This window comes from Monodelphis domestica, chromosome 2 (genome assembly GCF_027887165.1).
Source record: "Monodelphis domestica isolate mMonDom1 chromosome 2, mMonDom1.pri, whole genome shotgun sequence".
NCBI lineage: Eukaryota > Metazoa > Chordata > Mammalia > Didelphimorphia > Didelphidae > Monodelphis > Monodelphis domestica.
This window is the reverse complement of record NC_077228.1, coordinates 406,409,059-406,481,147: the sequence shown is the minus strand read 5'-3', so window position 1 is coordinate 406,481,147 and position 72,089 is coordinate 406,409,059. Positions and strand designations below refer to the sequence as shown.

Genomic DNA, 72,089 nt, shown 5'->3' with positions numbered 1-72,089 from the left:
AATTTTATTTAGGCGAGGTTTTTGTTCATTTTCTTCTGAGTTCTGCTTCAGTTCTGATATCCCTTTCTATTATAAATCTCTAGAATTAAGAGGAATTAAAAATTAAGTCCATTGTCAATATTTTATAAAGTGGGAAGAAAAGGAATGGAACAGATGGTCATCTTAGGCAAGATATCTATCCCACCCAAAGGGAAACATTCCCATTAATGGCACATTTGAAAATGATTGACTTATTCAATAGAATTTAGTTCAATAATTTTAGGTTAGCAAATCTTTGGAGGTTACTTGTCACTTCCATAGGAAAGGTTCCCAACATGGAGTATATATACTCCTGGGGATATGAGAGGTTTATCAAAGATGTACAGAAAACATTAATAAATGATTATGTAGTGTAAAAAAGAAGGGAGGTTTTTTTCCTTCTTTTTATAATGAAAAGGGTTAGATGGTTTGTCCCACTGGTTAGGAGTGATGCCAGTGGAGAAAGTTGGGTGGATGAAGTGGTGAGGGAATATGGGGATTGAGGTAGACCTTGTTGAGGCAAGGGAGATAAGAGGATCTCTCCCTCTGTAAGGTGAATTGAAGCAGGGGTTTGAGATAACCTCCAGAGGGAGAGAAAGGTGACTTTCTCCTTTTCTCAAGGGATATTTAACAGATTGAATCCCTAGAGCACCAAATGAGAGCACAAGCTAAGGGGAAGAGATGTCTGCTTCCCTGTCAGCTACTTCTGAGGAAGATTTGTAGTGTATCTTCCTCAATGGAGAATGTATGACAGTCCTAATTTGGACTTGTCACAGGAAAGAAAAGGACTCAAGCTTTGAGTCCTGTCTTAAATTGCCCAGCACCCCTCTTGCTGAAGAGATAGACCAAACCCAAATCTAGCTTATCTCTAAGGATTTGAAAGGAAAGGGTAGAAACAAGGTTGAAGAAAAATGGAAGGGAGGTGCTTTATTTGTTAAACTAAACCCACAGCAGCTAAGTGAAGAGGTTGGTGCCCAAGTCCACAAAATGTCTCAGCCCCTCTCCCAGGTAACTGCTTTCTTATAAATTCTAAGCTAATGTATTTTATACATTATAGTAATATACATAGTAATAAGTCTATAAATTCATGGTACTTTTATTTTTAAATCTCTGCAACACTGCTGTCCACAAGATGGTTAAAGAACATCTTGATATTTGGTGAAGGAGTTGTATTTGATGTATAGTAGGACAGGTCCTAAAGTGGTGGAGGAACCTTTTGCTTTGGGGCATCCTTCATGCATAAAAGAAAGGCCAAAATTTCAAAAACATCATATTCTAATGTGAACATCCCAACTCAGAGATAAGGGAATGTTGCATGCTCACTTTAGGAAGAAAAATTGAGATAGAAACATAAAGATGAGTTCCAAAAGTATTTTACATTTAAATCCAGTTTATTGTTTAAAATATATTTCCATCAACTTAAATGACTGAATAACAACCAGCTTTCAGCATAGAAATAGAAGACAAAAACATTGGCAGGGAGTATTTGGAAGAAAGAAAGAAATATTTGGAAGATTTTTTCCAAACCCACCTCTTATTAGTGATAGGTATACTTTGTTATTGTTGTTAAGTTGTTTAAATTTGGTCTGAGTCAACATGATCTCAGCTAGGGTTTTCTTAGCAAAGATATTGAGTGGTTTATTATTTCCTACCCCAGCTCTTTATACATATGAGGAAACTGAGACAAATAGAGTTAAAAGACTTGTCCAGGATCTCATAGCTAGTAAGCACGTGGAGCCAGATAAGAACTCAGAAGGATGTCTTTCTGATTCTTGACCTGGCACTCTATCCATTGCTCCACCTGATTTATGTGAAATTGGACTATTTTATTGTTTACATTTTCCCTCCATTCAAATCTCTTAAGGAGGCAGTCAGAGACCTTATTTAACCCCTTAAAGCAAAAATAAAATACACACAAATCACTATAACATCAAGAAAATTTAGAATGTTTTATTTTAAATTCACAGAAAACATTGAATACTATATGGCTGGTCTTATTATTTTATTATTTGGAATATCTTTTATTTTTAGGATAGTTTTCAGTAATTATTTGCTATTTTGAGGTAAATAGATGGCAAAAGAGAGAGAACATCGATCCTGGAGTAATAAGAACTACATTCAAACTCAATGTCAGATACTCACTAACTGTTTGATAACTGGACAAGTCAGTTAAACCTGTTCTGCCTCAGTTTCCTCAGCTGAAAAAGGCTATAATAACAATACCAACCTCTCAGAGGGATTAAAAGATTAAAAAATGATGATATGTATAAATCACTCTGCAAACCTTAAGGTCTTATGTAAAAGCTAGCTTCTGCCAGTTTCTTTATTTTGGATCCCTAACATTGATGAAAATGGTTTAAAGATGAAATATAAAATTTTAATTTATTTGAAGAAAGAAATAAAAGACAAGTATAAAGTTCAGTCCTTCTTGACTCTAATCTATTTTTCTTATCAAATCAATATAGATGAAGATAATGACAAGATTTATTGATGCCTTTGTTTTTATATCACTGAGAATTCTGTTAAATCATTTTTCTCTCCCCTCACTTCTCTACACAGGACTGGATCTTGCTTGTAACAACAAAGATTGGTTAAGCAAACACACACAAAAATGCTAATAGAATAAGTACATCTGACTTTGTATGCACCATTCTACCCTCATAATTTCCAGCCTCTTTGCTAAAGAAGAGAGAGTTAAATTTCATTATCTGTTCACTGGGACTTTTATTGATTTTTCAGTTTTTCAGAATTTGGATCTCATTTAGTAACCTTTTGATTTACATTTTTGACATCATTGTATATACTGTTCTTAAAAAAAAAACTTACCTTTCAGCTTAGAATCAACTCTTTGTATTAGTTCCAATACAGAAGAGTAGTAAGAAATAGGCAATTGGTGTTGACTAATTTGCCCAAAGTCACACAACTAGAAAGTATCTAAAGTCAAATTTGAACCCAAGACCTCCCATCTCAAAACCTGGTTCTTTATTCACTGAGTTGTCTAGCTGCCCTTGTGTATTGTTCTTCCTTTCTGTATCATTTGGCATCAATTCATGCAATTCTTTTTATATTTCATATTTTCTTGCTGATCATCATTTCATTTAATTTAAACATAATTATTTACCCAACCATTTCATCAATTATTAATAGGAATCTACATTGTTCCCAGCTCCTTCCCATCTCAAGAAAGACTGCTATGAATATTTGGTTCATATTGAATCTCGGCTTCTATCTGTGCCATCCTTGGATCAAATTCACTCATAACCAACAGTCATGTAAAAATTTGCCACTGTCAAGTTATATCTACTTCTGATATTAACTTGCAAATAAGATTTGAGTGTATGATGGTAAGAAATGTCATAGGACTAATACCAGTTGAATGCAATTTTCAATAAATTTGAGAACAAACTGAAAATATTTCTTAAATTGTCCATCAGGAATTCTATTTTACCTTTTACCACACTTCTTGGGAATTCTATACCAACATTTTTCTCAGTTGTGTATTTCTACTTCTTCAGAAAACAAATTCATTGATGAAGAATCATTCCTCAAGATTCGGCCACTCACAATGAGCTTTATTGCTTTCCGAAACCAAGGGTAAAAGAAGGCATAGATCAAGGGATTCATAGCTGAGTTGTAATAAACAAACCACACTAAGATCTCATAGACATAAGCGGGTGTTATGAAATTCATATAGGCATCAATTGTTGAATCAATGTAATATGGCAGCCAGCAGACAAGAAACACAGCAACAGCAATTCCCAATGTTTTAGCAGCCTTTCTCTCTCGTTTGGCTATTCTTTCTTTATAGCTCTCTGCAGACTCCTGAGTTTGGTTGCTGCTACTTTCTATCTTTCTAGCCTGCTGTTTAGCCACTAAAAAAATTTTGCCATAGATAATAAGCATGGCAATTGTTGGTATAAAGAACACAAGAAGAATTTATAATTTATAATTATATTTTTATTTATAATTATAGACCTGTCCCATCTGAAGTCTATCATCTTCTTGGGTTAGAATAAGAAAGTTTGGCCAGCATTCAATAAAGGCATTTGATAAAATGGTTTCTCTAGGAATGACAACAAATATTTGTATGATAGAAATATAACTTCTATATAAAATTGTTTCCTGTCTCTGGAAGGATGGGAGGAAGAAAGCAAGAGAACTTTGAATTCAAAATGTTTGGAAGAGAGTGTTAAAATTTTTTTACATGTTTTATATTTTACACTAAATGTATTAAGGAAAAAATAAAATATCCCTGAGGAAAAAAAAGAATGACAGCATATGACCTTGTAGTATCTTTCCCTCCCATTCTTATGAGTTTTGTTTTGGATATCCAATTAGACAGAATTTGAGATGAAGGCAATTATTTCACTAACTGACAAAGATGCACTTCCCCCAACACATTTTATGTTGAATTATAACTTGTTTCTTCATTGGCAAACTTATGAAGTATAGATGTGAGTTTAAAAGCAATAGCAACTAAAATGACAACAGCAACCATGCCTAGCATTATACACTTTAAGTTAAGGAAAACATTGTATTTATATGATTTCACTTGATCCTTGCAACAAGAATGTACTATTATCTCCATTTTATAGATGAAGAAACTGAGGCAGAGAGCAATGAATGATTTACCCAGGTTTCCATAACTAGTGAGTATCTGATGTAGAATTTGAACTGATGTCTTCCTGACTCTACTTCTAGTTCTTTATTCACTATGCTAAATAACTCCTGGAATGTTTATAAGAACATTAGAAGTCGAGAAAATATTACAAAGATTCCTGGAACTGGTGAGAAATGAATTAGTAGAATGAAAAATTTTATTTCTTAGACATATATGTTATATTACCTATATATTATGAGTTGGCAATAAGGACAAAGTAAATAACATATATATGGTACATGTTAGAATTTATTTCTTTGTGTGCTGAATACCCAGAGTTTTACTGAAAGCCAAGAGGCATGCATGGGACTTACTAAGAAAGTTGGGAACCCCTGTCCTAGATACAAACCCTGGGAAGTCAATATACTGCTTGAATGTTTTTGTACTGTGTGCCACATGACCACTTCTGCAGACCTGGTGTTCTCCAAGCACTAGTTGTAGCCTTGTTTCTCTGTCTAGGAAGGATCATTTCTCTTTTGCTAGTGACATCTGTAGGTCTTCACCTGTATTATGTATAGAAAAGGAGAAAGATCCTCAATCCTGTTCCATTATCCCTTCTCCACTCAATCTCTGTGTTATATCCTTTGAGTTTCCAAACTTGAGCCAGGTTTGAATTCCTCTCTGCCTATCCTGATTCTTTTTCTAGCTTAGGATTTAAACTGCATCACAGTCTGGATCTAATCTGTCTTTCCATGTTTATCCTAATTATTCAACTTTTTATATATTCTATGTTCCCTTTGAACAGATTTAGCTGTTCTTCACAGATATATATCTTTCCATCTGCTGTCTTTCTGCTTCTATACACATAATCTCCTGTCCCAGAAATGTTTTGTCCTTATCTCCAACTCTTATAATCCTTACTTCCTTCTATAGTAGTAGTAGTCTCTTGGTGACCAAGAATGACAATTGTCTTTGTGCATTATCATCTATTGATGTACCCTCATGTGGCTTTGAAGTCCAAAGACTGAGGCACAAAGTTTGTGGCACATGGGGCATGGGACGCCAGTTGTTACGGGAGGTGCGGTTGCAGCCTGGTGTCAGCATTCACGCGCAGTGGCAAGACGTCGACGTTGTTCATCTTCAAAGGTGGTGGTGGCATGACTGATGTAGATACGCCAGCTGCTTCTGACAGAGACAGCAAGTTCTAGTTGCTTTGGTGTAATGCCAGCCCACTTCAAGTTGGACTTTAGCTGATCCTTGTATCTTCTCTTTGGTCAGCCTTGTTTCCTGAGTCCAGCTGACAGTTCACCATAGAATACCTGCCTTGGTATTCGCTGTAGGTCCATGCGGATGACGTGTCCAGACCATCGTAACTGGGTTTTGAGGAACATTAGTTCGATGCTGGTGGAACTGGCTCTGTCAAGGACTTCCTGGTTGGTGATATGGTCCTGCCATCAGATCCTCATGATTGACCGGAGGGAGTGTTTGTGGAATTGCTCCAGCTGTTTCATGTGCTTCCGGTACTGTGTCCATGTCTCACAACCATACAGAAGCTGAGGACCACTGCGTTGTACACTTTGAGCTTCGTCGCAGTGCTCACACCGCTGTGTTGGAGGACTTTGGAGCGCAGCCGCCTGAGTGCCTGGCTGGCCTTTTGGATCCTGGCTTTAATCTTGTGGTCTAGGGACCAATGGTGCTGCCCAGGTACTTGAAAGTGTTGACGTTAGAAAGCTGCGTGCCATTGATTGTAATGCACGGCTGGTTAGTCGGCCTTCCTAGTGCTGGTTGGAACAGCACCTCTGTTTTGCTGAGGCTGATAGTCAGGCCAAACAGTTTTGTTGGGGTAGAGAACCTGTCCACAATGGTTTGGAGATGATTTTCTTGGTGGGCCATGAGAGCACAGTCATCTGCAAAGAGAGCTTCCAGGATAAGTCTCTCTGTTGTCTTTGTTTTTGCAGTCAGGCGGTGAAGGTCAAATAGTGAGCCATCCAGTCGGTATTTGATGTAGACACCCAGGTCTAGATCCATCACAGAATGTCGTAATATTTGGGTGAAGTATAGGTTGAATAGAACCGGAGCGAGGACACAGCCTTGGTTCACGCCATTGGAGATGTTGAAGCGATCGGAAGTCTCTCCACCAGATAGGACTTCTTCCCCTGTCATGTCGACATGAAAGAGCTGGATCAGTTTGATGAATTTTGCTGGGCAACCGAGCTTACTAAGGATCACACACAATGCTTCCCTGTTCACTGTGTCAAACGCCTTCATCAGGTCTATGAAGACAATGTAGAGACTCAGGTTCTGCTCAAGGCATTTTTCCTGCATTTGCCTCACCATGAATACCATGTCGATGGTGCTGTGATCTGGTCAGAAGCCACATTGGGATTCAGGCAGGTTCTGCTCTGAAACAAATGACAGGAGTCTGTTGAGTATAACATGGGCAAGGATCTTTCCAGCAGTGGAGAGTAGTTAGATGCCTCTGTAGTTGTCACAGGCTGGTCGTGCGCCTTTGTTCTTGTATAGGGCTACAATGGAGGCATCTCTGAGGTCTGGGGGCATGTCTTCCTCTTCCCATATGCTGGTCAGCACTATGTTGAATGCCTGGAGCACCTTTCAATTTAAGGCCTTGTACACCTCGGTTGGGATCCCATCTTTACCAGTGCCTTGCCTGCATTCATTTGTTTAATGGCTTTTTGGACTTCCTCTATTGAAGGAGGGACGTCAAGTTGTTCAATGGTGAGGTTTTGGGGGCTCTGGTCAAGGGCGCGTTGGTCAACTGAAGAGGGTCGGTTGAGAAGCTGACTGAAGTGTTCTTTCCACCTGTTGCTGATGCCTTTTTTATCTTTTATGAGAGTGTCACCGTCAGAGGATAGCAAGGGAGTGGTGGTGGGTTTTAATGGCCCATAGACAGTCTTGAGGGCACTGAAAAATTGTTTATAGTTTTTCGTGACAGCAAAGTGCTGGATTTCTTCTGCCTTTTTTCCCCACCATCGGTCTTGCATCATCCTGATCTTATACTGCACCATGGCTTGGAGAGACTTGAATCTGTCCTTTTTAGGAGCAGAGTTTGGGTTATTTTGCCACTCCATAAAGGCTTTGTTCTTTTTGCTCAATAGGTCTTCAATAGCAGTATTGTTCTCATCGAACCAGTCCTGGTGGTTGCATTGTTTGGGGCCTAGGACTGCCTTTGATGTTTCTTTCATTGTGTCTCTGAACTGGTTCCATTTCTCGATTGAGCTTCCAGTAAGTGGTCCCTTGGCAGACAGCTTGTCATCCAAGCAGGATTGGACTTCCTTCCTTCAAAACTCTCCTTAAGGACGACTGTCCCCTTTCATCCTGCCAAAAAAGATGTCTTTTAGTCATATTTTATATGCTCATTTATACACATGTTATCTATTTATAAAATGTAAAGCTGCCTCAGGGCCAAAATTCTCAGTTTTGTCTTTTTATGTCCAGGCCCTCTCTTAATTCACACAATAAAGATTGATTGATTAGAATCTCTTCTTTTTCTCAAGCAGATTAATTAGATTTGAAGAATTCTTCCATTTCATTCTCCCCTCCAATAGGGATAGTGTAAACCTCAAAATTTCTCAGACTTATGAATGTTAGGGGTTTCCCCCATTGGGGAATCTTCTACTTAAAAAAATTCCCTAGCAGATAGTGAGAATTCTGCTTGAATGTGAGGGCTCCTTGCCTTGGGAATATCCCTACTCCACCCTACTTAGGACTGCTTTAGGACAGAGAGCTCCTTGAGAACAATGAAAAGTACTTTGATCCATGCTTATGGAAGGGACAGGAAGTTCTTTGAGTCATGACTGTTTTAGAATTGATACAATGGGATACTAAGTACCTATAAAGGTGGGGCAACTTGTAAACTACTTAAACCTAAAAGGATGATAACTTATTCAGAGGTTTTTTCTAATGAAATTTGTCGACACAGCAGCATTTTTTTCCTGACTTACTAAAGAGATTAAAACTACTCAGCTGTGAATTCAAAAAGGGCAGTCCTTTAGAAACATCTAGAGTGATTGGTAGATATAAGGACTTAGGGGAGGTGACATAGGAGATTTTGCCTTTAAAAATAAGAGCTCAGAGAAGAGCTGGGGCTGATTCTGAGGGAGCTCATTTTGAGAAGACTCATTCTGAGGATCTCGATTTCTGAATCTCATTCTGAAGGAGAGCTCCTTGAGGAGCTCCTCTGAGGGGCTCTGTTCCTCTGGGGTAGGAACTCTGGAGGCTCTTGAGAGAGGCCCTTTGAAACAATCTCTGGCTGGAAGACTCTTTGAGGAAGGATTCTGGCCTGGTGTTACTGGAATCCTTGTTTAGTCAGACCTTGTGGTGAGTACTAAAAAAACTGACTGATTTCTCTTTTAGGACTTAGGTCTAGGCCATATTGGCTTGAGACCCTTCATACTTATTCCTTTCTTACTCTCTCTCTCTTTCTTTTATTACTCATTGTATTGTTAATTAAAATCTCTATAAAACCCAATTGACTTGGGTATTTGAATAATTGGGAATAATTCCCTGGAGACCACCTTATATTTGATTTAAAAACCCAAGACACTGTAGTGAAACATATTTCTGCGGTCAAATTTACACACTCTCTCTTATATCTATCACAATTTATATCTTCCACTATTTTAATCACTACAGTTTAAGACCTCAACCATTTTAAATCTCACAGTTTATGGAGACCTTATGAAGTTGGTGAGAAACCTTCAAAAGACTTCTGTGAAATCTCTTTCCTTTATCTCTTTGCCTTATTACTTGTCTATCAGTCAGTTTTGTTTTCTGTTTTAACTTGACTTCAATTTACAGCTGCAAGAATGGGTGAATAAAAAACCTTTTTGATTCTCCTTAAATTAAGCTGTTTTAGATCTTAGCAACAGGGCCCTAAGGTCCTGGCTAGCAATTGGTAAATTAAGACAAACCTGGGGAAAGTTCTGGTCTTGTTCTTTTCCCCATGTGTTTACCTTAGGAATATGTGGTTACAACCAGTTCACAACATACTTAACAACTGGCTAGTCAGCACCATGACCAACCTTGTAAAATTTGCATTCTTTTTCTCTCTAAAATTTCTCATACCATGGGATTTATGGCAAAATATAATCAACACAGTACTCCCCCTTGGGATTTGTATTGTTATAGCTGTAATATGGTATTTCCTTACAAAACCCACTTCTCAGTCAAACCAACCAAGTGTTCCTACTACTATTAAACAATATGCAGAACTAAATCCTCGGCTCGAGCTCATAGAGGAAGGTCAGGGGGAGATTATAGCTTTTATGAGAAGCATTAAAAGAGAATTAAGAACATTATCAGAAACTTGGGACACAGCTCCTCCTGCCAACTCGACCTTAGAACCCCCTGCTTCTAACCCTCTTAACGAACCCACCCCTACCCCTGCCCCCTGGGCCTCAGAAAACCCACCCACTCCTCCAACTGCTCATGCTTCCAACCCAACACAATCAACTCTAAATTCACACCCTACCGGTACTTCTGATCTTAATCCCTCTACTTCACACCTTACTGATTCCTCCAATCCAAACACCTCTGTATCCTTTCACACTTCTTCCTTGGCTCCTCCTTCTCATCCTACACAATCTACTTTAAGTTCACATTCCAACATAAATTCACATCTTACCTCTGAATTTTCTGGTACAATGGGACAACAACAAACCCTTCCTTTTAATGTGCCCAACTCTTCTATGTCTTAGACTTACCCAGTTGAAAGTGGAGCAAAAAGTCTAGAAACAGGAGTACCAAATAATTTAGAAAGTTTATTTCCTTTAAGGGAAGTACCCACTTTTAATAAAAATGGAAACTTGATATCCATAAGACATCATACACCTTTTACCCCTGAGGATTTAAAAAAATTGAAGGAAGATATGCCATCATTTGAGGATGAACCAATATTAATTGTAAAAAAAAATAGAGAACATATTCAGAACTTTTGACCCCACTTGGTTAGATGTTGAGAATATATTAGAAGAATTATTAACAAAGAGAGAAAAAAATAAAATTGTCTCTCTGGCTAATCAAAAACGAGGTAGAAGAGGACATTATTGGCCAACTGAAGATCCACATTGGAAACCCAATGTTGAATTAGATTACACAAAAGTAAACCAGGCCAGAGAAGCATTATTGACAGCCATGAGTGCTTGCTCTGATAACCCTGAAAAATGGTCAAAAATTTGAAAACACCTGACAACATATTGATGAAAAGCCCTCCCAGTTTATGGACAGACTTATTGACATAGGGAATACATATATGGACCTTGATTTATCCAGAGAAAGAGACATTAGACAAATATGTAGGCAATTTGTTAAAAAATTGTTGTTCAGTGGTAAAAGACTACTTTAGAACTAGCTGTCCTAATTGGGACTCTATGGACCTCGATGAACTAAGGAGAGTAGCTCTAAGAAACCTCTGAGGCTGGGAAGAACTAGTCTGAGGCAACCTAAATCCATAGAAAACACTCCCACATCACCCAGACCCCAGACCAAAAGAGAAAGTGGAATAAAACCACCAAAGGGATGGCTCACATGGCACAAAATCAAGGCTCCAGGAAGAAAGGGAAAAAGGTGACTATTGAAAACTTTTATGGTGGGAGTACCCAAGGAAAAGAAGAGAATGAGGATGAAATCCAAAAAAAATCAGAACATGCCTCCCAACAAGGAAACTATCAACAAGTTCTGGAAGATCTCAAACTGGAGCTTACCCAAAAGATGGAAACCTTCTGGAAAGAAAAATGGGAGAAAGAGATCAGCAGTCGGAAAAATAAGACTGCAGAATTGGGAAAAGAGCTCGAAGCATCAAATAGAAGGGCAGACAAAGCTGAAAAGCAAAACCAGTCCCTAACGACCAGAATTGAGCAACTCGAAGAAAGTGAGATCATAAAACAGCAAGAATCAATAAAGCTGGGAAGCATCAAATAGAAGGGCAGACAAAGCTGAAAAGCAAAACCAGTCCCTAACGATCAGAATTAAGCAACTCGAAGAAAGTGAGATCATAAAACAGCAAGAATCAATAAAGCAAAGCCAAAAAATTAATGAATTAGAAGAAGACATAAAATATCTCACTGAAAAGGTCACCGATTTGGAAAACAGAGGAAGAAGAGACAACCTCCGAATTATCGGTCTCCCAGAAAAAGCAGAGATAAACAATAACCTCAATGTTATTCTAAAGGAGATTATTGAAGAAAATTGCCCACCCATTCTGGAGCAAGTGGGCAAAATAGAAATAGAAAGGGTTCATAGAACACCCTCTATACTAAATCCCCAAAAGACAACCCCCAGGAATGTAATCACCAAATTAAAGAGCTTACAAGAAAAAGAAAAAATCCTACAAGAAGCCAAGAAGAGGAGCTTCAGATATAGGGGGACTCCCATAAGGATCACACATGATTTAGAGGCTAACACACTGAGAGACTGCAAAGCATGGAACACGATATTTAGAAAGGCAAGAGAGCTGGGTCTCCAACCAAGAATCAACTACCCAGCAAAACTGACTATATACTTCCATTCAACAAAATAGAAGATTTCCAAGCATTTGCTAAGAAAACACCAGAACTTAGTGGAAATTTTGATATCCAAGCACAGAAAGCAAGAGAAACATAAAAAGGTAAATATGAAAGGGAAAAGGAGATAAATCTTATCTTTTTCTTTAAGTCAAATTATATATATTAATATGTGGGGAAAATGTTTTGTGTAACTCTCAAAAAGTGTATGCATCATAAGAGTAGTTAGAAGAAACATGCATAGGGAAAGATTGGGGCATTAAGAAGATTTGGAGAAAGTGGGGGCAAAGAAAGGAAAAGGGAGGGGAGAACCATCGATAATACTAAGATTTACTTCAAGAAATGGGGGGGCCTTAATAGAATAATCTTTCCCATATAAAGATACACATGGGAAGGGGAGGGGAAGAACTCTCATATGAGAAGGAGAGGAAGAAAGAGTGAAGTGGAATTACTTAAACCTTACTCTTAGTGAAATCAAATCTGAGAGGGAAGAACATCTAGATCCAGTGGGATCCTGAATTCTATCTTATCCATTAGGGCAAGAAAGAAAGGAAAATTAAGGAGGGGGAGCGGGGAGGGAGTATAAAAAGGGAGGGAAGGAGAGGGGGGAGGGGAAGGGAGCATAAAAATAGAGGGGCTAGAAAGGGAAGCATCTCAAGGGAGGGGACTAGGGGGACTGAACCAAAGTAAATCACTGGTTCAAAAGGATATAGCTAAAGAAGAAAGGTCAGAACTAGGGGAAGATATCAAAATGCTGGGGAATACACAAGTGACAATCATAACTTTGAACGTGAATGGGATGAACTCACCCATAAAATGTAGACAAATAGTAGATTGGATTAGAACCCAAAACCCTACCATATGTTGTCTTCAAGAAACACATTTGAGGGGGGTCGATACTCACAAGGCTAGAATTAAAGGTTGGAGTAAGACCTTTTGGGCCTCAACTGATAGAAAGAAGGCAGGAGTTGCAATCATGATATCTGACAAAGCCAAAGCAAAAATAGACCTGATCAAAAGGGATAGGGAAGGTAAATATATTCTGGTAAAAGGGAGTATAGACAATGAGGAAATATCACTAATCAACATGTATGCACCAAATGGTATAGCATCCAATTTTTTAGTGGAGAAACTAGGAGAAATGGAGGAGGAAACAGACAGTAAAACCATATTAGTGGGAGACTCAAACCAACCACTATCAAATTTAGATAAATCAAACCAAAAAATAAACAAGAAAGAGGTAAAAGAGGTGAATGAAATCTTAGAAAAATTAGAGTTAATAGACATATGGAGAAAAATAAATAGGGACAAAAAGAAATACACCTTCTTTTCAGCACCACATGGCACATTCACAAAAATAGATCATACACTAGGTCACAGAAACATGGCACTCAAATGCAGAAAAGCAGAAATAATAAATGCAACCTTTTCAGATCACAAGGCAATAAAAATATTGATTGGTAAGGGTACATGGAGAGCCAAAGCAAAATTTAATTGGAAATTAAATAATATGATACTCCAAAATCGGTCAGTTAGAGAAGAAATCATAGAAACAATTAATAATTTTGTTGAGGAAAATAACAATTGCGAGACATCCTTTCAAACCTTATGGGATGCTGCCAAGACAGTACTTAGAGGAAAATTCATATCCCTGAGTGCATATATTAACAAATTAGGGAGGGCAGAGATCAAGGAATTGGAAATGCAAATCAAAAAACTTGAGAACGAACAAATTAAAACCCCCCAGAAGAAAACCAAACTAGAGATCCTAAAAATTAAGGGAGAAATTAATAAAATCAAAAGTGATAGGACTATTGAGCTAATAAACAAGACTCGAAGCTGGTACTTTGAAAAAACAGACAAAATAGACAAAGTACTTGTCAATCTAATTAAAAAAAGGAAAGAAGAAAGGCAAATTAACAGCATCAAGGATGAAAAGGGAGGCCTCACCTCCAATGAAGAGGAAATTTAGGCAATCATTAAAAACTACTTTGCCCAACTATATGGCAATAAATATACCAACCTAGGTGATATGGATGAATATTTACAAAAATATAAATTGCCTAGACTAACAGAAGAAGAAATAGATTTCTTAAATAATCCCATATCAGAAAAAGAAATCCAACAGGCCATCAAATAACTTCCTAAGAAAAAATCCCCAGGGCCTGATGGATTCACCAGTGAATTCTATCAAACATTCAAAGAACAGCTAACTCCAATACTATATTTGACACAACTATTTGACATAATAAGCAAAGAGGGAGTTCTACCAAATTCCTTTCATGACACAAATATGGTACTAATTCCAATGCCAGGCAGGACAAAAACAGAGGAAGAAAATTATAGACCAATCTCCCCAATGAATATAGATGCAAAAATCTTAAATAGGATACTAGCAAAAAGACTCCAGCAAGTGATCAGAAGAATCATTCACCATGATCAAGTAGGATTTATACCAGGGATGCAGGGCTGGTTCAATATTAGGGAAACCATCCACATAATTGACCACATCAACAAGCAAACCAACAAAATATTTTCCTTGTGCACCCTTTTTATATAAGCCATTTTTCCCATTCTATTGCTCACTTTTCCCTTTTCCCAGTACACTCCTTTCTATTTAGAAATGTAAACACTTAAAACTTATTAAGTCTCTAATGATAACACTTTCATATCTACTTCCCATGAGTCGTGTTTGAATGTTAAATTTTCCATTTGGTTTAATTGATATTTCTTCTTTTCTTCACTCTAGTCAAATGATGCTAAAACTTTTAGAGACCAAGTGCCCAAATTGCAACCCTCATGCTACATGTGAGCCCTTGACCTTACCCCTTAATCTTACTTACCTTAATCTCCTCCACTATATCAATTAAATCACCATAAAATTTCCAGCTGAGTTTGGATGTTTCATTAGGATTTTATAAATAAAATCCTTGGTGACCAAATATAATTATTACATTCAGTCTCAACCATAATTTTAACCCTTACAGTTTGGCTGACCATGTCGGTTGTGACAAAATACCCTCAAACTTCTTAACTTTCTGAAACCTTTTTTTTCTACTGTGACTATACCTTTTTATAGCTTATTTTGATCAGCTGTAAAGGTAAATAAATTTGGATTTTTTTCTTTTCTCCCTCTTTCCTTAAATTAGATAGAACACAGCTGTTTTGAATCTTAGCAACAGAGCCCTAAGGTCCTGGCTGGGAGAATTGTTTCTTAATCTCCTTTCCCTTAGGGAACAACTGCTTAAATTAGGAGTGGAAAAAGCCTATAGAAAGTTTTGGCTTTGTCCTACTCCCTACATGTTTTATGAAGTCCACTAGAAAAATAATTTATATATATATATATATATATATATATATATATATAAATGAATACTACATTCTTTGACATTTTTATGGCATTTGATGAATTAGGGACATTGAGGGATACAGAATACCTCCAATTTTTTTATATTATTAGGTAATTTCATTTTTGTACTCCTCAGTACTGTGTTTAAAGATGCTAACATAAAAAAGATCATTTGAAGCTGAAATTCAGAAAAAAAAACACCAAAAAAATTGAAGATAAAATGCAAGAGAACATGCAAGCCCAATTAGAAAATTTAAAATGTTTTTATAGGATCAATTGGCAAACATCAACCCTACCAGAAACAGATCTGTTTCTGAACTTTTGAATGAGGAAATTTCCTTCCCTGAAATAGAGATGGAAAACACCTTCCCTATGGCTCAGTTAACAGACTGCTTCTCTTGTGGTCTGCAAATTTTGGCTGAATTTAATCCCCAAAATTCTTCCCCTGCAATCCCAGTTTCTCATGTTCCTTTTCCTACAGAAAACCAAATTCCAGCCCAAAGGAGATCTTGACCTAGTCTAACTGACCCACAGGTACAAAATTCAACTAGAGGCCTATTTCCTCTAAGAGAAGTATCTGAAATAGGATGGAATGGGGATGTGGTGACTTTAAGGCACGATATACCATTTACTCCCCAAGAAATAAATACATTTACATGAAAAGTATCTCCCCAAGAAATAAATAAATTTACACCAAGATTCCTTTCTGGTAACAAAAAAAGATGACAGACATATTTTTTTTCAATATAATCTGTCTTACAAAGTCGTTGAAAACTGTTACAGGCTTTTTTAACTGAAAATAAAATAATTGTTCATGTCAACAAAACCTGGGGGCATAATGCAGCACATTGGCCATCTCAGGATCCCAAATGGGACTATAGTGACTCTGAGAATCTTTTACAACTATACTGTTGTAGAGAGTTCATTCTAACAGCAATGAGGGAATGTGCAGACAGTACAGATAAGTGGACAGAATTTGAAAAGATTTAGCAAAATGACAAAGAGACATCCTCCAGATTCATGGACAGAATAATTGAGTTTGGGGGTAGATACCCGGATTTTGACCTATCTAAAGAAAATAGCTTAAAAACAATTAGAAAGCACTTTGTCACTAACTTTTGAAAATTGAATAGAGATTATTTTAGAACATATTGCCCAAGATGGCCAGAGATGGACCTTAAAAAATTGCGAAAAATAGATTTATATGTTTCAAAAGGAAACAAAAAAAGGAGGAAGAGAATAATGATATCATAGAAAAAATAGAAAAACGATTGACATTTTTAACAGATAAGATTGAAAAACTGGAAAGAAGACATGATACTCAACCAATAGCACTTGCCACTCTCCAGGAATTTAATTATTGATTTGTTACCTGCCAATTCTGTGAGAAAGGCCACAGATAACTCTAATAATGATAATGGAAACCACAACTTTAGGAAAGATAACTATAGGAATAGATATTGGGGAAATGATTACTCAAACCAAATGACTCCACAACAATATAACTTAAGTACTGCTCATCCAAAAAATACTCAAGTTGCTAATGTCCCTCAAGGGCCTGCCCAAGGAACTTCCCAAACACAATGAAGGTATGGGGGTGGGGGTGGGGCACAAGAATCAGAGGATACAAGCTTTGATTTTCTGGATCCTGATGTCCTACTACCCATTGTCCCAATCCACTACTCTCCCATACTAATGAACCCCATGTTACTTTAAAAGTGGGTAACACCTATTATGATTGTCTTTTAGACACTGGACCTTCCTAGTCTGTATTAAAGAGAACACCTGATTTACATTGTTATTCTGTTGGCTCAGAGAATGTAATAGGAGTGTCAGGAATACCCCAAAGGGTTAAAAAAAACTTTCCCCTAGAATAGTGTCTGTAGGACCCCTAGAGGTACAACATTCTTTCCTTTTGATTCCTGACTCCCCTCTAAATTTCCTGGGGAGGGACCTTCTATGCAAACTCAGAGCCACAATAACTTGCTCCCCAGATGATTCCTTATCTTTGGAAGTACCTGAGGAATCTTTATATTTACTCCCTGTAATTCTCTCATAGAATCAGGAGGGAAAAGAGCATGCCACCACCTTTGCAATACCTGAAGATATACCAGAGTCTCTTTGGGCCACATCTTCTTCCAATGTAGGCTTACTTAAGTCAGCTGATCCTGTGCAGATAAAAACTAAATCTAGCACACCTCCTTCCATTCCTCAGTATCCCCTCTCAAAAGAGGCAATTGAGGGAATTACCCCAGTAATTAACTCATTAATTGCACAGGGAATAATAATCCCTTGTAAATCTGAATACAACATGCCCATCCTGCCCATTAAAAAACCAAAAAGAGGGCCCAATGCAAACAGCTCTATAGATTTGTATGGGAGTTGAGAGCTATGAACAATCAAGTTATAAAGAGACACTTTGTAGTTTCCAACATTGATATTATTATTTCATCCATGCCTAGCACAGCTACATACTTTATAGTAGTAGACTTGTGCTCAGTCTTCTTTTCCATATCCATACATGAGAATTGCAGGCATATCTTTGCTTTCACCTGGCAGGGCCACAAGTACTCCTGGAGTCATCTATCACAAGGTTTCATAGACAGCTTGAGCTTATTTGTGCAAATTTTGAGCCAAGATACAGATAATATAAAATTTAAAAAACAGAAAATTAAGCAAATATGTAGATGATCTACTCTTGGCTTCAACAGATGAGGAAGTATGTCAGGAAGATAGCAAACACCTCCATTTGGAATTGTACAAAAGAGGGCATAAGATCTTGAAGGATAAGATTCAGTGGTGCTTCCCTAAAGCAGAATATGTGGGGTTCATCCTGATTGTGGGTGCCCACTTTATTTCTCCTAAACGAATTGAGAATATTCAAAATTTATGTGCTCCTACCACTAAGAAACAGTTGAGAGCAATTGTAGGAGCAACAGGGTTTTGTAGACAATGGATTCCTTGCTATGGGGAAATTATTAAACCCCTTATAGGACTAACAAGGGATTTGGTCCCTGAACCCCTCAAATTAGAACCAGAACACCTGTCAGCTCTATCAGATCTAAAAAAGGCTATCCTGTCTGCCCCCACTCTAGGCATCCCAGATTACAATAAGTCATTTATGTTGTATGTACATGAGTGAAGAAGGGTAGCTTCAGGTGTTTTAACTCGGACTTTGGGGCCTTCTCAATGCCCAATTGCTTATTATTCTGCCCAACTAGACCCAGTAGCATCAGGAGCACCACCATATCTTAGAAGAGTAGCTGCTACAGCCTTACTAGTGACAAAAACTGTTGATCTAGTATTGGGGTGCCCATTAACAATCATGTGCCCACATGAGGTAGAAGCATTGTTGCTAAGACATAGAACACAGGCATTTTCTGATCAGCGAATTACAAGGTATGAAATAACCTTGTTAAACAATGAAAACATTACCTTAAAATGCTGTTCAACCCTTAACCCTGCCACCTTGCTTCCAGATTTACCAACTTCAGGAGAACTATTACACAGCCATGAAACACTAGTGTCCATGTCAGAAAAACCTCGAGATGATCTCTTGGACACTTCCTTAAACAACTCAGATCTGGTCTTATTTACTGATGGTTCTTTTTTTTTATGAGAGATGGCATATGCTACACTGGAGCTGCTGTAGTCACAGAATTTGCCACTGAAAGGTCAGCTTCATTTCCCTCTAACATTAGCGCTCAAGGGGCAGAACTCATACCTCTGAAACATGCCTGTATAATTGCCAAGGGTAAAAAGGCAACAATTCATACATATTCTAGATATGCTTTTGGCATTTGTCCCTCAGTTGGGATGCTATGGCTCCAGAGAGAATTTTTAACCTCAGCTGGAAAATCCATAGCTAATGCAGAAATTATTAATGAAGTTCTTTCTGCTCTCAAACTGCCTGAAGCCCTATCTGTAGTTCATTGCTCTGCCCATACAGGTAGCACTGACCATGTCTCTAGGGGAAATGACCAAGCAGATACTGCTGCAAAGCTAGCAGCCATAGAAGGGCCTGAATTAATTTTCACATTAACAATCACTGATGTTTAATTTTATCACTTTCCTATAATGAAAAGAAAGTGGAAAATGGAAACAAAAATTCAAAGCAAAACAGATTAATGGAGTATGGGTGTCATCTGAGGGAAAACCCAGGCTCCCTAGAAGTCTCTGTCACCAAATTTGCCAATCTGTTCATAAAAATGGTCACTTTGGTACCCAGGGCATCATGGACTCTGTTGCTGTGGTCATCAAAACAATTTGGTACTGGCTAAGAGACAGAAAGGAGGATCAGATGTGAGATTTAAAATGGTTGAGGTCTTAAACTGTAGTGAGTTAAAATGGTGGAAGATATAAATTGTGATAGATATAAGAGAGAGTGAGTAAATTTGACCACAGAAAATATGTTTCACTACAGTGTCTTGGTTTTAAATCAAATATAAGGTGGTCACCAGGGAAATATTCCCAATTATTCAAATACCCAAGTCAACTGGGTTTTATACAGATTTTAATTAATAACATAATGAGGAATTAGAGAAGGAGAGAAAGAGTAGGAAAGGAATAATTATGAAGGGCCTCAAGCCAATATGGCCTAGACCTGAGTCTTAAGAGAGAGAATCAGTCAGTCGGTCTTTTAACACTCACCAAAAGGTCTGCCTAAGCAAGGATTCTAGTGACACCAGGCCAGCTCCATCTCAGCTGACTTCACCAGAGAGCCTTCCAGCCAGAGACTGTTGCAAAAGACCTCTCTCCAGAGCCTCCAGAGGGACAGAGTCCCCTTAGAGGAGCTGCAGCGAGACCTCCTTAGAGATTGTCCTCCAAGAGCTTCCCTTCTCCAGAGCCTCTCTCAAGAGATTCTTCCCAAGCGATCCTCATCAGAGATCCTCCAAAAGGAATATACATCCTCAAGAGATTCTGCTTTTTCTTATATAGGGGTTTTTCTCTCATGTCACCTCCCCTAAGTCCCTACATCTACCAATCACTGTAGACGCTTTCCAAAGGACTGCCCATCTAAATTCCTGCTAAGTCGACCAATCTCCTCAGTAAGTCTGAACAAGAGAAAACACAGCTGAGTCAACTAATCTCATCAAGAGAAAACTTACCCGACCCTTTTAGGTACCTAGCATCCCATTGTATCAATTCTAAAAACAGGCCTGGCTCAAAGAACTCCTTGCCCCACCATAAGCATGGATCCAAGTACTTTCCTTGTTTAGCAAGGAGTTTTCTACCCTAAAGCATTCTTAAGTACTGGTGGAATAGAGGTCCTCCCATTTCTTATCCTGGCGAGTTCTCACATCAAAATGGGGAATGTTTCTCAGTAGGGAATTTGAGGATTCCTCAATGTGGAGTAAAATTTTTAACATTCATAAGTCTGTGAAATTTTAAGGTTCACACAGTGGAATAGACTTGGGGTAAATGACCTCAGCAAGACAGTCTATGACAAACCCAAAGACCCCAGCTTTGGGGACAATTCACTATTTGATTGCTGGGAAAATTGAAAGACAGTGTGGGAGAGATTAGGCTTGGCTCAACACCTCACACCCTAAAATAAGATAAACTCAGAATGGGCGAATGACTTGAACATAAAGGAGGAAACTATAAGTAAATTAGGCAAAGACAGAATAGTATGCATGTCAGAACTTTGGGAAGGGAAAGAATTTAAAACCAAGCAAGACTTAGAAAGAGTCACAAAATGTAAAATAAATAATTTTTTACTACATCAAATTAAAAAGGTTTTGTACAAACAAAACCAATATAACTAAAATCAGAAGGGAAGCAACAAATTGGGAAACAATCTTCATAACAAAAACTTCTGACAAAAGTTTAATTACTCAAATTTACAAAGAGCTAAAACAACTGTACATAAATTCAAGCCATTCTCCACTTGATAAATGAGCAAGGGACATGAATAGTCAGTTTTCAGGCAAAGAAATCAAAACTATTAATAAGCACATGAAAAAGTGTTCTAAATCTCTGATAATCAGAGAGATGCAAATCAATACAACTCTGAGGTATAATCTCACACCTAGCAGATTGGCTAGCATGACAGCAAAGGAAAGTAATTAATGCTAGAGGGGATGTGGCAAAGTCAGGACATTAATTCATTGCTGGTAGAGTTCTGAATTGATCCAACCATTCTGGAGGGAAATTTGGAACAATGCCCAAAGGGTGCTAAAAGACTGTCTGCCCTTCAATCCAGCCATAGCACTTCTGGGTTTGTACCCCAAAGAGATAATAAGGAAAAAGACTTGTATAAGAATATTCATAGCTGCACTCTTTGTGGGGGCCAAAAATTGGAAAATGAGGGGATGCCCTTCACTTGGGGAGTGACTGAACAAATTGTGGTATATGTTGGTGATGGAATACTATTGTGCTAAAAGGAATAATAAAGTGGAGGAATTCCATGGAGACTGAAACAACCTCTAGGAAGTGATGCAGAGTGAAAGGAGCAGAACCAGGAAAACATTGTACACAGAGACTGTGGTACAATTGAACATAATGGACTTCTCCATTAGTGTCAATGCAATGTCCCTGAACAATTCGCAGGAATATAGGAGAAAAAAACATTATTTGCAAGCAGAGGACAAACTGTGGGAGTAAAAACACCAAGGAAAAGCAACTGCTTGACTACAGGGTTTGAGGGGATATGATTGAGGAGAGACTCTAAATGATCACCCTGATGCAAATACCAACAACATGGAAATGGGTTCGAATCAAGGACACATGTGATATCCAGTGGAATCGCGCGTCATCTATGGGAGGGTTGGGGGGGGAGGAAAAGAAAATGATCTTTGTTTCCAATGAATAATGTTTGAAAATGACTAAATAAAATAATGTTTTTTTAAAAAGAGAGAGAACATATACTACAGGTATAGCTACCATAGCCTCTAAAGTGTATTCAGCCTGCTCTACCTGCCAGGCATATAACCAACATGTCTTTCGTGGAAAAGCCTTTGGTGGGCGTCCTCTGGCTTACACACCATTTGAGCACCTACAGATAGATTTCATAACAATGCCAAAGGTCGGACATCATAAATTTTGTCTAGTCAAGCATTTCCTGTGACACGAGCCACAGTGGCTTTTCTTGCTAAGGAGCTTTTAAAAGGAATTATTCCTCACTATGGCCTGCCAGCATGTATTGATTCAGATAAAAGAAGTCATTTTACTGATTCTGTCCTAAATCAGATATATTCTTGCTTGGGGATAACTCCCAAATTACAAGGTCTATGTCATCCCCAGAGCTCAGGCCAAGTTGAAAGGATGAATAAAGAGCTTGAAGCTATGATTGGCAAATTATGCACTGAGACCCATTTAAAATGGCCTGAAATTCTCCTTCTGGTGCTATTTTATCTTAGAAGCAGGCCTAGAGGAGACTTACACATTTCACCATTTGAGATGCTTTTTGGACATCTGCTTATACAGGCTAAGCCTTTCCCCCCTGCATATATATATCACTATTAGGGGGAGATACTACTATTGCTTCCTATATACAGGAATTACAGCACAAACTGCATGAACTTCATGAATCCAGAGCTGTAGTACAAGCCAGACCACTAGACTTTTCATTTCATGACCTGAACCCAGGAGACAAGGTGTATATTAAGAATTTCCAGCATACTGGAGCAACTCAACCTTCTTGGGAAGGACCATTCCAAATATTGTTAACTACTCCAACGTCTATAAAGGTTGGAGAGAAGGATTCTTGGATTCATTGCTCACATGTAAAGAGAGCGTATTCTATTGAGACTGATTGATTTTATCCTATCACATGAATTGGAGATAATAATCCATTGACAAGCGGATACTGTTTTTTGAGAACACATCAAATTCCTGAGTTGTCCCCTTATTCTTTTATTATTGCTTTTCTTTTTATTTGATTTTTCCCACTTTTCCTCATTTCTTGTAATAAAGGTACATACAATTAAATTTTTTTCTCTCTGCAGTAAAATAAGTTATGTGTGTGTGTGCACACAGGAAATACTAATGTGGACTCAAGGTTGCAATGCTTGACATATGTTAAGTCGTAGGACTTCCTTGTATCTACACCCTTTGTGAAGTACTCATACAAGTACAAAATTTGACTATCATGCTGGCTCCCTGTATCCCTGAGAATAACAAAAATCAGCCCAGGGAATGACACTTCCCTATCAAAATAGAATTCTAGTTCCTTTTTATAGTATGGCAACTTCCTGTAGTCTTGGCTGCAAATGGGTAAGTGAAATATTACTGCATTCTGTCTTACAGATTTGTGGGATAGAAATTACTTTAAGTTGGACCTGTACAAGGACCTATTATGAATTTATTCTTGTTTATTCAACTTTTTATTTGGTATTTTTATTCTGATTTTGAATTTTTTCCTCTTTCTCCCAAAAGTTTAACTTTCTTCCATATTTTTCCCTTCATATATGTTTTTTGTTTGTTGTTTGTTTTGTTTTTATTGTTTTTGAATAATTTTAATAACTGACTCATAAACCCCCATAACTCAGCAATGCATCCTGAGCTGAACTGGATGTTTTTTTAACACTCACTTCAGGGAGAGGATTATATTTTAATAAAAATCCAAGATTTTGAAATTTTTTGTTCGAGAAAGATCTTCAAGGAAGAAACTTGCTAACGCCTGAATCTAGAGAATGAACTATTGCAGAAAGATGCCAGAAAACCTACACTATAGGAAGGTCCAGAATGAACCTTGGGGTGTGGTTGATCTCTCTCTCTCTCTCTCTCTCTCTCTCTCTCTCTCTCTCTCTCTCTCTCTCTCTCTCTCTCTCTCTCTTTCTCTTTTTCTTTCTCCCTTCCTCCCTTGCCCCTATTTCCCCCTTATCTCTAACTTTTGTAATTTCATAGCTGGTATGTTTACAAGACCCATCAGAGAGACTAGTCTTCCTTGGGCCTCAGGGGGTTTTGTGAATTTTAAAACTATTCCACCCTAATCAGACCATTCGTTAGAAGATCCGATTTAGCTATTTCCTGATCAGTAACAACGGAGATACTTGGAATAACAGAATCAGGTCTTGGAAACTCTACATTTCTTCTCCCTTCTTAGTTTAACAAGGTTTTGAAGGTCTATATCAAACTCAAGACTTAATTATGTAAGGAAATGGCCTTCAAAAGACATGTGCAGAAAAAAGGACAGATATCTGAGATGTCCTAACCCAAGCTAAGTCATCATTGGTACAGATGAGATGCAGGAAAGTGATGTAAAAACGGTCTATATAAGGCACATCACTTCCTCTCTCCTCCTCTTTCCCTGGAGAGGTGACTCTGGCTGAGAGTGTGCTAGGCATTTCAACATCTTGGAGTGTTGGTGGTGAGTTTTGCCCTTGAGCTAATTCAGGGTCAGACATTTTAGCTGAGCCCCTTTGGAGATCATGCTGATTCTTCCCTCCTTCACACTCAAAACCTTATTTTCTAGATCTCCTAATCTTCCTGTCCAGTACTAGCCCCTTCCTTCTTACTTCTTCTTAATCTCCTCTACTATATCAATTAAATCACCATAAAATTTCCAGCCGAGTTTGGGTGTTTCATTAGGATTTTATAAATAAAATCCTTGGTGACCAAATATAATTATTACATTCAGTCTCAAACATAATTTTAACCCTTATAAGACAAGAGAGGGAGGAAGTTCTCCCATTGGGATACTGGGCAGAGGGGTGGGTGATGCAAGTACATGAAGAGAGGGGGAAGGGAGCAGCCCACTCCAGCATATTAAGACATGTGTGCCATAGGTTCACCAACATGCCATCTATCCTATTGAGTAGTAGAAAAGAGGAGCAAATTCAGAAGATGTTTGTCTTGTTTTTGCTATTTTCAGTAATCTAGAATTTGTGGTTACTAATCATTATAATAAAGAAATATTTTGATTGTCAATGGCAGCACGTGGAAAATTAGGCAAATGGCATTAAATACAAAGCCATTTCAGCATTCCAATGATATGGTAGAAAAAGCTTTACAAATTCAAGAAGATGTTACTTCCTAGAAGGCTTTTAGCTCTTTTCAGCCACTTTCATCCTTTAATGCTTCTTTTAATATGATCCTGCTCCTTTCACTACCAACCTCTGCCGGCCAAAAGAGCATTAAGGAGGCTACAGATAGCCCCTACAAAAAAGAAGCAGGATTTCTAGCTTGTGACAAGATGTTTGGAAATTAAGAAAAATATTACCTGTTATTGACAATAAATGGATTCTAATTAATATACTGCATTAAATATGTAGTATTGACTTATCTCTCAGTCTTTTGGCCTTCCTTTCACTAACAATACAAAAATATACTTAACTCCCTTCCTTTACTGACTCTTATCTATAGACGCTATCTTTCCTCTGTCTGGTTGCTGCAGAAACAGACAGAAATATTCAATGCCAACCTCTGCCTCCACCAATGCTTAATGTAGTATTATGGTCATTTTAAATTTAAAACAGGTAGAAATGTTTCTTCAACAAAACATAGAGATAATTCGAATAGTGCAGACTTAAATTTAGTTCAGGCTATGGGCATTGAAATCCTAACTTCTAAAGAAATTCAAAGCAGGGCAATTCACTATGTTAAACAAGCTCTTTCAACTAAAGGATATGGGACTAGATAAGATAGATGAGGCAAGTTCTAAGGCAAAATCATTCTTATCAATCAAATATAAGTTTATTGCAAGAAAATTCTTTACTTAAAAATTGCATATTTCAAAAGTTATACAAGGAAAAGCTAAAAATCATAAGAACTCATGTGCCCATTATCTATCAGAAGTTATCTGGCACAGGTAAATTGTGAAAGCTTAATAAGCAATGATTTAATGCAGAACAAACCTTTAATCACATTGGGCTAGCTGCTTAAGGTTAAAGAGTGCTTTGAGGAGATAATTCCTCACAAAAGGACTATAAGATCATATCAAGACATGAAAACTTTAGTCCTCAAGAACCCGTTTAAAAATCCCGTTTAAAAAGGAGGACATGTGTTTGCCTTATCTAGAAAGCAAACAGACATTTTGCTCTCAAGGGGCCAGCCAGAGCAAAAGGCTTTTTTTTTTTTATCTGTCAGCAAACCTCTCCACTATTTTAGCATATCTAAAAGGGACAAGCTCTTTGAAGCACAGCCAGAGAATCCAGGTAAGCTATTGTATAAATACAATAGGAAAAAAATCTGACTTTTGTCATATGACACAGAATATTTGGATAAGAGATATTTGATCTGTAATGAGATCTTAATATAAATTCTAGTGTAGCTGTAGATTAACTACCAAGGTGCAAACAGAATTTTTTAAGGCTTTTAATTAGATGTGAATATATTGACTGCTCCAGACACATGGTGGGCAGCATTCCTGCAACTCAGGTTACAAGTTTTTATCACAAGTACTGGAATGGGTCAAAAAGAAAATTAATGCTAAGTGCAAGTGTTTAAACGACAAACATAAATTGGTATATGCTTTAGAGAAATTTCTAATACATTCAAATTTTAAATATGTAGGAATTATAAATTTTTTAAACAGGGCATAAGGTCAGCAAGGATAGAAATTAGCAGACATTGTTTTAAAAGCCTGAATGAAGTTCAGAAACTTTATATAAGGGATATTAATGCAACTTTATCCAAAAAGCAAATTATTTCTAATTATTCACTCTCAAAATGATGTAGCATCAATTTTCATTATGGCATGGCATCAGAGTGGACACATTGTTGGAAGGATTCAAACTGTTAACCAGTAGTTAATCATTAAGGTTATTAATTAATTTGTTAACCAGTAAAAGTGATTTATGTATGGTTTAAAATTGGCAGTACCACCACTTACTCAAACTACAAATATTGATCCTGATCATTACATCAGTCTAAAACCGATGACTATTATACAAGTTCAAATGTTACTTGCACAATGTCTATTTTGGCAATGTAATTTTGCAAAACTTGTAGGTAAAATTGATCATTCCATTCATAGTATCAAGATCTTTTCAGTGATGAATTTAGCTGTAATCATTTAAAAAATATATCATAACATCAGTGCACCTGTTTGATAAGTTCTTGCAGAAAGCAGAATCGTGTGAAGGTAAACAAGTGCTTAAGACCATAGCACAAACTTGTAAACTCATATGTGATGAATTGCATGGTATTTTTATGAAAGGTGAATATTAAGCATCTATGTATGCTATCTTACAAAGTCAAGGTGAAAATGTTATCAAAGGTAAATGGCCTTGAGGACACTGCTTTTTAGCAGGCACATATCACTTGCATTCTCTGACCCTCATTATGTTATGCACACAAGTGAAATTACCTACCAGTGCAAAATTTTGTGAGTTTTATCATGTCACTCATGCACCTCAAAGAGGTATCTAATCTACACTTTGTGGACTAAGGGATGCATTGCAACATGCACCTATCATAAAAAGAAAATTGAAAACTAATATGTGATGGGAGATAATTACTCTCCTGATTTATGGGATTAAGCTAAAAATGAAGTATGCCAAGTTATTGCAAATCTTTTAAATAACCGTGCACATTTAACTATTCCAAAACAATTTTGGAATAACAGTGCTTTTAACAGCAATACATGGGCTGAATTGGATAAATCATGGCCTAAAAGCAAGCTACTGCAGAAAGGACTCAAAGGAATTTATAAGCCCCAAACTTCAAACACAAGAAGGATATATTTTCAGTCACTTTCTAACTTAATAAGACCCAATAAGCTTTCATTTGGGGTCAAGATTTTCTTTGTATTTTCTCAGTTACCAGAAGTCCATGGAGAAAAACCGAAGGCATCCAGCTGAAAGAAAGTCAATGCAGATGTGTCTGACACAATCCACAACATGGCACAGACACCAGACAACAGGAAAAAACAGCATGTGAGCTGGAAAGACCATCACTGCCTTATAGACAGGTCTAATGCAATATCCACACAAATGTACTTTTATGAAAGACAATTTACCTAAAGAAAAATATCATTAATTTGCTTACAAATATTCTATTATGCTAGTATATGGGCATTTGTTGTAACATCTAGGTTTATCATGTACCTGAAAACTTCAAATAGTATTTGAACAATATGTAACTTGCAATTATTTTATTGGAATTGTTCCATGTTACCCAAATTTGATCAAATGAATATTATACATTTGGAAATGTTATGACAGTACATTGGATACTGTCTAATTGCAGCACAAATTGTTGCTATCATCCAAAATTTATGTATGATAATTGTCTTACAGGGTTCATTTTATATTTGCAAGAAGAATATAGGTCTTTATTAGAATCAATCTTATTTAAAAATCTATGTTATTGGAAAAGGCATTTAAGTTTTTAAAAAGGAAAAAGGGTTGAATTGGTATTACTAACCCTCTATCTCTCCTACATCCCAGAAGGGATATAGGCTAATCCTATGCTAAAACATTTTAAATGTAATGATAAGGATTACATTGTATGATGTACATGGATTGGGTTGAATATTACCAAGAGATTAAGACTGTTAGGGACCCAACAGGATGATAACTTTGGGTCAAGGTTTTGTTTGTATGTTTACAGAGAGTGAAAACACCTGGTCACCCACAAAGCACTTCATGCCATGTGGCATGGGACCAGGAAGAGAAGAAGACAAGTAACATCAATGATGCCAGCTAATTTCATAACAGGCACACTGGAAGAAACCATCACTGGTGACTACAATCACACCAAAAGACTGACATTACACTATTTTTAATGCTATTTACTATTATTCTACTGATGGGCACTTGTCATGCTGCCATATATTGGTCTTTTATACCTAAACCAATATCAAGCATGTTAACTTGTATGGACTAAACCCCACTCGTATATATTTATGACAACAGATGGATCCCACACTCCAAAGACTTTATCATGGGATCAAAATGAAATAGCTATAATTGTTTAGACACTAATGTATACCTTTCATTTTGTATGTCTATGTTATATATGTCAAAAGGAATTTACTTTGTATGCATTGTAAAATTCCTATGTGTATTGTAAGAAATGCTACTATTAACTATGACTCTCCAAAGAGAAGGAGACAGAAATTTTTCATTCATAGCATAGACCTAGTAACCCTGACCACAAAAAAATTATGTTTAATGCAGGAGACACTGCACAGGGATGTTTAATGGACAGATGGTCCTGATCTAACTCTTAAAAAGGGATGAGATGTCAGGCAAAATGCACTTTGAAATTTTTAATTAGGAACCAAAGTTATTGGAAATTGATCATCTACATCTATGTATAGATTATATTCCTGACAATACCTATGTAGACATTATGTGCCAACTGCCATTGGTGTAGTTAAATATTAATACCATTGTTGATCATTACTCCTGAAACCCCATCTTTTGGGGTAATATCTTTATGGGAAATCTTTCTTGCTCTCTCCCACCAGTCCCAGAATTCAGGCAGGCCACTGGATTCGGGGTCTATTAACTTCCACTTCAAGTACTGGAAGATGTTCTGGTATATGAAAGTAAAGCCTCAGTGGTAAACTGAGTGCTCTAGGTTGGACAATCTCTGTGGATGCACAGTTGTTGACCCTCCTAGGTGGAATAGGCTATTACACATCTACATGGAGCAAGGGCTATGTATACTCTTAAGTTTTCCTTTTTGGAGTATGTATTAAAAATAGGAAAAATTTGGCACTAATAAGCTTGTAGAAAAAAGCACATTGAATGTGACACATTGACAACCAGGAAAGAAAAAGTTACATCAAATTTATATGAACAAGAAACTGTAGAAATTGCTTCTACATGGAAAGCAACTTAAGCTTCTATTAATCCAAATATTGGTTTGGTAGAATGAATTTTGCAAACATTGGTTATGTTATATTCTTGGTTATTATATTGAATGGTTCATTTATAGCAGAGATTTAAATAAGGCTTATATAAGAAATATGCAGCCAGAAGTTGCAATGTCACTTCATTACCTTCATTCTTGTTATTTCAACAACAAATCAAAATGTAATGTACAACAGTGACAATGTTTTTTTGATACTTGAATTGATGTTTGCACTAATGTTTGAAAAATGTAAAAGATGCTAATATATTTGGTATGCTAAAAAAGGGGGATATGAAAGAGAAAGTACTTTTAGAATGTCTTTATGCCATTCTTATTTCAATTGAGCAATTTTGATTTGATGCTCTTTTACTCTATTTTCACTGAATATTTTTATTATTCTATGTTGTTTTTCCTTTTCATACATTTTGAAGTACATTTCAAGTACTGTTAATACTCTGATTCTGAGCAATGAAGGTGCACTTTTTTCTCTTTATATGTACCCAACCGTATGAGATTATAAGAACATGACAGCATTTGTTAAGTTGCAGGTGTCTATCCTGGAAGACCATGGCTGATTGCATAAAAAGGGAATGCAGAGGACACCTCAATTGGCCAGACAGCCAAAGCCACACACAGACGTATATTCCATAAGAGATGGATATATGTTGGATGCTGAGGTTGGGGGTACTAGGACACAGTGTTTTGACACCCTCATTCACAGGTCTCCCTGGTATCAAAGTCCAACCATATTGCTATGTGGCAGGCATCTAGGTTGGTATATCCCTAAAATGCATGATCAGTACAATGGAGAAAAAGGAAATTCCCCTTCATCTCCAGATACAGTCATCTTTTTCTTTTGATATGAAAGTTCTGGCAACCTCTTATGATCCTAACTGTATGTGGGCAATAATAGGTCAATGCACCTGTCCTATGATCTATGGGACTACTATCACAATAATTCAGGATAATTAGAGTGAAGATTATTTTATTATTAATTTTATCATTATTTTTAATCTTTTATGAGACTTTTATCTTTGATTTTGATGACTAAGTATGAAGATCATTTTATTATTACAAAATTATTAATAAGTTGAGAGTAATTTTATTGTTGTTGACAATCACACTCACTTTTTGCATCCAAAGTTTTTGCAATATGTTTTGGATGTCTATTTTGAATCACTTGAAGTATCATTTGATGATGCTACATGATTTTTGTATTTTTTAATTTGAGTCACAATTTTTTGTTATATTTTTATATCACTCACCCTTCATTTTGTTTTTTAAAACAAAAAGGGGGATATGTAGCATTCCAAGCATATTCACATCATAGAAATATAATTGATGTATGGCTATTGTGTCTTCAGACACAAGCTTTGAACTCTGATATTTGTGGGCGTACTCTTGACCTAACCACATTGCCTTTGTTGAAGGCAAACTCATTAACATTTGATGCGGAGTCCAATTCCTTTGTAAAAGCGTGGGTTGAAGTCAACATGCCCAAAAGGTGTCACCATTACCTTCCCATCCAATCTGAATTATCTATGCTTTGTTACCTGGTCATTGAACCTGGCAATCCCCAATAAAGCCTGGGGTAAAGGTGTGATTCCTTCTTCTTGTTGCTGCAATCCTTAAGTTTTTGCTATCTCTCTCTTTAATAAGGCCTCTGTGGGCCACATGGTTTCTATCTCGGAATCCTTACTTCCACGTGTCGGCAAACTATCACATTTTCCTCTAATTCTTCTACCAGGGAAAATGTCATAGGGAATCACGCCTGCCCTATCAATTACTTTGACTTGTCTATGTCTCTCATTCTTCACCCATATTCTCAGACTCCTCGCTCCTTCTCGAGTCCCAACCCACAAAGGAAAAATTTCTTTTTGTAACCGCCACTGGCAGATTATAGGAACCCCAAGTTCTATTTGCATGCAGTCTCCTTCATTTTCATTTTTCCCATTTCCTTTCCCATTTTTCCTTTTTGATGTTACCCCGTGCACCTGGCTTCATAACTGACTTTGTTTAGCAGCACCTGAAACTGCTTGTGATAATGTGGTTTCACTCCTTGTTGGATGTATCTCTCCATGGTTTCTAAATTTGGTGCTTGCAATGAATTCTTGCAATTACAATCACAACATTTAGTATTTTTTTGTATAGTATTGCTGCTATAGTTTACGTTGCTTTTCCAAGACCTCTGTTTGTTATTAGCTTGGAATAATTGTGCCTTTAAATAACAGTCTTGAACCACATGACCCATTTTTCCACAAAGGAAACATTTGGGTACATTTCTCCTTTGATTGCTTTGTGTTTAATTTCTTGTGGGATTATATGATTGCAGAGTAGCTAGATTTTTTATTTCTTCAATTTCTTTATCATTACTTGTGCCATTTGCCTCCTTGAGCTTCACTTTAAGCTCTTTTATTATTTCATTCTTTTCCTCTAGGATTTCTTTATGACCTGTGAATATGTAAGTTACAATTTTCCTTAAATCTTCCAGACTTAGTGTTTCCCAACATGGGCATTGAAGTTTAAAATATGATCTAATAGGTGTGTTACTGCCTTTAACAAATTAACTCCTTATGTGTTGGACATTTTGTCCAGTTAAATTTTCAAATCCAAGCACATCCTCTGCTACTTCAATCACTCTATCGAGGAACTTTGATGGATGTTCCCCACTTTCCTGTCTCAATTTCTCAAATCATCCCCAAGTATCAGGTCTTTTTGAAAAACTTTTAATTGCCTCTAATAGATTTTCTCTAACCTTTCTAATAACATAGATTTTCATTATTATATAACTCTAAGTCTGTTCCTTCCTTTGGCCATGATGTTAAATTTTGATTGTTTCTAGTTTCATCAATGAATTGTTGTTTCTCCCTTTTTGAAAATAATTTTGAGAGAAGAATTTCAGTGTCCTGGAAATCTGCATCAAAAAGTCTAATTGCTCTTTTAAATTCCTTCAAACATCTCATCAGTTCTGAAAACAAGGAAGGCATCGATTTTTTCAGACTTTCAAGGTCAGCTGTTGTAAATGATTTATGTGTTTTAATATGAATTATGTCACTCTCTGGTTGTAGGCTTGTTTGATCTCATAGTGACAATATTAGCATTCCACCTTCAGCCCCATCTGTACTTTCTTGCTTAACTACCTAGTTATTTTTAGGTAGGGGTGTATGGGGTGTTCAGGGAGGGGTAGCACCCTTGGCATGGATGGCTTGTCGTGCCCTCCTAGGGCAGCTCTCCAGCCTCTGACCCCCACCTGACACCCAGCTCTCACTTGTGGCTCCTAGTAGCTGCTAGCATGCAGCAGCGGCCACACCCTGGGCAACAGCTTCAACAGGCTGGCCAAACCTTGTGAGAGTAGCCATTGGGTCATTGACCCCTGGTGAACTAGAGCTTTGCTCACCCAGCATATGAAGACTGCTTCAGCCGAACAGACGGAAGAAACCAACAAGAAGGTTCAACAACTGAGATGGCGATACAGCAAAGCAATGTGGGGAGTCCTTAGGGTGTGTTGGAGCACAAAGAACAACATGGCCACCCAATGCAGCTGAGGAAGTCTCCAGGCAAAACAATTTTTTGTGCCACTAGACCCAGGCTTCCAACGCCGAGAGAGTGGGACTGTCTCTGTGCATCAAATTTTCCACTTAAATCTCTTTCACGCACAAGTATCTTTGTGCACAATCATCTATTCCAACCCTGCCTACCCTTTTCAAGACCTGTGGCGATGGGGGAGTGGCAATGCAGCAGGTGGAGGTGAACACTGGCAGTTGTAGTCACGATCCTGTACGTAGGTGGCCCACGGACCAGTGGTCGCTGGGCTCTGTACCCAGGCAGCAGAGACGTTCAGAAGCATCCTGGGCGACTGAGCAGCCCTCTATAGGACAGCACTGCTCACCCTAATCAAGGGAGGGGACTAGAAAAGGTGTCCCAAACATTGCCTGCCCTACAAACACCCGGTCAGCACACCACAGTTGATGGGTCATCTCTTTAAGAGGTCAAAACCAAAGAAAACAAAACACAAAGAAACTCCTACTAGGAGCATGGAACATCAGGACATTACTTGATAGAGAGAATACCACAAGACCTGAGAGAAGAACAGCTCTAATTGGTAAAGAACTGGCACGATATAACATCAATATCACAGCCCTAAGCGAAACACACTTACCAGAAGAGGGATCACTCAGCAAAACCACCACTGGATACACCTTCTTCTGGAAAGGTAGAGCCACAAGTGAAGACAAAATCCATGGCATTCACCTGGCCATCAAGACCAACTTGCTTAAACAACTGCCAGACTTGCCTGTGGGCATCAACCAGAGGCTCATGAAGATCCGCCTACCTCTCAGCAAAGACCAGTATGCCACAATCATCAGCGCATATGCCCCTACACTGAACAGCACAGAGGAGACCATCGAGCAGTTCTACTCTGACCTGAGTGCCATCTTGCACTCAGTGCCCACAAATGACAAGCTGATACTACTGGGAGACTTCAACGCCTGCATTGGCCAGGACCATGAAAGATGGAAGGGAGTGCTCGGCAAACATAGCATGGGCAAAATGAACAACAACAGCCTACTGCTACTTAGCAAGTGCTCAGAGTTCGAACTCACCATCACGAACACTGTGTTCAGAATGGCAAACAAATTTAAAACAACGTGGATGCATCCACAATCAAAACAGTGGCATCTCATTGACTACATCATTGTAGGCCAGCGAGACATCCAGAATGTACAGATCACCAGAGCCATGAGAGGAGCTGAATGCTGGACAGACCACCGATTGGTTAGAGCAACTCTTCAAATGCGCATTGCGACTCGCCATCCAAAACGCGCCCAGCCAGTTCGCACATCTTGCAACATGAGTCGTCTCAGAAATCCATTTTATCTGCAAACAAACTTGCTCCGGTACTATTCAACCTATTTTTCACCCAAGTATTACGACATGCTGTGATGGATCTAGACCAGGGCATCTACATCAAATACCGACTGGATGGCTCACTTTTCGACCTTTGCCGCCTGACCACAAAAACAAAGACAACAGAGAGACTCATCCTGGAAGCTCTCTTCGCAGATGACTGTGCTCTCATGGCCCACCAAGAAAATCATCTTCAAACCATTGTGGACAGGTTCTCCACCGCAACAAAAATGTTTGGCCTGACTATCAGCCTCAGCAAAACAGAGGTGCTGTTCCAACCAGCACCAGGGAGGCCAATGAACCAGCCGTGCATTACAATCGACAGCACGCAGCTTTCTAACATCAACACTTTCAAGTACCTGGGCAGCACCATCGCCAACGACGGGTCCCTAGACCATGAGATTAATGCCAGGATCCAAAAGGCCAGCCAGGCACTCGGGCGGCTGCGCTGCAAAGTCCTCCAACACAGCGGTGTAAGCACTGCGACGAAGCTCAAAGTGTACAACGCAGTGGTCCTCAGCTCGCTCCTGTATGGTTGTGAGACATGGACACTGTAGCAGAAGCACATGAAACAGCTGGAGCAATTCCACCAACGCTCCCTCTGGTCAATCATGAGGATCCGATGGCAGGACCAAATCACCAACCAGGAAGTCCTCGACAGAGCCAACTCCACCAGCATCTAAGTCATGATCCTCAAAACCCAGCTACGATGGTCTGGACACGTCATCCGCATGGACCCACAGTGAATACCAAGACAGGTATTCTACGGTGAACTGTCAGCTGGACTCAGGAAACAAGGCCGACCAAAGAAAAGATTCAAGGATCAGCTAAAGTCCAACTTGAAGTGGGCTGGCATTACCCCAAAGCAACTAGAACTCGCTGCCTCTGACAGAAGCAGCTGGTGAACCCACATTAACCATGCCGCCACCACCTTTGAAGATGAGCGACGTCGACGTCTTGCCGCTGCGCGTGAACGCCGACACCAGGCCACAACCGCACCTCCTGTAACAACTGGCGTCCCAGGCCCCATGTGCCACAAACTCTGCGCCTCAGCCTTTGGACTTCAATGCCACATGAGGGTACATCAATAGATGAAACTGCACAAAGACAATAGTCATTCTCGGTCACCGAGAAACTACCACTACTATTTTTAGGTATGTCATGTTGTGTGTTAATACCTTTGCCACATTGTTTCTCTTCAGTCAGTTGCTTAATCATTTGCTTTAGTTGCATCATCTCCTCCCTCATGGCTAAAATCATCACAGCCATTTCATTGTCTTTTGTTTTTTTCCCATAAATTAGATGCATACCTTTTTTAGGGCATAGTATAATTGGATTAAGAAGACTAATGCTCCAGCATATGTAGGAATGAATGAAATCAAGTGATACATACTTATATTCAGTCATTGCAAACTTTCATAGATGCTAATCAGAAAATAAATATAATCTGGAATCATGACAAAAATAAGTTGTAAAACATATAAAAGAAATGTCCAATCCAGGCTAGATAACCCATGGCAAGTAATAGTTTCTTCTCTGTCTTGTATCTTGAAAAGCCTTTTGCAACAGAAAAAATGTTTTTAAGTCTGTACCTTTAAGAGTTGCCTCCTCCCTTCAGAAGGAGTGGGTTTTTTTGGGTGTGGTGTCACTAGGCAGATTGGTTACACTCAACACTGCTCTTAAAATGGTTAATTTTCACAGTCACACAGGCTTTTGAAATGTATGCAGGCCCAATTTCTCTAAAACTTCTCTGACACCTCCAGCTGACTTTTTCTTCCCAAATTCTTGACAAAATAGGTTAGAAAACATAGCTGGCTCTGCCAAAAACTGTAATATTTATTGGGAAACGATGGGAGGAGTGAAAGAATAGAGTATAAGGAATGTTTGTAGCAGGGAATGGAGGAGTTGAGGGGAGAGAGAGAATATTATTCTGTGAAGCAAAGGAGAGAGATACTCCCTGCTGAGAGGAAGCAGCAGGGATCCGATGAGAACTGTTTGTCCTTGAATGACTGAACAGATGTTCAACTCCCTCTATGCCTAGAAAAGATAGTCCACTCATCTGACTGCGAATCCAAATAAGATAAAGTTTAATAACCAGTTTGGATTTGAGAGGTATCAGGAAAGAGGGGCGAGGGATGTCCCTAAATAAGGTTGGAGTTTTTTCCTCAGCTTTAGAGCTGAGGCCTGGCCTCACAGGCTGGGGAGGGTTTCTCCCCTTCCCATCTACTCTATATCTGTGCTAGCTTTGTCAAATTCCAAATCTTAGCAGTAGACAGCAAGCAACCAAGGAAAATTCTAACTTTCAGAGCTGATTGGGCTGGTATCTTCAGGCTGTAGCAAGTAGAGGTACTCCATTCCAGTCTGGACTTCACAACCTCCTCCCACCTCCAACACCAGGATGGAAGTCAAACCCGGCAGGAAGGAAGTGCTAGTCACAGTACCCAACTGCCACTCCCAGTTGCCCCTTCCCCACCAATTGTCAGTCTTGTTTCCTTTCCACAGCACCTGTAACTGGGGAGAAATGAAATGGTAGAATGAAAAATGAAAAAGGAAGGTTTTTAGTAGAGCAAAAGAGATCAGATTACAGGAAGAAATACTTCTGATTTTAGGGAAAGGGAATTATCAAATTTTCAAATTTCAGAGTTGGATGGTCCCTTTGCAGTCATATTTTCCTAACTATATCTGGGAAGGAATCACATCCTTAAAAGCAAATAAGCAAACAATTTAAACAAAGAAAAGACCAGCAATTTGGTATTTTAGCTTCCATTAACAATTATTTTTTTAAAATACCCTTATTTATCTCCTACTTATAATGAAATTTAAGATTTTCATACTCACAATCTCAGAGGAGTTAGGTTCATCTTTCTTTCTCTATTACAACTGCCAATATTTTTTCTCCACTTCTAACCTTAAATATTGCCCAAATCAACCATATGTTCATACTTGTACATAATAAATATTGGCTGAATTGGATTGTAATTAAACAAACGAGACATGATGCCAGGAATTGGTGATAGCAAGTTGAAACTGGTATGGTCCTTGCTTTCAACATGTGCCATCCCACCAAAGCTCTCTATGTGATTTTCTTACCTAGAACAATCAACCTCTTGATACCAAGGGACCTTAATGTGTTGGTGAGCCCAGAGGTGAGAGTTTAAAATGCTCAAAAAATCAGTCAGAATCAAGACCAAAAGGAAACCAAACATACGAAAACTACTCATAGGCCTTTTCATTACTGATCTCTTAAATTGTGTGGTAGAGGCTTGGAGAATGAGAGAGGACTTGTCAGCCAAGATGCAAGAACCAAGGCTGGGGAACTGCTTGTCAATGAAGAAGAAGTTTCCAAACAGAATGTTCCTAGGAGTTGGCAGTTGAGCTGTCGAGCAGGAGGGGACTTGGAGTCACTCTCTCTGGAGGTTGAACCTGGCTGAAAGACCCTATTGGGGCTGACTTGGTTTTGCAGTTCTCTGATCAAGAGGAAAGCTCTATTCTCTCTGAGATTTGACTGATCAAGAGTTGGAGGAAAGTCAGGCTGAAGGAGAGACTTTGAACTTTGTTTTTTCTCTGGGGTTAAGTTGAGAGACCTTGCTGACTTTGTGAAGAAGAAGAAAGAAAATTTTAAACAGCTATTATCCTCTATCTCTTTAACTGTATTAGAGTCACAGTTTGTGACTGGACTACTTTCACAAACCTTCAAATTCTCCATAATTTTAGATTAGGGAAATCCTCATCCCTCTAACCTTAGTTTCCCATATTATCCCAATAAACCCCTTGACTTGAAAAAGGAAAAGAAAAGAGTATCTTTATAGTTCACTCAGGGATGAGGGAAGAAGCCAAAGGCTTCAGGAAGAATTTGGATGAGAGGGTGGCAGGAAGAAGAGGGTTGGAGAAGGGAGGGAGTAAAAGGGACAAAGATATTAGAAAGATATACTGATCCATCAGCCAACAATAGGGATCAGTAGGCAAACCCCAGAGCATTTTCCCAAAGCAGTTCCCCTGTGTGGCAGCATCCCTGTACTAGCATCCCTCAGCATTTCTCATTCCTACCTCCATTATAACCAAGAAGTTTCAGGTTCCTGTAGCAGCTCTCTCTCTCTAGACACAGCCAGTCAGAGGACAGTAGTCATTGCAAGAAGAAACCGTTTCCCTTCAGTTTACCTTCCTCTATTTCAATTGGAACCCTTAGTATGATGGTACCCAACAATCCCACAGGCAGGAAACATAGTAAATATGTTCAAACAAGTAATTTTTGGTGTGGTGGTCTTGGAAGCCATTGCTTGCTTTTGGGTTTACCATATTCTATACAGCAAACTGACTCAAATGGTAGTGGAAACTGTGGCTTATGTAGGAAACTTGACAATGACTGTGTTACAAATGCCATTTCAACATGAATTAGTTCTCTGGAAAGTCCTGGCACAAGTATATGTAATCTTTATGGCTGTGTTGCACACTATAACCCAAGTGAGGGAAGTATTCAGATTCATGGTTCCCCTGAAGGCAGACAATTATGACCATTGACAACAACTTAGGGGGCATGATTAAGGCTGTATTTGAATAACTAATTAAGGAAAAAGGTTTAGATCTAGTTTTGGGCAAGGACAATGGGCAAACCGAGAATGCACCTCAGGAAACTGAAGGTGGCAGTGAAAATGAGGACCAGACTGCTAGTGACCCTGAGAAAATCTGTCCATTGAAGGAAGTCACCAAGCTAACAACTAATGCCGGTGTGATTCACTCAAAAGCCCATAAACAATTCACTCCTCAGGAACTTGGGTCCATTAAATGCCATTTTCCAAAATTTGTGGACAATCCTTTTATATTCCAAAGGGAGCTTAAACAGGCATTTAGGATCTTTGATCCAGACTTCGAGAATGTAGAATTTCTGCTATCAGAACTGTTCAGCCCCCATGAACAAAAGAAATTTTTGGAGACAACTAGATCTGAAAGCAATTTGAACAGCTAGCCTACTGTAGATCAAAGAGGGAATATGGACTTTGCAAATCCCACCTGCATATCATACCTTAAAAGGTGCAGGGAGGATTTACAGGAAGTCATTAAGCAATGCTGTTCTAAGTCAAATGCATGGGCCAAATTTGATAAGGTCAGGCAGGATAAAGGGGAACATCCTGCCACATACATAGACTGTCTGTCAGAGATGGAAGAGTCCATCTTAGGTTTAGAAGCAGGTAATGAAGAGACAGCTAGTCATTTCCATAGACAATTTCTGAGGGGATGCACACCCAATTCTTCAAGAATGATTTCCCTAAATATGACTCAGTTTCCCTAATTGAATTGAGAGAAGCTGCAGGTTACCTATTTGAAAACAGTTCAGAACAGAATAAGGAAGTTAAACATCTTAAAGATAAGCTAGAGAGGACTGAAAAGGATTTGAAACAAAAGGAAAATGAGGAAATTAAAAATTTGAACACAGTTAAGACATATACAAAACCTGTTTCCCAGAAACCTAGTTACCAGGCAAGATCAGTGCAAAAAGGCACTAGGGAGTGTTTCTTTTGTCACCGTAAAGCGCACTTGATTACAAACTTCTTTTTAAAGAAGAAACATGAGAGTAAAAACAGAGACAAACATAATGCAGAAACTAGGTACAAGAAATCCACTTGCTGTTCACATTGCAAGCTAAAGTCCTCACAGCAAGCTCCTGACTTGAAGGGAATGCAAAACGCAATAGAAACTGGAGCTAAGCCTAAATATTCAGATATGGTTAGAAGGGAATTATGAAGCCAGGCCCCTAGTGTGACACTTGGAGGTAGAAGGAATTGTGAGGAAGAGGCTGCAGATAAAAATAATAGAAGAAACTGGGGAAATAGTATAAAATTGGTTCAAGAAAGTGATTCTGTGAATGGTAACCATTACAATAAAGCAAGAGAAAGGCAGAGCCAGATTAAAGAAAATGAGGCAGAAATTAATGAAATAACATCTCAAATTGCAAATTAGATGAGAGACTTTGATAAGACCTGTATAGTAACCACACAGGACAAGTCTATAAAGGAAATCAAATCATTCCTAGAAAACTTTTTCCAGTGTAAAGTGGATAATGGGATTGAATTATGGAAAAGGAAAAGAAATAGAGTCACAAAAACTCAAGAAAAAGTTAGTGACTAATACAGAGGGATATAATTTCAATTCCCTAAAGGTTACTGTTGATAAAGATGACAAGGCTCTACAAACATTCACAGATGAATTGCCACCTAACTTAGTTAATTCTCCCAAGAGCTTTATGGCAGAAGTACCCTTAGAAACAACATCTAATCTGAATCCAGGAGCTGAAACTTTCCATCCAGCACTGAGTGATTTAGTTAAGGAAAAATTGACTGATAATGGAGCTGAATTTACTTTTGAAAATAATTATCCTATTCAAAGTATTGGAGGTGACATTTCAGTTAAATTTGAAATGGAGGATGGAATGGCAGGCTTAGTAACAACCAAGGACTCAGTTAGTGCCTGCATTCTAAATGGCAAAGGGGTATCTGGCCAAGGCAACTGCCATGGCTTAGGTTCATGTTCCATTGTAGTTGAGAATACAACCTCTAATGTAGACTTCAATGGGAATGGATCATATAAAAAAGAATTAACTGGGTTACATATGCAACTTGCAGAGGGTAGCAAAGACAGGAGTACTAATTCGGTGGCAATAAACTCTTTAGCTACACACAGGCCAGAACCATATGTATGGATTAAGGTGGGGAAGAAAAACTATAAAGCTCTCTTAAATACTTGTGCTTCAAAATCTGTCCTAAGGACATGTCCAGGGGACACCAACATAGGGGGTATGGTTTCTGTAGCTGGAGTAATGGGACAAATAAAACAAGTCCCTGAGCTCAAAAGCACTATGGTTAAACTAGGTCCTCTCACCATAGATCATACCTTCTTGTTGATTCCATCAAGCCCAGACAACCTTTTATGATGTGATTTTTTTTTTGTGTAAGATACAGGCAATATTACAATGTGAAAAATATGGGGAAATTTATTTGCATCTACCCAAGAATTCACTGAAGCACTATCCATTGTTATATTTTAGAACGACTTGAGGAGGAACCTGAAAAGATTCAATTTGTGACTTCTATGTATGACATACCCACAGATATACCACAGTGGGTGTTTGTAAAACATCAAAATGATGTGGGTCAGATTAAATCAATTACTCCTGTTAGTATTGAGGTCAGGAAAGGGATACCACCTAAGATACCACAATACTAGTTGAGTAGAGAAACAAGAGAAGGGATAACACCTATCATAAATAGCTTGCTTGAACAAGGTATTTTGAGACCTATGGTATCTGAATATAATAGCCCAATATTAGCTATTAAAAAGAATAAACTAAATGAACATGGTCCCCCTGCCTGGAGATTTGTGATGGATTTGAGGGCTGTGAATAATTTCATAAGGAAGAGACATACTGTAACACCATCTCCAAATGATATTATAACTCAGATACCTGCAGAAGATAGGTGGTACACAGTGTTGGACCTGAGCAACACTTACTTTACTATACCATTGCACCCTGATTCTCAAAATATTTTTGCTTTCCAATGGGGACAAACCCAGCTGTGCTATACTAGATTAGTGCAAGGCTGTTGTGAGTCAGCTTCAATATTTTGTCAACTGTTGCAAAGAGATCTAGCTACCATAACTTTCAAACGTAGCAAATTGATACACTATGTGGATGATTTGTTGCTAGCATCTCCTGACCCTAAGACTTGTTTAGAAGACTCAAAGAAATTAATGATAGAACTTTACAAGAGGGGTCATAAATTTTCTAAAAAGAAGATTCAATGGATCCTTCTAACAGTTGAATATTTAGGATTTTTCCTGGAGGGTGTGACCACGAAAAATGTGGGTTTCAAGACTTTGATTTGTCAAAACTGTAAAAGATAATTTTAGTGTCTTGGTTTAAATAAAAAATAAGTGGTTGCCATGGTAAAAATTCCCAAATATGAAATACCCAAGTCAGCTGGGTTTTATGGAGATTTTAATTAATACAAATGAAGGAATTAAGGGAAGGGAGAGAGACAGAGTAAGAGGAAATAGTAGGAAAGGGCCTAGGCCTGAGCTTTAAGAGAGACTAGTCAGTCTTTTATCACTCACCACAAGATTTTGTCCCAAGCAAAACTCTAGTGTTCAGAGAGACCCTCCAATTCAGTTTCCAAAGCTGAACTAAGTTCAGAGGCCCTGACCTCCTTTTAAAGAGAATTTTCTCCTATGTCACCTCCCCTAAATTTTCACATCTACCAATCACAGTAGACACTTTCCATAGGACTGACCATTCTTAATTCACATCTGAGTAGACTAAAACTTCACACCTCTTTGCTAAGCTTGCCGTTGTAAGTTGTTTGACCTTTTAGTAATTAATTTGACCTTCATAGGTAGTTAGCACCCTTTTGTATTAGATCTAAAAGCAGACCTCCTAGCTTAAGGTTTTGACCTCACTATAAGTATGAGTTAGGGACTTTTTTGTTGTTCAGTAAGGAGTTTTACAATTTTATCTTCCCCTAAAGTATGCCTAAGTATGGGTGGAGTAATGTTAAAATTCCCAATAAATTCCCAATGAAGTACCTCCATTGTTTAAATGGGGAATAACCTTAACCAAATGTTCTAAGGTAGAGTCTGAACAGTTTTAAGATTCACAAGGGGGTGGGGCACCAGGAAAATCTCTAATAAAAGGATAGCAGATATACAGAAGCTAGGCATCCCTAGAACTAAGAAAAAAACTTAGAGTTTTTCTGGCGGTTGCTGGTTTCTTAAGGCAGTACATAGTGGGTTATTCTCATATTTCCAAGTGCTTGACTGATTTGGCAAAGAAAGACATCAAAGAACCATTGCAATTGAATAAGGAACATTTTCATTCTTTGTCACAGTTGAAGGGAGCTAGTCTATCAGCTCCAGGTTTGGGAATACCTGATTATAAGAAAGAATTCCAATTGTATGTCCATGAAGCAAAAGGCATTGCTTCTGTAATGTTAGCACAGTATTTTGGGTTGAATCTAAGGGCTATTGCATTTTACAGTTCTATCATCTACATGGTTGCACAGGGCATGGTGCATTGCCTCAGGAATATAGTAGCTACAGCTCTAATGGTCAAGAAGTCCTATGATATAGTACTGGGATGTAAATTGCATGTGTATTCTGTACACCAAATTGAAAAACTGTTACAGTCGCAGAGTATGCATTCATTCACCGATGCAAGAATATCCCAGCATGAAGTCATTTTGTTAGACAATGATAACATCACAATTCATAGATGTGCACCGTTGAACCCAGCAACTCTGATCCCTGATTTGCCAATGGGTGCAGAAGTATTGCATGATTGCGATCAGATAGTAGAACTCATGCATAGGCCAAATGAACACCTGAAAGATATACCTCTTATCGATCTAGAAATTGAGTTATACTCAGTGGAGTTATACCAGTGGAGAAAGTTGAGTGGATGAAGTGGTGAGGGAATATGGGGGTTGAGGTAGACCTTGTTGATGCAAGGGAGATAGCAGGATCTCTCCCTCTGTAAGATGAATTGAAGCAGGGGTTTGAGATAACCTCCAGAGGGAGAGAAAGGTGACTTTCTCCTTTTCTCAAGGAATATTTAACAGACTAAATTGCTAGAGCACCAAATGAGAGCACAAGCTGAGGGGAAGAGATGTCTGCTTCCCTGTCAGCTACTTCTGAGGATGGTTTGTAGTGTACCTTCCTCAATGGAGAATGTGTGACAGTCCTAATTCGGACTTGTCACAGGAAAGAAAAAGACTCAAGCTTTGAGTCCTGTCTTGAATTGCCCAACACCCCTCTCGCTGAAGAGATAGACCAAACCCAAATCTAACTTATATCTAAGGATTTGAAAGGAAAGGGTAGAAACGAGGTTGAAGGAAAATGGAAGGAAGGTGCTTTATTTATTAAACTAAACCCACAGCAGCTAAGTCAAGAGGTTGGTGCCCGAGTCCACAAAATGTCTCAGCCTCTCTCCCAGCTGACTGCTCTCTTGTAGCTTCTAAGCTAATGTATCTTAACACAGTTCAGGGAAGCAAGGAGAGACCAGAAGAAACAAGAGGGCTGGGCTCAGGGTTTTGTGTGGATCTCTTTCCAGCTACTCCTCAGGAACAGAGATCTTGCTAGCAGATGGAGGAAACAGTAAGATGGATTTCTTGGGGAAGTACAGTTTCAGGAGCTCAAGGCAGGAAATCTGGGTCCTCTCGTGGCTTTGGGGGATCCCTTAGCCACTCAGAACTGAACTTCACAGCTCTCAGTCCTGAATCCCCAGACCTCCAGCTCTCCAGACTCTCCTCAGCCAACAGTTCTCTCCCACAATCTTTTGCTGTCCCAACTGTCGATTCCAAAGGTCTCGTTTCCAAACCCTACAGCAGTTTAATTAAACTATTCAAAAGTTAGTAATGTTAATGAAAATAAAATAGGTCCCATGTACATTTTTCTCTATGAACAATTAATAAAATAATTTATTTTTTGTTTAATTTTTAGCTGTATATGCACAGTATTCTCAGGAATTTGTTCCCTTCCATGTAGAATGCCCTGTGGTTTACTGACAGCTAAAGGCCACATAGTCTGGGAAAGGGTGGGAACTCCTATGATAGATACACACCCTGTGAAGATAGCATATGGCTTGACTATTGTGATCTGGTATCCCACATGCCTGTTTTGGCAGATTCAGTGTTCTCCAAACACTGAGTGTGACCTAATTTCTCTGGCTAAGGAGGGCTGTTTCTTCTTTGCTAGTCACATCTGTAAGTCTACACCAACATATTGTGGAATGTGGAGAAATCTTTCCTTTTTCAGAGATTCTAACTCCACTTTCTATGGAAAGAACTTCAAATGTGAAAAGTTTCAATGGTCTTTTCACCCCTCAATCCCTGTAATATTCTTTGAGCTTCCAAATTCTTGACCCAGGTTTGAATACCACTTTCCATCTGAACTCACTCTTTTTCTTCTTTGTGATTTAGAGAAAGTCAGTCAGCATCCAATCTGTTTTTCCAGCCTTCTTATAAATATTCACCTTTCTGTCCTCCATGTCCCCAATGAACAGGTTTTACTGCTTTTCACAGTCATCTTTCTATCTCCTTTATTTATACCTTGGCACACGTTGTTTCCAATTCCAGAAATATTATGTCCTTACTTCCACTTTTTACATTGCTCCATGTTTCTTCATTTGTGAGATGGGGCGGGGCATTGTGTAGGGACCTGAAGAGTAACAATTTTTAAGTCTGAAATTCAATTTAAGCACCTCAGGAAGTAGATCTGGTACATAGCAGGTGACAGAGAGGTAAGCCTGGGAGCTGCTACAGCTAGTAGAAGTCTCTAGCTTGATAAAATCAGGTGATTAAATATGAGACTGAGAAGATAGAGGGAAAGCCCCACAGCATCCTTCCTGGGAAAAGAGGAAGGCATTAAGGGCAGAGGCTAGAAGCCCTTGAACCCTCTAGATGGCTGAGAGTTGCCTAAATGTCACAGCATACCAACATATCATGGGCTCCACTTGTGATAGTTTTGTAATAATTGGTGTATTTGTCTCATCTGGAATGAAAGGTTAGAGGCTGCATAGAGGAGCAGAAGGAAGACAGGATTTAGTTCTAAAGCACAGATCTTAGAAACGTAGTGTCCATGTTAGTATAGTAACAAAATTTGCAAAGGACTATGTTTGCTTTTTCTTGGCTTAATTCTTTATTAGCTTTCATTTCAAGCTAATTCAGAAAATGGATTCATGGTACTTTTATTTTTAAATCTCTGCAACACTGCTGTCCACATGATAGTTAAAGAACATCTTGATGTTTGGTGAAGGAGTTATATTTGGGGTATAGTAGGACAGATCTAAAGTAATGGAAGAACCTTTTGCTTTAGGGCATCCTCCATGCATAAAAGAAAGGCCACAATTTCAAAAACATCGTATTCTAATCTGAACAGCCCAACGCAGAGATAAGGGAATTTTGCATGCTCTCTTTAGGAAGAAGAATTGAGATAGAAACATAAAGATGAGTTCCAAAAGTATTTTAAATTTAAGTCCAGTTTATTGTTTAAAAATATTTCCATCTACTTAAATGACTGGATAACAACCAGCTTTCAGCATAAAAATAGAAGACATAAACATTAGCAGGGAGTAGTTGGAAGAAAGAAAGAAGTATTTGGAACATTTTTTTTTCCAAACCCACCACTTACTAGTGGTATGTATGTTTTGTTGTTGTTAAATTGTTTAAATTTGGTCTGAGTCAACATGATCTCAGGCAGGGTTTTCTTAGCAAAGATATTGAGTGGTTTGCTATTTCTATTTCCTACCCCAGCTCTTTATACATATGAGGAAACTGAGACAAATAGAGTTAAAAGACTTGTCCAGGGTCACATAGTAAACACATGGAGCCAGATAAGAACTCAGAAAGATGTCTTTCTGATTCTTGGCCTGGCACTCTATCCATTGCTCCAACTGACTTACAATTTTGTGGAACAATTATCTGTTTTGTATATGTAGAAATAACATGTAGAGAGGTGATATAAATAGATTTATATGAAACTGGACTATTTTATTTTTTACATGTTCTCTCCCATTCAAATCCCTTAAGGAAGCACAGAGACCTTATTTAACCCCCTAAAGCAAAAATAAAATACACACAAGTCACTATAACATCAAGAAAATTTAGAATGTTTCATTTTAAATTCACAGAAAATGTTGAATACTATATGGCTGGTCTTATTATTTTATTATTTGGAACATGTTTTATTTTTAGGAGAGTTTTCAGTAATTATTTGCTATTCTGAGGTAACTAAATGGCAAAAGAGAGAGAACATTGATCCTGGAGTAATAAAGAACGACATTCAAGCTCAATCTCAGATACTCACTGACTATGTGAAAACTGGCCAAGTCAGTTAACCTGTTTATGCCTCAGTTTCCTCAGCTGAAAAACGATATAATAACAACACCAACCTCCCAGAGTGATGAAAAGATTAAAAAATGATGATATGTATAAATCACTCTGCAAACCTTAAAGTCTTATGTAAAAACTAGTTTCTGCTAATTTCTTTATTTTGGATCCCTAACATTGATGAAAATGGTTTAAATATGAAATACAAAATTTTAATTTATTTGAAGAAAGAAACAAAAGGCAAGTATAAAGTTCAGTCCTTCTCAACTCTAAATCTATTTTTCTTATCAAATCAGTATAGATGAGGATAATGACAAGTTTAATCCCTTCAACACACTAAGATTTATTGATGCCTTTTGTTTTTATATCACTGAGAATTCTGTTAAATCATTTTTATTGTTCACCTCACTTCTCTACACAGAACTGGATCTTGCTTGTAACAACAAAAATTGGTTAAGCAAACACAAAAAAAATGTTAATAGAATAAGTACATCTGACTTTGAATGCACCATTCTACCCTCATAATTTCTAGCCTTTTTGCTATGAAGAAGGAATTAAATTTCATTATCTGTTCTCTGGGACTTCTATTGATTTTTCAGTTTTTCAGAATTTGGATCTCATTTAGTAACCTTTCGATTTATGTTTTTGAAGTCATTGTATATACTGTTCTTAAAAAAACCTTACCTTTCAGCTTAGAATCAACTCTTTGTATTAGTTCCAATACAGAAGAGTAGTAAGAAATAGGCAATTGGTGTTGACTAATTTGCCCAAAGTCACACAACTAGAAAGTATCTAAAGTCAAATTTGAACCCAAGACCTCCCATCTGAAAAACTGGTTCTTTATTCACCAAGTTGTCTAGCTGCCCTTGTGTATTGTTCTTCCTTTGCTATATCATTGAGCAGCAATTCATGCAACTCTTTTTATGTTTCATCTTTTCTTATTATCATTTAATTTAATTTAAACATAATGATTCACCCAACCATTTCTTCCCTTATTAATGGGAATCTACATTGTTCCCAGCTCTTTGCCATCTCAAGAGAGGCTGCTTTGAATATTTGGTGCATATTGAATCTCTACTTCTATCTGTGCCCTCCTTGGATCAAATTCACTCATAACCAACAGTCATGTAAAAATTTGCCACTGTCAAGTTATATCTACTTCTGATATTAACTTGCAAATAAGATTTGAGTGTATGATGGTAAGAAATGTCACAGGAATAATACCAGTTAAATGCAATTGTCTATAAATTTGAGAACAAACTGAAAATATTTCTTAAATTGTACATCAGAAATTCTATTTTACCTTTTACCACACTTCTTGGGAATTCTATACCAACATTTTTCTCAGTTGTGTATTTCTACTTCTTCAGAAAACAAATTCATTGATGAAGAATCATTCCTCAAGATTCGGCCACTCACAATGAGCTTTATTGCTTTCCGAAACCAAGGGTAAAAGAAGGCATAGATCAAGGGATTCATAGCTGAGTTGTAATAAACAAACCACACTAAGATCTCATAGACATAAGCGGGTGTTATGAAATTCATATAGGCATCAATTATGGAATCAATGTAATATGGCAGCCAGCAGACAAGAAACACAGCCATAGCAATTCCCAATGTTTTAGCAGCCTTTCTCTCTCGTTTGGCTACTCTTTCTTTATAGCTCTCTGCAGACTCCTGAGTTTGGTTGCTGCTACTTTCTATCTTTCTAGCCTGCTGTTTAGCCACTAAAAAAATTTTGCCATAGATAATAAGCATGGCAATTGTTGGTATAAAGAACACAAGAAATCCAATGAGAACCCAGTCTTGATTCACTGCAGCCTGGCAACCCCCCACACAACTGAGAGCAAGGACCAGATCCTCCAACCCATCATCAGTGACCCCTGTGTAAAAGAGAGAAAAACTGTATGTTATTGAACAGACCCAGGATATGACAATGCATATCCCTGAAATGGGCACTGTGACCTTGGTTGGATAGATCAGAGGGTCAGTGACAGCAATATATCTATCAATGGAGATGAAGCACAAATGGAAGAGAGAAGAATAGCAAAATGATCCATCAAAACTTGTGTGAAATTTACAGAAACTGTCCCCAAAGTACCAGCAGCTTTCTACTGACCTCACAGTGCTGAAGGGCATCACGGTGAGTCCAACCAAAAAGTCAGCACAGGCCAAGGAGGCAATGAAGAAGTTTGTAGGTGTGTGCAGCTGCTTGAAGTGAAGAATTGCTGTGATGACCAGCAAGTTGCCAAATACTGCCAGCAGAGTCCCAAAGCCAAAGACCATATACAGAATCATTCGAGGAATTGGGGAATATGTGGTTTTGATGCAGGATTTGTTCACATTCTCAAAACAGAACTCCATGGCTTTAAGTTGATAAGAACTGTTGATGCCTACTTCGCTGTTTGAATTTTCATTCAATTCCATTTTCCTTGACCTCAGTCAATATGCAAATAGAATATTTCTAAAATTTCAAATTTTGTCAGGAGAGAGAAAAATCTGTTGGCAATATAGAGACAGTCATTTAGTATAGCACATTAATTACGAAAGACATTGTAAAATGATTCCCTATTCCTTCATTATTTTTAGACTGACAAAACTGACCTTCACATTTCCACATATATCAAAATTTAGAGCAAATCTTTCCCTCAGTTGCATATGCCATTTTCTATTGATTTTTTAAAATTTTCATAATTTACCTTCTAAACTGGTCTTTTAGTTCAATGGTTGAAAGTTGATATTTTCTCAGACTCCTAATCGCATGAGCGTTGCCTAACATATTAGAAAATCAGGAAATGCTGATCAGTGTGTTGGCTGAGAAAGGACTATTTTATTAGGTTATAGTTCCCTAAGGAGTCATAAAACAGCTAATCATAAAGTATACTTTCAAGAAGTAAGAGAATAAATGAATCTCCCCCAAACTTTTATAATGAAGTCCCCAAGGTGTGATGTGTGAACAAAGGTAAGGTGATTAGGTATCTTAATAATGTTGATATGCAGCTTTGTAAAATGGGTAAAGGATCAGCCTTGAGTTCAGGGAGACCTGTGTTCAGTCCTCTTTCTGATAAGTAATAATAATATATCCAAGAAAAAGACCCCTAACCTTTCAAGGCTGAAGGCATTACTCTAGGAATTTATAATTATAGACCTGTCCCATCTGAAGTCTATCATCTTCTTGGGTTAGAATAAGAAAGTTTGGCCAGCATTCAATAAAGGCATTTGATAAAATGGTTTCTCTAGGAATGACAACAAATATTTGTATGATAGAAATATAACTTCTATATAAAATTGTTTCCTGTCTCTGGAAGGATGGGAGGAAGAAAGCAAGAGAACTTTGAATTCAAAATGTTTGGAAGAGAGTGTTAAAATTTTTTTTACATGTTTTATATTTTACACTAAATGTATTAAGGAAAAAATAAAATATCCCTGAGGAAAAAAAGAATGACAGCATATGACCTTGTAGTATCTTTCCCTCCCATTCTTATGAGTTTTGTTTTGGATATCCAATTAGACAGAATTTGAGATGAAGGCAATTATTTCACTAACTGACAAAGATGCACTTCCCCCAACACATTTTATGTTGAATTATAACTTGTTTCTTCATTGGCAAACTTATGAAGTATAGATGTGAGTTTAAAAGCAATAGCAACTAAAATGACAACAGCAACCATGCCTAGCATTATACACTTTAAGTTAAGGAAAACATTGTATTTATATGATTTCACTTGATCCTTGCAACAAGAATGTACTATTATCTCCATTTTATAGATGAAGAAACTGAGGCAGAGAGCAATGAATGATTTACCCAGGTTTCCATAACTAGTGAGTATCTGATGTAGAATTTGAACTGATGTCTTCCTGACTCTACTTCTAGTTCTTTATTCACTATGCTAAATAACTCCTGGAATGTTTATAAGAACATTAGAAGTCGAGAAAATATTACAAAGATTCCTGGAACTGGTGAGAAATGAATTAGTAGAATGAAAAATTTTATTTCTTAGACATATATGTTATATTACCTATATATTATGAGTTGGCAATAAGGACAAAGTAAATAACATATATATGGTACATGTTAGAATTTATTTCTTTGTGTGCTGAATACCCAGAGTTTTACTGAAAGCCAAGAGGCATGCATGGGACTTACTAAGAAAGTTGGGAACCCCTGTCCTAGATACAAACCCTGGGAAGTCAATATACTGCTTGAATGTTTTTGTACTGTGTGCCACATGACCACTTCTGCAGACCTGGTGTTCTCCAAGCACTAGTTGTAGCCTTGTTTCTCTGTCTAGGAAGGATCATTTCTCTTTTGCTAGTGACATCTGTAGGTCTTCACCTGTATTATGTATAGAAATGGAGAAAGATCCTCAATCCTGTTCCATTATCCCTTCTCCACTCAATCTCTGTGTTATATCCTTTGAGTTTCCAAACTTGAGCCAGGTTTGAATTCCTCTCTGCCTATCCTGATTCTTTTTCTAGCTTAGGATTTAAACTGCATCACAGTCTGGATCTAATCTGTATTTCCAAGTTTATCCTAAATTATTCAACTTTTTATATATTCTATGTTCCCTTTGAACAGATTTAGCTGTTCTTCACAGATATATATCTTTCCATTTCCTGTCTTTCTGCTTCTATACACATAATCTCCTGTCCCAGAAATGCTTTGTCCTTATCTCCAACTCTTATAATCCTTACTTCCTTCAAAACTCTCCTTAAGGACCACTGTCCCCTTTGATCCTGCCAAAAAAGATGCCTTTTATACATATTTTATATGCTCGTTTATGTACATGTTATTTATTTATAAAATTTAAAGCTGCCCCAGGGCCAGAATTCTCAGTTTTTTTTCTTTTTTATGTCCAGCCCTCACTTAATTCACACAATAAGGATTGGTTGATTAGAATTGCTTCTTTTTCTCAAACAGATTAATTAGATTTGAAGAATTCTTCCATTTCATTCTCCCCTCCAATAGGGATAGTGACCTCCTTTTTGTGAATACATACTTATAGGGTGAAGGTACCCAGATATTGTAAAGGGTCCTTTTTGCCATCTACAGATGAAAAATTAATTCTGATATTAAAGATATTTCTCTACATAAGAGGAATCCACAGGGAGTATACTCAGGTCCTTGGGGCTTCGAAAGATCTGTGAATCCTTATACCATATGACTCTCATTCACCTGGGAATCTTGCGTCCTGGCAATATCAACAACAGAATAGTAGTGGTTGATGGAGGAAAGTTTCTGGAGGGAGAAGCAGCATATAGTAGATATCTAGGACACAGTATCTTGAACACCAAAGGAAAACCCATAGACACCTTTTTCTAGACCAAATCTGGAGAGAAGCAGAGGATTTCCTAGATGATGTAGAGTTCCTGGACCAAGAAAAGCCAGAAATGAGGCCCCATTACAGCAAGAAATAGAAGAAGCAATCACAATCTTTGTCTTCCTTTAGTTCTATGACTTATTCAGGATCAGAATGTGTAGGTTAAAGATATCTACTCTAGTGACTTCATGTATTTCTCTGCACATATGTATTTATGTATTTGTATTTGTGTTGGCCATGTCAGGGCATGTTAAGTGGCTATGTAGGGCCTGGAGAAGGTCGCCTTCTTTGGATTTGAAGTGCTTTTTTTCTTTAGGATAGTCTTAACAAAGGTCAAGCTATAAAAATAGTGTGGAGTGCATAGATTTTTTGGAAAGTGAAACTCCCCAAAGAGAGGAGCATTGAGTCTTTAGTAAGTTTAAGTCCTTTCCCCTTCCAGTGACTGTAGAAAAAGGGTCTCAAAAATACTAGGGGTGTATTATAAAGCAGGAATCAATAAGTCAATCTGAATCTGGCAAAGAAACAGTCCAATTGAATAGATTATGCACTCAACACAATACTAAATGACCATATTAATATTTAATGTTTGAGAAACCCAAAGATCCAAGCTTTTAGAAAAAGAACCCACTATTTGACCAAAACAACTAGGAAAACTGGAAAAGATAATAGGAGAAACTAGACACAGATCAACATCTCACATCTTATACCACAGTAAAGTCAAAATGGATACAAGATTTAGAAAAAAGGGGGGGAGGAGGCACAATATAGCTTACCTGTCAGACCTATGGATAAGGGGAGAATTTAGGTCAAAAAAAGCCATAAAGAACATTCTGAAATGTAAAATAGGTCATTTTGACTACATTAAATTAAATTTTTACACAAAAAATCAATTCTACCAAGATTAAAAGGTTATCAACAAACTGGGAAAAATCTTTTTTGCAAGTATTTATGACAATGGTTTCTGCTCAAATATATAGAGAATTACATAAAATTGATAAGAATCCAAAGCATTTCTCAATTAACAAATGGTCAAAGTATATGAACATTCAATTATAATATGAAGAAACTAAAACCATCTTTAGTCATATGAAAAAATGTTTAAAGTCACTATTATTTAGAGAATTGTAAATTAAAACAATTCTGAGGTGCTACTTCACACCTAGCAGAATGGTTAACCTGGGGAAAAAAGGAAAATGATAAACATTAGAGGAAATGTGGAAAGAGAGGGACCCTAGTACCTAGCTGGTATAACTGTAAACTGACACAACTTTTCTGGAGAACACTCTGGAACCATGCCCAAAGGGCCATGAAACTGTATATCCTTTGATCCAGCAATGCTACTACTAGGTCTGTATCTCCAAAAGATCAAAGATATGGAGAAAGAACCTACAAAAAATATTTATAGCTGCTCTTTTTTTGTGATGGCAAAGAACTACAATTGAGAGGAGATCCATCAATTGGGGGATGGATGAACAAGTTGTGGTATATATTATTGTGCCCTAAGAAATGACAAAATGATCACAAAAACCCTGAAAAGACATATGAAGTGATACAAAGTGATGTGAGCAGAACAAGAGAACACTTTACACAGTAACAACAATTATGCATGATAATCGACTGTGAATGACTTGACTATAATTAACAAGGCAAGGATCCAGGACAATCCCAGTGGGTTCATGACAAACAAGAATATCTATCACTTTAGAAGGAATAAAGTCTGAATGCAGATCAAAGTGTATCATTCTTCATTTTATTTCCTCCATGAATTTTTTTTCTCTAGTGTAAGTGATATGTGTCTTCTCCAACATGATGAACATTGAAATATGTATTATATGATAACATATGCACAACCTATATCATTTTCTCTGTCTTCTTAGGGAGGGTGAAGGAATATGAAGGAGGGAGAAAACATCAATCTCAAAATGTCAGAAAACAGTTATTAAAAATTGTATTGACATCTAATCTGAAAAAGTAAAGAAAGAAAAAAGAATAAAAGCACACAAGGGGCAAAGATCTTCTTCCAAGGAGTTACTTCTAGAGAATCTGTGACAATGCTAGGATTGGGCTTCCACCCATCCCTTGATCATTACAGCAGAATTTTCCTTCCAAAAAATCATCTTCTATTAAACTTTCTTTTTTCCCTCCATGAGGTCTGGCCAAGGGATTCTGGTGCTTTTTTGATTCTTCTCAAGGTCTCTCCTCCACCTCATTGTCACTTTGGGGCAAGGATGTTCTTTGCAGGAATCTGTCTGATCAGTGCCTCTCTCGTCCTCTTTTTGTCCTTGCCTTCACTTTTAAAGTTGTTGTTTCAAACATGTACAACTTTTTGTGACTCCATTTTTGGGTTTTCATGGCAAGGATACTGGAGTGGTTTGTCATTCATTTTGATGGGGCAAACAAGGTTAAGTGATTTGCCCAGGGTCACACATAGTAAGTATCTGAATCCAGATTTGAACTCAAGGAGACAAATATTTCTGACTCTAAGGTCAGAGCCTTGCTAGACCTTTTAAAGGCCAAGTTTTAACTGTGGAGCTCACTTGTGTAACTATTCATGACTCATTCAGTAATCCTCAAAAGTGGTATAAATGGATATATTTATAACACAAATTTATGTCATAATAAAATAATAATGTCTTCATTATTTGTATTTATATACTTATATTTACATATTTAAATCTCTATTATTTACATAGTTATACATATTTTCAACATATAGAGATAAACATCATTAGTACCAATACTACAACCTTGTCCAGAGTGGGAATAAGGACCACACACCATCTACAGAGCTTTATAGAATAGATTAAAATATAGGATGTCTTGGCCAGGATTAACTTGTATTCCCTTTCCCCACATAACCTAACCATTTCTCCCAGTTTAAGAAACTTCTTCCCATTTAGCCACCAAATTTGGAATTCTGTTTAGACACTGATTTTAATTTTGAGTACACAAACCTAATATGATGAAACCCAGATGATGAAGTGGCATTTTGTCTTGGTATCCTGGATAAAAATGTTATGTCTTAGGAGATTATGTATTCAGTTGTGAATGTCTATAATTTTGTTGTCCGTTATAGTCAAATAGTACTATATTTAAAATGATCTTCTTAAATGATTTTTCATATCAATCACTTTCTTTTTTGACTCTAATTAGCTGAGTTGCTTAGCATCACTCCAATGTCTTTTAAGTTCAATGACATTTGAAAAGTAGTAAAAAATAACTAGCAGTAGTATAGTGGTGTAAGATTTGCAAAGCACTTTAAGTTTTATCTTATTTTCTCCCCACTATAACTCTGAGATATAAGGACATTTATTATCCACAATTTATAGATGAGAAAACTGAGGCAAACAAAGTAAAAGACTTAACCTAGGATGATACAGCTAACCAGTTTCTGAGGCAGAGTTGAACTCTGGCCTTCCTAACTCTCCCATATAACAATCTCTTTTTTCATATGTAAACACAAATGTGTTTGATTTGATTTGAATATTTATCAGGAATCTTTTAAATCTTTACTGTCTTTCTAGATTTTTTTTTCACCAGAATTACCTCTTCATGCCAAAAGTTTCATGAAATTAAAGGTGAAGGAGAAGGAAATAGGCATTTATATGTCTCTTAGTATGTGCCAGACACCATGATAACCAGTTTGCAAATATTACCTCATTTGAAATTTTCATCTTTCTAATCTCTAAAATTTCTACAAAAATTGGATGCTTAATGACTTCACTGTAATTAATCTGGCCTGCCCCACATGGCAATGCCAATTCCTCAAAATAACCTGGTAGAACTACTATTCGTAGATATAGTTGCTGCTACAGAGGTATATATTCCTCTGTTTTTGTTGTGTGCTCTGAAGTAGATTGGAAATCTACTTTATGAGTCTACATAATCAAAGGACTCATCACCTAGAGATCAATCTTTAGTTTATTAGCCTTTCTATATTTAGGCTGGTCCTGGTACAATAGATTGACACATTCTTTATCTATGACCATACTTGAAAGTTTTCTAGCTTGAGAAAGAATCTGTTGGAAAGAACTTGGCAGAACTAGTGCTTCATTTGGATAACTTTCAGTAATCCATTAAAGATACATATAACCAAAAAAGGAAATGGACTGCTGATGTATTAAGAATATGATATGATAGATGGAGAACCAAAGTATTATCCTAAAGTCCACAAAATATTAAAAGATCAGGAGTTTATCTAGTATGGGGGAGTGAGAGAAGTACTTCTATGGGAGATTTATGGAAAGACTTTGATGGAAAGCACAATATGGAAAAGCATAAATAAGTTTTCATCTGTTTCAGCTTAGATAACAACAACCACATGAGATCATGGCTCTCTTGGAGTGTCAAAATAAATTCTAAGCATTTTTACATGTGATTTCCCTGTTTTCCTTATGAAATTATAAAAGCACATGAAAATAAAGCCTTACACAGGAATATTGTACTACTGATACCATAGAAATAATTCTGGAGCACACAGAAATATAAGTAATTGATAGGAAAGAAGTGATTTTCAAGATGGTGCCTGGGAATTCCCAGACAAGATAATCCCCTCAGTTGTTTCAGGATAATAATGATTATGTCTAAAATAAAAACTACAGCTGCTTCGTTCCTTTGTATAGCACCTATTACTGTGCTCAGTAACAGTAAATGTCAGAATTTTCCCTTATTCCTCAATTTTCCTTTATTAGTTTTGACTAACTCACTTAGTCTGATGCCACTTCACCCAGCTGGTATGCTCATATATGTTTTTTAAAACCCTTACCTTCCATCTTAGGGGTGTATGGGGTGTTCAGGGAGGGGTAGTATCTCTGGTATGGAGGGCTTGTCGTGCCCTTCTAGGGTATCTCTCTAGCCTCTGACCCCCACCTGACACCCAGCTCTCACTTGTGGCTCCTAGTAGCCACTAGCATGCAGCAACGGCCACACCCCGGGCAACGACTTCGACAGGCCAGCTAAACCTTGTGAGGGTAGCCATTGGGTTGTCGACCCCTGGTGAACCAGGGCTTTGCTCACCCAGCATGTGAAGACTATTTCAACAGAACAGACAGAAGAAACCAATAAGAAGTTTCAACGGCTGAGATGGCGATGCAGCAAAGCACTGTGGAGTGCTTAGGGCGGGTTGGAGCACAAAAGACAACACGGCCATCCAATGCAGCTGAGGAAGTCTCCAGGTGTAACGACTTTTCATGCCACTGGACCCAGGCTTCCAACGCCGAGAGAGTGGGACTGTCTCTGTGCATCGACTTTTCCACTTAAATCTCCTTCACACACAAGTGTCTTAGTGCACACTCATCTTTCATAGATGAAAACGCACAAAGACAATCGTCATCCTCGGTTACCGAGAGACTACTACTACCTTCCATCTTTGAATCAATATTGAGTATTGGTTCCAAGACAGAAAATTGGTAAGGGATAGGCAATGGAGGTTAAGTGATTTGCCTATGGTCACATAGCTAAGAAGTGTCAAAGGCCAAATTTGAACCCAGAACCTTCCATCTCTACGCATGGTTTTGATTCCACTGAGCCACCTAGCTGTCCCAACCCATATATGTTTTATAGTGTAGATGTATAATAGATGTTTCCTGGGAAACTTCTGAATTATAATTTAAAAAAACCATCTTCAAAGTGAAGTGAGCAGAACCAGGAGCACATTGTACATATAACAGTAATAATTTATGATGATCAACTATGAATAACTACTATTATGAACAAGGCAAGGATCCAGGACAATGCTAAGAGATTCCTGTTGAAAAATAATATTCACCTCCTGAGAAGGAATAGACAGAGTCCAAATGCAAATTGAAACCATTCCTCACTTTATTTCCTCCATAAATTTTGCTCATGTAAGCAATATATGTCTTCTTTCATAATATGATGAACAATATATGATAATATATACACATATATATATGTATGTATACAACTTATATCATATTACCTGCCTTCTTGGGGAGTGGAGAGGGAGGGAGAGAACGTAAATTGTCAAATGTCAGAAAATGAATATTAAAAATGCTATTGACACGTAATATGGAAAAAATATAAAAAGAAAAATGAATCTTTGTTTTGTAATTTTCCTTTATTAGTACTAATAATTGAATTTGGTTTCAAGGTGGAATATCTTATATTTACATAATTCTAAAACTATGTGTAATGGAAAGGACATTGAATTTGTGGTCAAAAGATGTGGATTCATGTCCTAGTTTTGTCAGCAAATATCCATGTAACTCTAGGCAAATCACCATGCCTCTTTGAACCTCCCTTTTCTCATGTGCAAAATCGAGAACATTAATTCTTATCTGGTCTACTTCACTGGGTTGTTGGGAGTATCAAATGAGATATTTAGGTAAAATGCCTTGAAAAAACACAAAGCAGTATGAAGATCTCAACTATTTTAAAAGATATTTTATTTTCCCAATTGCACGTAATAACAATTTTCAACATATATTTCCCAAAATTATAAGATTCATATTTTTCCCCCCAGAGGTGGTATAATAACTATTTATATTAATTTTAGTCTTTTCACATCTATTATATTTTATCCTTTTTTTTTAATTCCATACTGTAGGCAGAGACAGTATCATTAGTCCCATTTTCCAGTAGAGGAAATTGAAGAACAAAGAGATTAATTAACTTGCCTAAAATCACATAGTTATATACTGACAAGACTGAGATCAGTTTTCACATCTACTATGTCTGTACCATTTCTATGAAATTAAGGTTCCAGTCGCTCTTGTATGAAAACATGCCTCATCACCAGAATCTCTCTAAATTTAAACTTTCTCTGAATTCCACCTCCCTCTTTGCTTGATTTTAGGATATTCGAGATTGTCAGTAAATTTTTCTGACTAGTTCCAGATCTATGACATGAGGGGGAAAAAAAGGAATGTACTACCATGTTGTGAGTTATGAGCTTTTGTAGGAAGAGTACCACTGAATTACCAATAAAAGCATATGCTATATGTCTGGTTTTGTAATGCTCCAGAATTCCACAATTTTGGGTGCAAAATGAGGAAACCATTGTTGTAAAGCCCTCAGAAAGAATTGAATAGTTGTCTAACTTCTCCACTATATTCCTTTCTTGGTCCAGGAGATTACATCAATCTAAATCACAACTTGTTTCCCTTTTTTAACTCAGGATACTGGTTTATCCGGGAAACACAAATTCAAAAATAAATGAGATACACACACACACACACACACACACACACACACACACACGTGTGTGTATATATATATATATATATATATATATATATATAATTAATTCAAAGTACACAATCTATTTAATAGGATCATGTCAACAAGATTTCACCTGGGTATAGAGTCGTCTATGTTTATTTCTTTGGTCAATTCATTAAAAGATGCTGAGAAGTCATTCTAACAGTGAATCTACATCCTTCTTTTTAAGGTTGCCTTGAAGATTTGTCTGATAAAAATACCTCTGTTAATGTTCCAGAATTCTTCCTAGTAAAAGTTTTCTCCTATCTTTGTTTTTTCTCCTTGTAAATATTTACAGTCAATTCCTTTGTGAATTTCATAAGGCTTGTGTAAGAAAGAATATGGCACAATGACGAGAGAACAAGCCATGAGGTATGGAAAACTGGAATTTGAGTCCTGTGTGACTGTAGTAACTGTGTGACTATAGACATTTCATGTAGCTACCCAATGTCCTCAGGCAATTCCCTAAGATTATAAGTAATAGATGATTAGAGGATCATAGATTTAGAACTAGTAAAGAGGTGAGGAGTCATTTAATTTAATAGATGAAGACACAAAGGCCCAGAGAAGTTAAATGCTTCACATAGATAAGGAGTCCAAGTTAGGATTTAAAGAAAAGTCCTTATGGTCCAGAGGGAAGCTAGGTGGTATAGTGACTTGATTTCTAGATCTGGAATCAGAAAGACTCATTTTCCTGAGTTCCAAACCATCCTCAGGTATTTCCTAGCTGTGTGACCCTGGATAAGTCACTTAACCCAGTTTGTTTCAGTTCCATCTATAAAATAAGCTGTAGGAGGAAATGACAAACTTCTCCAGTATCTTTGCCAAGAAACCTCAAATGGGGTCATGAGGAGTCAGACACAACTGAATAAAAACAAAGCCTTGGACCCCAAGTTCTATGACCTTTCTATTGCCCCAGTTGCCAATCTACATGCTTGCATGAAGATTGGACACACACACACACACACACACACACACACACACACACACACACACACACATATATATATCAGGAGTTCTCTACATGGATGAACTCACTAGTATCAATTAAAAATTATAAATAAATAAATCTTACTTAATATAAATAAGAGATACCCTGTGGCACGAAGGACTTGGGTTACTTTGTTGGGGAAGGTGACATTCTATACTTCTTTTCTCTGAGGTCTCACCTAGAAACAGGAAAGTCTTTGTATCAGGATGACACCATCTCTACACTTTATAAATACATTATTTCTACCTTCTGTGTTTTAGAGAAGTAATGCGGTAGATAGAGAACCAAGTCTGGATTCAGGAAAAATCATCTTCCTAAATTCAAATCTGGCCTCAGACACTTATCTAGCTGTGTGACCTGAGTATCTTTGCCAAGAAAACCCCAAATGGGCTCATGAAGAGTCAGACATAGTATAAAATGACTGAGCAACAGCCACCATATATTAGTAGGGAATTTTCTTAGAAAACAAAAAATTAACAGACATCAGGTCACTAAAAGTTCCATACCACCCCAGATACTCTCAGTGTTATCTGTTTGCTAGGTGAAGAATATTCATGCCACTGGGCTAATTCCTTGCTGCTTTCTTCATCCCTCTTTGCTGGCAAGTTCTACTCTACAAGGAAGTGTAGTTACTCCTCTTCTCTGGTCATCTCCCCTATTGTCTGTTTCCATGATAGGATGTTCAGTTAGAAGAAACCATAGAAATAATTTATTCTAATTCTCTTATTTTAACAGATGAGAAAACAGGCTCAGTGACTTGTCTAAATTTAAGTGACTTGTCTAAAATTACATAGCTACCACATTGTTGGAGGCTACACTTGAACCCAGGTCTCAACTCTGAATAAATGTTTTTCTGAATAAATAAGCCCATACAGCTCCAAGTTAGTCCCCTTTTCCCCCCTTAGATATTAGATATTAGCAGTGAAAGCCTGAGAGTTTCCTCTCTCATCTGGCCAAACATTCTCATTTTTCCAACAAAGTTCACAAATTAAACAAATAGGGATTCAATTGAGGGACTTTCTCCTCTTTAAGTTTATCCTGGAGTGCTTACACTTGACAGAGATTCACCCAGAGGAGGAAATTTATAACCACACATCTCTGTTCTCTTTAGACTGTAACTTCTGCATTGCAATACAGGATTGCTAGAAGCAATGGCATACAGTTGAGGTGATGGAAATCTCATTCTGAGATCATTGTTCTTCCCATTCTCAAAGATGACACTAAACAGTGTTTTCTCAAGGCAACATGGTACAGTGAAAAGACCAATGTACTTGTAGGATCTGGATTCAAATTCTGTACTATCCTTTTTTTAACTTGGCCAATTCTATCTCTCTGTGCCTCAGTTTCTTCATTTGTATGAAGAAGTTGTACTAGGTGACTTCCAAATTCCTTTCTTCATGATCCTACAATTATTCCTTTTATTTCTAGGTCTGGCATATACCCCAAGTATATCTCTACTTTCTTCCCTACTCCATTACTACCCAACTAACTCAGTCACAAGGTAGGTGGCACAGCTGATAGAGCACCAAACCTGAAGTTAGGAAGACTCATCTTCCTCAGTTCAAATCTGATCTCAGATACTTATTAGCTGTGTGACCCTGGGCAAGAAACTGAACTCTACTTCAGTTTCTTCATCTGTAAAATGAACTGGAGAAGGAAATGGCAAACCATTCCAGTATCTTTGCCAAGAAAACCTATAATGGGGTCATGAAGAGTTGGCACAACAGAAAAATGACTAAACAACAACAAACTCAGCCACTGGATAGCAATATTCAATTCTAGAACTTTTTCTGACAATTACTAGCCACCTATCCATTCTTTCTTTCTCTGCCAAGGAGTAATATCCTTAGGCTTTATTGTTCAGTAGTTTCCCTCAGTTAGAGTGGAGTACACTGCTCAGTAGGTCAGTACTCAGTCTCCCTAGTTTTGCTAAATGGGACTATGAAAATAGATACTAGTAAATGAAATAATTTCACTAATTTAAAAGGTATTCTAAGACAGGTAATTTTAAAATGTGCAAAAGCCATTTTTGGAGGGGGTAAAGCATTATAACTATTTATTGTTCTTCTTCCCAGTTCATAAAGCAAAGAGGTATATTTTATGATACCACTTACACCAGAGATGTCACAACCACATGTGACCCACTGCATTCTCTAGTGCAGCTGACCTAAATTAAAATGTAATTGGGAAATACTTTAAAAAAAACATAGATAACGTTGACATGTGGGTTTTTAAAGTCAATACAAACCTAGAGAGATCCTTACGTATGTTTAAGTGGCTCACGTTTCCATTTGGATTTGACACCACCGATTTATAGTACATAAATAACCTGCACAGGTGTTTCACAGGGGATTGAAACCTTTTGGGAGGTGAAGAATCTATTGTTTCTTGTTTTGTTCATTTTCCTCCCTCTTACTCCACTTAAATATAGCACACAAGTTTATCTTGTAATTAAGCTGGATTAAATTAATTTTCTTTTGAGAAATGTGCCTTATAGCTTGAAATAATTGGAATCACCTGTAGTTCTAGAATGTTGCAAAAAATTTTTTTGAGAATTATCAATTTATCAGTTTAGTTATTATTGAAGTAGCTGAAGATATTGAAAAAAAGATAGGGAAAAACAAAAACTTTTCACATATACATTTTCTCTTTCTACTAACATTAATTATACATATTATTTTTAAAAATAGCATGTAACATATAGTCCTTGAAATTCCACTGTGTACAAGGGAATTAGACCTAAAGGAAAGAGGCTATTCATAAACAGGCCAGCCAAACTTAGGATTTTTTAAAAATAAAAACATTTAACAAAATTTGCAACTTCTTTCCAAACCAGTTATTGTGAAGACATATTCTAGTCTTAATTTATTGATTTAAAAGAGTTTCTAGTACTAAGGAATAATTGTAATTATCATCTGTGTATATATAGTACTTTGAAGTTGTAAAAGCATTTTACTTCCAACAATCTTGTGATTGTATCAGTACTTTTAACCCAGTTTTACAATTGGGAAAATTGAGCTTTGGAGAAACCAAGTGAATTATCTTCAAGTTCTTATCTCACACTTATATGAAACTATAGTTTCTCAGTCCTACATATAGATTTTTCAGGCTGGATTTTTTTTTTTGCTACCTAAATTTTGGGATATTATACACCTGGTGTCTCTGAAAGAAAAAAAATAAAGTTTCAAATTACCTGAAGAAATGGAGGGAGAGGTAGAATTCAGTTGATTGATAGAATTAGTAATTTAAGAGAAAGAGCCCAGAGATACCAGCAAGCAAGAATGTATACAGTAGTATCATCACACCTATACATAAGCCAGTTTTATAACTCTTAGTACATATACAGATATTTGTTCGAAGGCCGTTAATGGTTGAATAAAATTTCCATTTATTTGGACAGATATTACATTTTTAGATACTTGCTTATATTTTGTTCTTGATTTACACGAGATTTAATTTTTATTATTGCCAATTTTTAATCTATATCTGCTTCCTCAGAAAATAAATTCATTGTTGAAGAATCATTCCTTAAGACTTTGCCGCTCACAATCAGTTTTATTGCTTTCCGAAACCAAGGGTAAAAGAAAGCATAGATCAAAGGGTTCATAGCTGAATTATAATAAACACACCACACTAAAATCTCATAGACATAAGCAGGAGTTATGAAATTCATATAAGCATCAATTACTGCATCAATAATGTATGGCAACCAGGACACAAGGAAGGCAGCCATAGCAATACCAAGTGTTTTAGCAGCTTTTCTCTCCCTTTTGGCCACCCGGTCCTTGTAGCTCTCTGCAGAAGCTTGGGTTTGGCTGCTGCTACTTTCTATCTTTCTAGCCTGCTATTTAGCCACCAGAAAAATCTTGCCATATATAACAACCATGGCAACTGTAGGTATAAAGAATAAAAGAAAACAAAGTAAAACCCATTTCTGATTCAGTGGAGCCTGACAACCTCCTACACAGGTGAGTGCAATGACCAAGTCTTCTATCCCTTCAACATTGGCTCCTGTGTAAAAAATAGAAAAGCTGTATGTCACTGAAAAGAACCAGGAGAGGGCAATACATATCCCCGAAACGGGCACTGTGAATTTGGTCGGATAGACCAGAGGGTCAGTGACAGCAATATATCTATCAATGGAGATGAAACACAAATGAAAGAGAGATGCAAAGCAAAAGGAGGTATCAAAACACGTGTGAAATTTACAGTAACTCTCCCCAAAATACCAGCAGCTTTCCACAGACCTCACTGTACTGAAGGGCATCACAGTCACCCCAACTAAAAAATCAGCACAGGCCAAGGAGGCAATGAGGAAGTTTGTAGGTGTGTGCAGCTGCTTGAAGTGAAGAATGGCAGTGATGACCAGCAAGTTGCCAAATACTGCCAGCACAGCCCCAAAGCCAAGCACAGCATACAAGATGGCTCTAGGTCCTGGGGAATAAGGGGTTTTGATGCAAGATCCATTCACATTCTCATAACAGAGCTGCACCGCTGCTGGTTGAGACAAATTGATGCTCATTACTTTCCTGGAAGAATTATTCTGGATTCTAACAGTTCTGGAAAAGGAAGAAAGAAATTTCATAAATGAGAAGTTAACATGATTGATTCTTTTTGCCAATTCTTTATTATATCTGCATATCAATTATTTGACACTCAAAAATTATTCCTAAGTCTTTTGGTATATCTAGAAACTAAATTGTTCTAAGATAAGTAAATTTACTAAATGCCTAAGCAGCTAGAAGTACATTTACAAATTCTAGAAAATATCATTTGCTATTCATGGGAAATAGTTCTTTTAATGATTTACCTTCGGTAAACCTCCTTGTCCAGAAGAGCTGTGACTTGTGATGCATATGAGTCGGTTGCCCAATAGAAGGGTTTTATTTAAAAGGTGATTTCCCTTGAGTCGTCCCCTTAGCATCAAAGATAAAGTATTCATACTCCAAAGGAAAAAAAATCTTCCCCTCACTGTTATTATGAAATCCCTATAGTATAAGGTGTAAGGACTAAGTTTATTCTTAATAGTCATTGTTAATAAGATTTTTTTAAACTTGGAAGTCAAAGCTAATTGTTCTGCTATTATTTTTTTAGCCTAGTCCATGACATGATTTACAGAAAATGAATATATCAAATAGCAGAACTAAAATAAGCATAGATTTATAGCATCATTTCAGAGTCAGAAAAAGACCTCGGTGGTCACCCTAAAAAAGGATCCATTTACAATAAGCCTACCAAATAGTTAACCAGCTTCTCCATGGAGACTTTTAGGGGGAAACTATTTCCCAAAGTAACCTATTTACTTTGGGATAAAGTTCTAATTGCAAAGAAATTTTTCCTTAGATGAATCCATATTTGCCTCTTTGTGACTTCCACTCATTGCTTCCCCTCTCATTCTGTTGGCAGACATAACAAATGTATTTCATTTTCTGAATGATTTCCTTTCAAATCCTGGAAGATAGCTATCATGTCTGTCTCTGACCCTCCTTTCTTCCAAGTGAAATTTCAACTCTTTCAACAAATCCTCCTTTAACAAATATATACTATAAATTTGGGGACTTTCATCATCCTGATTTTCCTTCACTGGATGTCCATCAGTTTGTCATTTTAATATTATAGTAAACCACAAGGTTTTGGGCTAACTTTCCACTCTTTCATTAGAGTATTACTTTCATTTCAGAAGATTTACACAGCAAGGAGAAAGCCTTGAACTCAAACTTAACCACTAACCACTAAATTGTAGAGATCACCTTGGTTTAAAACTAGTAGCAGGCAAATGAGTCTCAATTAGGGTGAATTGGAGCAATATTCTTATTGCACCATTATTTCTGGGGATCCTAGATAGACCCTAATTCAAAACTCTTTCTCTTCTTATCTGGACCATAAAAAAGTCTTCCTAACTGGTTCTCCCACCTCTAGTGTCTTTCCTCTACAATTCATCCTCCACACTCTTGCCCAAGTAATCTTAGTACACTGCTCTGATCATGTTATCATCAAACACAAAATCATATTTCTTCTGCCTTTGTATGAATAGAAATATTTCAGTCTCCGAGGGAAATCACTATTCCTGCTTTATTCTCATTTCAGCTCAGTTGAGTTATTTCTCCCAAGGTAGGAAGTATAATGGCCAAAAATAGAAAAGAACTGAAATTTTCTTTCCCACTATGAACCAGGATTCTCATTCACTTTTGCTCTTTTTACTCTAAGCAACTAGGCAGTATAATGGATAGAACACCAGACTTGGAGTCAGTAAGACTTAAATCTAAGTCTGACTTGAGATACTTACTAGTGGTAGGACCTTGAGCAAGTCACTTAACCTCTGTCTGCCTCCCTATTCTCATCTCTATAATGGAAATTATAATTGCATTTACCTTGCAGGATTTGTTGTGAGGATCAAATCAGATCATAACCACAAAATGCTTAGCATAGTTCCTGACACACAGTAATCACTATATAAATGTTAACAATTATTCATTCTTCCAAACTGTCAGCCCTATAATTCTCTACTTACTGTAAATTCTGAATTAGAACCAATTAATTTATTAGACATGTACTATATGTGTTGTACTGTACTAGAAACTAAAAAATGTACAAAATGTAGATAAGATACAATCCCTTTTCCAGTCGGCTTAGAGTCTAGGTGGGCGATAAATAACATTAAATGAAAAGTGTATTATTTGGCACAAAAAAATTTTTATATGAACTCCAATAGAGGAATGTGACAATCATCAGGGAAGATCCTTCATGGAGAAGGTGGCTTTTGAGTTGGATTTTAACAGAGAAAAGGTTAAGAGGAGAATTTGGGATATTGTAGACATACAGAATATAAGGGAATGAACAAGAGCACAGAACTGTGAAAACACAAAATAATTTCAAGGGAGAGAACTCTGAGAGTAATAATCTGATTGGAGAACTTTTATATCACAGTGGTAATGTAGTAAGGTAAAAAGGCTCCAGTTTATATATAGATGGACCTAAAAGGCATCTAAAGGAGTTTAACCTTTACTTGGTAGACAGTAAGAAGTCACTGAATATTTTTGAGCAGAAGATTTTAAATGGCCAGATATATGCAAAAAGAATATGAATCTAGTAGCAGTAGGAAAGATGAATTGGAGGGGAGAGACAGTGGAAGAAGATCTATTAAGAGACTCTTGTAATAGTCCAAGAAGATTGTAGTAAGTGCTAATTCTATAGGGGTGACAATGGAAATAAAGAGGAGGGTATGTAGGAGTTTGTGTTGGAGTAGAATTTAAAGGACTTAGAACTGATTGGCTAGAAGTGAGAAAGAGAAAAGTCATTGTTGACCCCAAGGCTTCAAACATGGAATACCAGGAAAATGAGAGTGCCATAGGCAAAATAGAATCAAATCTATTTAAGTAAACTTGACTTATCTTCTGGACCAGAATTATAGAATATATTATTAGAGTGTATAAAAAATGAAATAACAATGAGCTACACAAAATGGATAGAAAAATTGTTCAATATAGTTTCAAAAACTGTTTGGATACTGTAACTTGTTAATCAGGTTCAAACTATTCAAAACTGTTTAGATACTTTCAATAGATTTAATCAAAAGTATCCTCAGCAATGAAGTGAAGCTCAAATGTGAACTTCCCTTCAGGGCCAGGTGCAAGGACGATAAAAAGACTCTTATAAACATAAAATATTTATTGAACTGTATAAGGATAAATAAAGGATTTCTAATTCTAAGGGATTCTAAATCCGCCCAAATATACTCTCAGGTTCTGCAAGGAACCCCTTTTCCTGTGTTTCACAGGCTATACTACTCATAAACAATGGATGAATAATTTTTAAAAGATCTATCTTTAAAAAAATAAACTGCACATGTTCCAAATACAATTTCTTATATTCTTTGTCAAGGTATAAACAAAGGTAGCAAATATCTTCTCTTACCCCTCCCCTCTTATGTCCCAAGTTTACATATTGTAGAGAAAGACTACAAAGAAAAGAGGTGTTTAGTAAGAGAGAGATAGGAAGATTTCATTTTGTACAATGGGAAATGATGGGAAAAACTGAAGAATATGCTTAATGATTTAATGACGATAGAACTTTATGTTTGTATAGTTTGTTATAATTTCCAACACATGTTTACCTTCATGACTTTGATTAATCCTTTTAACAGTCTTGTTACTCTTTGCTCTAAAAAGGGAATTAAAATCTTGAAACACTCTTTTTTTGTGATTAAGAATAGCAAATGAATTTTATTAGCATTATTACTATAATAAAATACATGAAGAAAATTTTCCCTTTATTCATTGACATTCTGTGGAATTTATTAAAAACCTTAATTAATATTTTGAGAATGACATTCAGCAATAATTAATAAAGAGGATTGAGATAATAAATATGATACAGGAAATATATTTCAGTATTGTGTAAGCAAAAGTAACAATGTTGATGCTTGGTGTTAAAAATTTTGGAAACAATAATAAAAGTAGCATAAAATCATAATTTGTATAATGATTTAAAATATACAAAACAGTTTTATGTAGATTACCTCACAACAACCCTGGGAGGTGAGTAGCACTGATATTATTATAATAAATACCAATAGAATTCAGTATGCTGTGGGAATTGGTCTCAGAGTTAGAAAAATCTGAGCCTACATCCCACCTCTGACATATATTAAATGCATGATCATGGATAAATCACTTAATTTACTGGTACTACAAATAACTTTAAAAGACTGTAAACTTCAGAAGAGCCACTAATTTCCAATTTTACCAGCAGTTCCTGAAAACAATAAAACCTCAGATTTGGGAAAATAAAGCAAAATAAAAAAACCTGTGTATGGGATAGATATTGAATCATACAACATTACTGCAGAAAAGAATCTTGGAGATGATATAATCCAACTTGCTCACATTACATATGAGAAAATTGACATCAAGTGACATTAAATGACTTGTTCATGCTCACTCAGCTAGTAAGTGGCATTGCTAGATCATGAACCCAACTTTCCCGACTCCAAGCCCAGGACTTTTTCAACTGGGAACTCCTGAAGTAGATTTTTCATTCTAAAAATAAGTTCATGGAAGAGCAATTTATCCAAAGAATTTTGCAACTTAAGACCACTTTTATGGCTTTCCTAAACCAAGGGTAAAAGAAAGCATATATCAAAGGGTTGATGGCAGAGTTTGAGTATGCAAACCAAATCATAATGTCAAAAGCAAGAGGTGGGGTTGTGGGGCCCAAAAAAGTATCAGTTATTATAGTGATAAAATAAGGAGACCAGAATAGGAAAAAAGCCATTACTGCTATTCCCAGAGTCACAGCTGCTTTTCTCTCTCTTTTTGGCACCTTATCACCCTCTGAAGACATTGTGTTACCCATTTGTTCAATCTTTCTAGCTTGTTGTTTAGCTACAGCAAAAATCTTGCTATTCAACCATATCATGATAGAGAATGGTATAAAATAAAGGAGAGAAGTTATAATTACCCAAGTTTTGTTAAAGAATATTTGACAATTTCCTTCACAATGAAAGTCATTCATTGCTTCTTCCAGTCCTTCTTCATTTGCACCAGTGTACAGTAATGAGAAACTATACAAGAAGGCAGAAGTCCAGCTAAGAGCTATGAACACCCCTGACAGAGATATTGTGAATCTGATTGGGTAAAGCAAAGGGTCAGTAATGGCCACATATCTATCAACAGAGATAAAGCACAAATTAAACATAGATGCTAAACAAAAACAGATATCTAAACCAGAGTGAAACTTGCAGAATCTGTCCCCAAAGTACCAACATGTTTCAACAGACCGTACTGTGCTGAAGGGAAGTACAGTTAATCCCAAAGAACAATCAGCACAGGCCAACGAGGCAACCAAAAAATTGGAAGGAGAGTGAAGCTGTTTGAAATATGTAATTGAAAAAATTACCACAGTGTTTCCACCTACAGTAAGAATTATGATAAAGCCCAAGATTCCATAGAGAACAGTCCGAATGCCAAGAGACTGTGCAGTCTTCACACAGGATCCACTGATGTTCTGAAAGCAGAATTGAACTTCTCCAGTTTGTTGGTCGGTAGAAGCCATATCTTTCTTTTCTGAAATTCTCTTGATTTCTACTTCTCTAGTTGCTAAAATGATATAAATAAGCCAAATCCAATGAACATTCAGAAGTAAAGATAAGAATATGAGGTCTTTTCAATACAGAAAAATCTTCATTTTCTCCTGATATGTAATTGCTGGAGTTTGGATATGTTGCATTAAGAAGGTCAAACTTAGACAAAATGTCTAATCTGTATAAATTCTGACTTTCAAAATCAGAAAGAATTCATCAAACTAGAAATAAAAAATGGTGATTGCATATACTAATTAGAAGACAATTTTTTTCAAACACCTTATCTCATAAAATCCTATATTTCCCAATGAATCAATGTATGAAATAATCACCAAAGGTATGTTACATGTATTTATATCTTTCCCTTGTTTTATTTTTTCACAACTCATCTCTCTAAAGGACTTTCTGTCTTTCAAAAGTAAAAGAAGAGAAAGTTTAAAGCAGACAACTATCATCCCAT

At 37.2% G+C, this 72,089-nt stretch overlaps 2 protein-coding genes across 3 annotated transcripts; both read right to left on the bottom strand.

Annotated features, from left to right (window-relative positions):
• Positions 1-49,359: 49,359 nt before the first annotated feature.
• LOC100031110 (trace amine-associated receptor 9-like) lies at positions 49,360-50,470 on the bottom strand. Its single transcript, XM_001380409.3, has one exon. The coding sequence runs from the start codon at positions 50,440-50,442 to the stop codon at positions 49,360-49,362; it is 1,083 nt and encodes a 360-aa protein (XP_001380446.3). The 5' UTR covers positions 50,443-50,470.
• A 14,234-nt stretch (positions 50,471-64,704) lies between these two features.
• TAAR9G (trace amine-associated receptor 9g) lies at positions 64,705-71,121 on the bottom strand. Of its 2 annotated transcripts, XM_056818799.1 has the most exons (3): positions 71,008-71,121; positions 65,796-66,107; positions 64,705-65,559 (listed from the first exon to the last, which is right to left on the bottom strand). In XM_056818799.1, exons 1-3 carry the CDS (start codon positions 71,055-71,057, stop codon positions 65,547-65,549), a joined length of 375 nt encoding a protein of 124 aa, XP_056674777.1. In that variant the 5' UTR covers positions 71,058-71,121; the 3' UTR covers positions 64,705-65,546. The 2 variants fall into 2 exon arrangements, with proteins under 2 accessions (XP_056674777.1, XP_007484637.2); XM_007484575.2 differs by having other exon boundaries at positions 64,705-66,107.
• Between the last annotated feature and the right edge of the window lie 968 nt (positions 71,122-72,089).

Coding starts and splice junctions, on each gene's coding strand:
- LOC100031110 (XM_001380409.3), bottom strand. CDS start 50,442: ATGGAATTGAATGAAAATTCAAACAGCGAAGTAGGCATCAACAGTTCT.
- TAAR9G (XM_007484575.2), bottom strand. CDS start 71,057: ATGACTTTCATTGTGAAGGAAATTGTCAAATATTCTTTAACAAAACTT. Junction 66,108..71,007: donor TATTCTTTAACAAAACTTGG/GTAATTATAACT, acceptor TTCCTTTTCCAG/AACTGTTAGAATCCAGAATA.